The 69,542-nt window shown below is 42.3% G+C and overlaps 11 protein-coding genes across 18 annotated transcripts; 6 read left to right on the top strand and 5 right to left on the bottom strand.

The window, feature by feature from the left end:
• Positions 1-10,414: 10,414 nt before the first annotated feature.
• Positions 10,415-15,620, top strand: RB195_019249 (uncharacterized protein; the record flags this gene model as incomplete). Its single annotated transcript, XM_064187015.1, has 9 exons — positions 10,415-10,521; positions 11,451-11,591; positions 11,653-11,740; positions 11,825-11,926; positions 11,986-12,132; positions 12,937-13,087; positions 13,150-13,271; positions 13,350-13,459; positions 15,497-15,620. 9 exons carry the CDS (start codon positions 10,415-10,417, stop codon positions 15,618-15,620), a joined length of 1,092 nt encoding a protein of 363 aa, XP_064042896.1.
• Positions 15,621-16,205: 585 nt separating this feature from the next.
• On the top strand, positions 16,206-16,882 carry RB195_019248 (uncharacterized protein; the record flags this gene model as incomplete). Its single annotated transcript, XM_064187014.1, has 3 exons — positions 16,206-16,302; positions 16,593-16,684; positions 16,760-16,882. The coding sequence occupies 3 exons, from the start codon at positions 16,206-16,208 to the stop codon at positions 16,880-16,882; spliced, it is 312 nt and encodes a 103-aa protein (XP_064042895.1).
• Positions 16,883-17,855: 973 nt separating this feature from the next.
• RB195_019247 (uncharacterized protein) lies at positions 17,856-18,131 on the bottom strand (the record flags this gene model as incomplete). The annotated part of the gene is made up of 1 exon (XM_064187013.1): positions 17,856-18,131. One exon carries the CDS (start codon positions 18,129-18,131, stop codon positions 17,856-17,858), a length of 276 nt encoding a protein of 91 aa, XP_064042894.1.
• A 42-nt stretch (positions 18,132-18,173) lies between these two features.
• Positions 18,174-19,763, bottom strand: RB195_019246 (uncharacterized protein; the record flags this gene model as incomplete). The annotated part of the gene is made up of 1 exon (XM_064187012.1): positions 18,174-19,763. The coding sequence occupies one exon, from the start codon at positions 19,761-19,763 to the stop codon at positions 18,174-18,176; it is 1,590 nt and encodes a 529-aa protein (XP_064042893.1).
• An 81-nt stretch (positions 19,764-19,844) lies between these two features.
• Positions 19,845-20,762, bottom strand: RB195_019245 (uncharacterized protein; the record flags this gene model as incomplete). Of its 2 annotated transcripts, none has more annotated exons than XM_064187010.1 (1): positions 19,845-20,762. In XM_064187010.1, the coding sequence occupies one exon, from the start codon at positions 20,760-20,762 to the stop codon at positions 19,845-19,847; it is 918 nt and encodes a 305-aa protein (XP_064042891.1). The 2 variants fall into 2 exon arrangements, with proteins under 2 accessions (XP_064042891.1, XP_064042892.1); XM_064187011.1 differs by having other exon boundaries at positions 19,845-20,690.
• A 16-nt stretch (positions 20,763-20,778) lies between these two features.
• On the top strand, positions 20,779-29,240 carry RB195_019244 (uncharacterized protein; the record flags this gene model as incomplete). 3 transcript variants are annotated; one of them, XM_064187008.1, is made up of 11 exons in its annotated part: positions 21,079-21,093; positions 21,219-21,300; positions 21,719-21,853; positions 24,321-24,431; positions 25,311-25,442; positions 25,584-25,757; positions 25,830-25,894; positions 26,396-26,499; positions 26,940-27,062; positions 29,057-29,135; positions 29,193-29,240. In XM_064187008.1, the coding sequence occupies 11 exons, from the start codon at positions 21,079-21,081 to the stop codon at positions 29,238-29,240; spliced, it is 1,068 nt and encodes a 355-aa protein (XP_064042890.1). The 3 variants fall into 3 exon arrangements, with proteins under 3 accessions (XP_013300450.2, XP_064042889.1, XP_064042890.1); XM_013444996.2 differs by lacking the exons at positions 21,079-21,093; positions 21,219-21,300 and adding an exon at positions 20,779-20,794; XM_064187009.1 differs by lacking the exons at positions 21,079-21,093; positions 21,219-21,300; positions 25,311-25,442 and adding an exon at positions 20,779-20,794.
• Positions 29,241-30,064: 824 nt separating this feature from the next.
• Positions 30,065-32,419, bottom strand: RB195_019243 (uncharacterized protein; the record flags this gene model as incomplete). Of its 2 annotated transcripts, XM_064187007.1 has the most annotated exons (7): positions 30,065-30,286; positions 30,432-30,611; positions 30,669-30,842; positions 30,908-31,078; positions 31,306-31,355; positions 31,729-31,841; positions 32,310-32,419. In XM_064187007.1, the coding sequence occupies 7 exons, from the start codon at positions 32,417-32,419 to the stop codon at positions 30,065-30,067; spliced, it is 1,020 nt and encodes a 339-aa protein (XP_064042888.1). The 2 variants fall into 2 exon arrangements, with proteins under 2 accessions (XP_064042888.1, XP_013300449.2); XM_013444995.2 differs by lacking the exons at positions 31,306-31,355; positions 31,729-31,841 and adding an exon at positions 32,021-32,147.
• A 4,175-nt stretch (positions 32,420-36,594) lies between these two features.
• Positions 36,595-47,848, bottom strand: RB195_019242 (uncharacterized protein; the record flags this gene model as incomplete). Of its 2 annotated transcripts, none has more annotated exons than XM_013444994.2 (13): positions 36,595-37,344; positions 37,915-38,082; positions 38,137-38,307; positions 38,365-38,483; positions 41,789-41,918; positions 41,974-42,115; positions 42,188-42,275; positions 45,763-45,922; positions 46,785-46,966; positions 47,024-47,181; positions 47,232-47,419; positions 47,558-47,766; positions 47,821-47,848. In XM_013444994.2, 13 exons carry the CDS (start codon positions 47,846-47,848, stop codon positions 36,595-36,597), a joined length of 2,493 nt encoding a protein of 830 aa, XP_013300448.2. The 2 variants fall into 2 exon arrangements, with proteins under 2 accessions (XP_013300448.2, XP_064042887.1); XM_064187006.1 differs by having other exon boundaries at positions 47,280-47,419.
• A 713-nt stretch (positions 47,849-48,561) lies between these two features.
• On the top strand, positions 48,562-51,822 carry RB195_019241 (uncharacterized protein; the record flags this gene model as incomplete). Of its 2 annotated transcripts, XM_064187005.1 has the most annotated exons (4): positions 48,562-48,653; positions 49,651-49,754; positions 50,716-51,152; positions 51,337-51,822. In XM_064187005.1, 4 exons carry the CDS (start codon positions 48,562-48,564, stop codon positions 51,820-51,822), a joined length of 1,119 nt encoding a protein of 372 aa, XP_064042885.1. The 2 variants fall into 2 exon arrangements, with proteins under 2 accessions (XP_064042885.1, XP_064042886.1); XM_064187004.1 differs by lacking the exons at positions 48,562-48,653; positions 49,651-49,754 and having other exon boundaries at positions 50,820-50,954.
• Positions 51,823-52,237: 415 nt separating this feature from the next.
• On the top strand, positions 52,238-68,841 carry RB195_019239 (uncharacterized protein; the record flags this gene model as incomplete). 2 transcript variants are annotated; one of them, XM_064187002.1, is made up of 31 exons in its annotated part: positions 52,238-52,367; positions 52,424-52,951; positions 53,153-53,336; positions 55,168-55,330; positions 56,553-56,673; positions 56,732-56,823; positions 56,886-57,004; positions 57,485-57,563; positions 57,640-57,834; positions 58,159-58,260; positions 58,338-58,438; positions 58,727-58,883; positions 59,706-59,807; positions 59,899-59,976; positions 60,242-60,361; positions 63,629-63,733; positions 63,788-63,858; positions 63,925-64,006; positions 64,069-64,185; positions 64,245-64,345; positions 64,491-64,596; positions 64,662-64,724; positions 64,824-64,909; positions 65,605-65,716; positions 65,839-65,907; positions 65,991-66,076; positions 66,142-66,270; positions 66,361-66,454; positions 68,546-68,638; positions 68,696-68,764; positions 68,818-68,841. In XM_064187002.1, 31 exons carry the CDS (start codon positions 52,238-52,240, stop codon positions 68,839-68,841), a joined length of 3,678 nt encoding a protein of 1,225 aa, XP_064042882.1. The 2 variants fall into 2 exon arrangements, with proteins under 2 accessions (XP_064042882.1, XP_064042883.1); XM_064187001.1 differs by lacking the exons at positions 52,238-52,367; positions 52,424-52,951; positions 53,153-53,336; positions 68,696-68,764; positions 68,818-68,841 and having other exon boundaries at positions 55,175-55,330; positions 68,546-68,695.
• On the top strand, positions 52,486-52,965 carry RB195_019240 (uncharacterized protein; the record flags this gene model as incomplete). The annotated part of the gene is made up of 1 exon (XM_064187003.1): positions 52,486-52,965. One exon carries the CDS (start codon positions 52,486-52,488, stop codon positions 52,963-52,965), a length of 480 nt encoding a protein of 159 aa, XP_064042884.1.
• Positions 68,842-69,542: the final 701 nt, after the last annotated feature.

The raw sequence follows: 69,542 nt of genomic DNA, 5'->3' as shown, positions 1-69,542 counted from the left end.
CTTCCAAAAATCCCCGAATCCTATTTACAAGTTCCAAGAGTCCAACGTCGAACATTGACACAACATTCCTCGCTCCACCAAGGAGCTGCGCTATCGACAACGCGAGATTTCTGAGATAATTATCAGGTAAGCAAGCGCTTTGAGAAGGTTACTCTAAGCTTTGTGATAAAATGCGAAATCTCTTGTATCTCCGACGTAGTTGTTGCAAACTATGGTACTGTCACGATGGTAATGTCACGTTTATTTGTGGTGTTTTTTAGATACGCTTCGGTAGGGTAATTCAATGGCGTATTACTGTGCTGCAACGTTTGTTCGTCTGGCGAACTCTAATTTTGAATGTCGTATCTTCGCTCCTCAGTTATTCGAGGAGAGGGGTCTCGATTTCCTTTTTTCCACTGAGGTGATAGGGGAAACCAAATTCATTTTAAATTCCAAGCAAGCTGATTTTCACCCCAGCATTTCTGAGCGACTCTTGATGTAAGTATTCGCAGCATCAATCCTTGTCATCCCGCAGCTAAACGCCCAAGGACATCCGTTTTATTGGCCACAGGCTTCCGCGTTCCGTCGGTGTTTGGTGGTGGGAGGAACACGGTCGGGTAGAAGGAACCCGTTGGACGAAAGCGACAGTTCCGATTGATTACACTGCCTGCGCGTCACGTCATCAGAAAAAATGTCTAGCAGACGACCCATTTGGATGATTTTCGTCGCCAGACAAACTCGCCATTAATTGGATTTAGCATGCTTCTGGATTGAGCATGCCTTTTGTTCCCTAGTTTTTATTTCTGTTGTTTTCAACGATTGTTCCGCGACATCGTGTCCTGTCGTGTTGTTCTCTTTCGAAAATCTTGTAATTTGTTACAACATTTTTCTCCTCTCTCCATCTCTCCTTACCCTTCCTATCTTCTATATTTCCAAAAACGTTCTTTCCTGAGAGATAGTCAGTGCTTAGATCGTTTCGTGTAAAATGCATCAAATAGTGGAACGGATCCTTATTCCTTACTCTTGAGGGAACTCTTTCTAAACTGCATAAATCTGTTTCGAAATATTAGTTGGGAAGAATTCCTTCATTACTTAGTTCACGGTTCTCTTTCACCTTTCAAATTTTAGGAAAATCTTTCAGATTTGTTGTAACATTTACCGCACCTTTGTCCATTTTTTGGCGAAAATATGTATGCTATTTGATTGTACCTTTGCCCTAAGAAACGACAGTCACCGTTTTTCGTCTCACTTTATTTTTTTTCAATTATTGAGTTAAGAAATAGAATGCTAAGTTGTCAGAAATCAGCATTTTTTGCATGCTGCACATGACATAATCATCTTCGCTTTTTATTTATATAAAAGTTGAAGCGGTTCGAGACACTCATCTTTTGTGTAGGGAAGGCTTGAAGGCCATCCTCCTTCAAAATTGCTTTCGCATGGTCTTCGTTAAGGCTGGGTGTGGACATTCCACCGGTGTGTAGAAGGTTTTGAAGGTGCAGTGTGCCGTTCTTGGACTTGCCCAACTAATCTTCACCAGAACTCCAAGACATCTTCTACCGAAAAACAGATGTCTGGAGCCGAATCACTAAATTTTTGATCACTGACTGAAAGTAAAGAGTAGTAGATGTCAAAAACTCTTGTTTTTGGCCTTCCATTTCTCATCCGTAATGCTGTAACGTAATGTAACCATCCGTAATGTGATGGAAGTAGTGTGTACATGAGTTGGGCAAAAATACAAAAACGGCGGTAAAATAGACATACAAAAACAGTGGTAAAATATGAAACGAAAAAAGGACGGAAAAAAGAAAAGAAACAGCGGCTCGGGTCTATTAGCATTCGGAAATTGGTATAGCTTGGTTTAAAAAAGACGAAAATTACGGAACAACCCAACCGCAACACTTCTAGTTTACTTTCATAAGAGACCAGTTTGAAATGCTCGGAGAAATACTCAATGGAAGTCTCTTCTTTTGTTTTCATTTTTCAACATAATGCGCATTAAATTCCACACGCATGGTTGAACGCTTCTCTTGTTTTTTTTTCTGCAAAATTCGCAAATACACGTGTTTTCCATTCCTTTGCAAAAGTTTGTGACGGCATTATTGAATTCTTTGTTGAATGAGAGTTTTTTTTTCTTAAAAAGAGTTCTCCACTTAGTACATGATTTGACGAAACATGTTCTTCTTTTTCAAATGACGGATGGGAACATGCTGTTCGAGTGGATATTAATGAACTTGGAGCACGAGTCAGTTTTGATTGGACTGTCTTTGCCACCAGTCCTTTAGTGAATGAAATTCGGAAGGATTTTTGCTGTCTCCGCATTAATTAAAAAGAATGGCTCTTTGCTATCCGCCGACAAAACCTGAGGAAGAAGACTGTGTTCACTTTGAATTCACTGGGAAGTGAAATCAAGGTGGTTGCACCACTTTGGTGCCCCGTTATTAGCAGTTACGGTCTATCGCTTATGAACTGCCTGATCTACGCCTTTTTGAGTCGCGCTAGTTGTGTATTGGACCATTATATATTTTGTATTATATTGTATTATATAGATTATCATTGTTATGTGTGTAGATTAATGTGACTAAGTGAATTGGCGTAATATAAGGCAGTCTTTTGCTGATTTTACCTCCCTGCTATTAGTTTCGCATACACTTTGAGAAGAGTATAGCAAAACCACAGAAACAATCTCCGCCGAGCATGTTCCCCCTTGCGGACGCGACGCATCCGCCTCTCCTCCTGTGCTGGACACAGACCCTGTCTTAACTTGTTCAAAGTGACGACGCATCACCTTTACCCGATCGAACAGTTTCGGGCCGCTTATACCTAGCAGTGTTTTTGAGTAATTATCTACTGCATCTCTAAGAAAATCTCATGAAAAAATGCCGATTTTTCGTGTGGTCAACTGAAAGGTGTAATGCGATGCGATTTTTTATGGTCAGATTATTCACCTAAGAATTGTAACCGCAGTTTATCCGGACTTAATTCCAGTCTCAGTTATGTGGTCTGTGAGTAATCTGTTTCCAAAGTCGCATTTGAGGTGAAGAGTCGTTTGAGCGGAAAGATAGCACGTGTCTTTGACTTCTCAGGCTCTGAAGAAGGTGACGACGCCGAAACGTTAGCCAGAATAAGGATTGATGACAATCTTAGCTCTGTCCAGAAAAGTGGCACATGATCTAAGAATTAATCCAGTTCTGAAAAATGTTCTTAGTCAACAGAGCAGAAGAAACCAGTTTGTTGCGCACATCAAACTGGTTTGACTAGCAGCTTGGTCAAGCTGGCTCTTGTATTTCTCCATAAAGGCAGCGTATCACGAAACAGACGGTGATGCGAATGGATAGGGGCTGCATGGTGGTACAGGTGGTTCATAACTGCGGTGTGATCACGCCCCGCACAGTGGTCCACAAAAGGCGTGAGAAAAGGTCCCGGCTGCGCCCTACAATGCATCGTACAATGTTTCCCTCTGCCATTTTCACGGGATGGGACGCGGATAATTCTATCGTCGTCCGAAATCCATTATCCAGATAAGGTTACTCAAGTAAGTACTAGAAACCGCTCCAGTTGCGATAGCAATGATGAAAAAGAATTGCAGATTGCCATCGTTCCACAAGCTGTAATAAGTTGCATCGTTGGGGACACCGGTGCAACCAAGGCTGTTTCACATTTACTGGTTTGCTATTGGATAGTGTGATAGCGCTCATATTCGTGAACTACCGCCCACACCTTTATTTGCTCGGGTAGAGACTTCAAGATCCTCAGTTTCATGATACGCTGATCTTTTATAGGAAACATAATACAAAATAGAGTTGGAACACAACAGTAGCTTCCTTCGTGCCGCCGTTGACATAGTTTTTTGCAAGTTTTTTGCAGCTCTGAATGAACAAATTCTGCAGTAACAGATCTGAGAAATGGGGCATTGCGAGTTCTTGTTGCTGTAACAAAAAACTTTTCAGAGAGAAAGCCGATCCTGTAAGCTGTTTAGGTATCATAGTGGTAATTGATAGTAGCGTTGGTCTTCGTCTTCAATTTTTCAGAATAATCATATTTCCTTCGATTTTCTCCCTTGCTTCTCATAGACAACACACTGAGAAAATACTTTAAGTGTTCTACGCCGAACGTCCAGTTAGTTTGCCGATGATTCTGCCTTGTTTACCTTTTCCATGTCTATAGCGGTCTTCCTGCACTGTTACGTCAGTATGTCGTTTCTCTGTGGATTGATGTGATGACGATGTCGTGGAACACTTTTAGAAACCCGTTTTTCACTTGTTCGCTTTTAGCCCTACCCTGCCGGTCCCCCTTGTTCTTTTCCGATGCCATCAAAGGCGTGAAGTCGTACGTTTTGACAGAGGTGAGGTTCCTGCGTGACGCGGTAGTGCAGCTCTTGTTCCTCTTTGATCCGTTTTTTGATTATTTCTAGTGCTCGACCGCTAACAACTAACAAAATTCTCTTTAGTTGTTCTCATTAACGGGGATTTTGTTTTTTGCAACGTTGAAACCTATGACAATTTATTACACATCTGACTACTCTTACTCCTTGTTAAAAAGACGTTTTGAAGAAATCCATCTGCCCAACCTGCACTCTAAATACTCAAACTTTCTTCAACGTTGTTGGATATGGTACTTCAGAGTGAAAAGAAAAGGTTATTTAACAAATGGAAGTTTTCTAGAAAAAAAAACTGATTTTTGTCACTCGTATCAGCGGCCTTGGGCTGTTTTTTTCCTCGTGGATTAAGCGATTAGCGACCTGGTTCCATTCATACACCTGTTTTCACCGAAATGGGTGGAAGAATAGCCTTCTTCGTCTGTTGTTACCAAAAAGTAATCTATCTACAATAACTATTCTGGATGTTAGGACTACGTTTTCTATCCTGACCAACTCGAAGTGATTAACAATTGTCGACCTGCCAGTTATTCTACTGGGAAAGTTGAATTTGAAAAAGACTAAAAGTTTGAATAAGACTAATGAGTTAAATTTGAATAAGATCATCCCAATTCCAACAGTTTCACCAAAATGTTAAACTTTAGTTCTTGTGTCAACTGAATACACTGTTTTGTGCCTTGAAACATTGACGGAGTCTACCAGAAACGACATGGTGTAGGGGTTGTTAATCACACCGCATTCTTTATCGCTTCGTTTGACGAAAGTTACAAGTCTCATTTTGTATTAGTTAAAAGTTTGTAGAAAGAGGGGTCATCAGTGTTAAAAATTTAGCTAGGAAAACTAGGAAAAACTTCGATTTTGTTTTATTCTTCAATCGGAAGGAAAAGAAATTTGAAAGAAAGCCAGTTAAGGAAACAGTCAGTGGAATTCCTTCATCATGAATACAATTCTCCTAAGAATTTGAATAGATCCACAGTCTTGTCGAACTAATACTATTTGCATAACTTCCACAAAATAAAATAACACTTACTGCAGACGCTCAACCAAAGTAGAAGCATGGTCTTCGAACTTCTTTGGTGTCACCTCAGTTAATAAAGAATAGCCACGAGTAATGACGAGTAATGCTCCTTAAAGGCATCACCCCACGAATCTGAGGTGGTGCAGATTTCAGGTGGAGTATTTGTATACGGGATGGGAGACTACGGAGAGGGAGGTGATTCCGTCTATTTCTTGCTAATTGCCGTAAAAGACGGCCCGGAAGATGCCCACAAGACTGGCGCGCTCCAACCGAACCTCTTGTACAAAACGAATGAGGCCGTATCTTCCGGGCCGTTTTTTACGGCAATTAGGAAGAAATGGACGGAATCACCCCCACTCTATAGTCTCCCATCCCGTATACGAATACTCCACCTGAAATCTGCACCACCTCAGATTCGTGGGGTGATGCATTTAAATGGAGTTCATATATCATGAATGAAATAAATTATCTATGCACGGTGTGCTGTTCATGTAAACTATTCGATAAATTTCAGAAATCACGACTAGAAAGCTACAAATTATTTTTCCTTCTACGCTCGGCTTCCGAGGAGACATTGCTTCCGAAGTCTGAAGTGTAGGAAACGTACGCGGCTGGCTGCAACGGTAACGATTTACGTAGGACTACCACCAGCTCCACTCGGACTACAGAGGCAGGCGAAGCTAGCGGAGGAAGGTCCCAATACGATCGCGAACGCTAGCTCCACCGCGCCGCTTCGAGCACATCCGTCTGCGTAAAGTAGTGCGTAGTGCAGGTTTTTTCAATCCGACTACAGCCTCTGTCGCTATGTCCGCTCTTTTTCTGCACCCACCTCCAGCTAAGATCCACGGTTCCGTTGCGCCAACCATTTTGACTTCAATTCAGAACCGTTCGAATTTTTTCTTAATAAATGTGCACCTAACTATGACCTGCGGACACCCGTTTTATGTTCTAAGTCACTGCTTCTTATTCTCCCAGACAATTTGTTAACCCCGAAAGGCTTGAAGGCTTGGTTGGTTCCAGTGTGGTTTCGAACCATCGACTGCACAATCGCTACCGAACGCCTTACAGGCTGCGCCTTTTCAAAATTAAGATGAAAACATGTTCTAGTCTGAAATACTTGCATACTTTCCTTTATATTGTTCAGTCCTCCTCCGTTTCTCTGGCGGACATGCAGTACCTCTTCACTAAAGTTCACTTCTCCTCCAGTGTCGTTGAAAAAAAGCGGAATTATTTGTAAGATGATCCAACATGTGTGTGTTGAACTATTATTATTTTATTATTGAACTTTTTATTAGGAAAAATCAAGCCAGTATGAGAATAACATATAACTTACACTTAGTTACAATTAAATATAAAATATAGTGTATTCAAATGTAGTGTGAACGTAGTTAACGAAAGAAAACAGTACAACTCGCACGATCGTAGATCTATGACATCTTCGTACCTCGTGTGTAGTTCCCATGTGTCACATGTGACTGAGACAGAAGACACAGACAGAAGGCGAAAGAATGAAAGGAAATCACAAGACACATCCTAGCAGGTCTTGTGGACTACTCATCAATTACAGTGTGATCAGCGAGCACTGTGACGAAAGTTCCACCCAGGAATCGCTCCAACTACCCAAACTTCTCTCTTGCAGTCTGTCGCAAATCAGCGATTCGTGATCGCGGTTTTCATGTACAAAATTCCAAGCAGTGCAAGATTGGTATTTTGATTTTATGAGATTGATTCCTTCCTGTGCGCTCAACTGCTGTTTTCCACAAACTGTGCTGTGGTAATGTAGCCTTTTCATCTGTTTGAAATTATTAGTCTGTACTTTGAAATATTGGAGCCGGCGTTAGAGGCAGGCAGTTAGAGGTCAGCTGTAGCCACAAAGTCGATGGTTCGAAACCGCCCTAGTGCAAACCAAGCATTTCGTCCCTCCGGGATCGATAAATTGGTACCAGACTTGTCAGGGAGGATAAAAACGCTGAATTGATCATCGGCTACTCCCGCAATTCATTGTATAGGCCAGTCACACTTCCGCAAACCCTAAACGATTCTGATTTGAGGGGAAGTGGTGCCGCGTCTCAAGCAGATTTATACGCCAATGACTTCACCCTTTATTCTTATTTTGAAATATTTAGAAGTTGTCAACAACGAAAACTCTGGGCATTTGTTCACTCGGCGCACTGAATACTTAAGATGTTCTAATTTTTTCGAATTTCTTAACGAAAAAAAACCACCTAAGTCTGTGTTTGGTGAAGTCATAGTTGAGTTTATGTCGGCTCATTTTCACGATGAATCCGTTGGATGAAGGTTAATGAAGTTTTTCTCCTCTTTTTTTTGAGTCTTTTGTGGTGAATATAAGCAACGTGAGCAAGCTATATACACATCTCCTTTTTTATCTTCTTCTTAGGCATAAATCTTCTTCCCAAAATTTCTCTCACCCTTTATTGAACTGCTCTGAAAACTTCGAATTTATTGCGACAGTTTTTTGAAGGACAGAAATTAATCCGTTCTCCGACAATTGCATGTTTTTTCTTAGTTTGATGTTCCGATAATGTCATAAACATCAGGTCTTAGCGTAGAGCGCAGAATTTCGACTAAGTGCAATCGATGCCGTCCTTCAAAATGTGTGGTTGTTTCTATGAGTCTCTATCAAATGTCCTTATTCTGAAAGTATCACCTTTACATTTACGATCACCTCACACATTTTCAGTTTTCGATTTCTTTTTGTTATAGGTGATCAACCTCGTGATTCTCATCTTTCGAAAAAAAAAATTCCATCACGGTTATCCGTAATTAATCTACGTAATATGTGGCCATATGTGTGAACTTGTTTCATATCAGTGAGCGTTTTTCATTTAACAGAAAGCGACCGAGTGCAATGTTTTCCGCGCAGTCTCAAAATCATGCAACACCTTCGAATCGTCGTTTAAAGAACGTTTTGCACAAGTCCTTTTCGAGGTCGACGATGTGCAGCGCGACAATGCGGAGGGAATAGGACGATAGGCGGGAGGCGCGCGTCTTATCCTACCAAAATTTCTCGCAGCTTTCTTAGTTCTTCGGAACACCTCCTACTTCTCTTATGGACATGCTTCGCTTTTTCACATTTTTGAATCCAATTGAATGAGAAGAGTGGTTTTTCGACGGATGTTCCATGTTCCTACTCGAAACTCGAATTCAGAAATGGTCCGTAAGTATCGCCACCCACTAAAAACTGTCTCCATCTCACTTTTTCGGAACATCTTACGTTACTGGAGGGCTCTGAGCATTGGATTTGCTAAGTCGTTTTCGAATACTCGTACTTTTGAAAATATTCCGAGAAATTTCTTCTTGAATTACTTACACTCGGGAAGGAGCGTGTGTAGCACAGACGGCAAGGCAAGACTGTGCTAGGTGCTATTATGCTATGTCAATAATGATTCCGAATTTGTCTGAGAAGATAAAAACACTAAATTGAGAGATCGGTTAGCTCTAAAAATCCCATGTTGCACAGTCCAAGACGCGTTCATAAAAGCCCAACGATTCCGAATTGCAGTCAAACGCGTTGGCGCATCCCAAGTAAACTGGTAGGAGAGAGGCTATATCTTTATCCTTTTTGTACTCGCGCATGACTTTTCTGAAACTACCGAGTTTTTGAACGGATTCACATTGTTTATTTGAGAAACTTTGAGCTTCGACGCCTTGAACTCCCTTACTTTTCAATATTATAACTTCCTAAGATAACACAACCAAAGCGAGCTAGATTTAATCGAATCGGTTGGAAAAGAAGGTCGAAAGATCAGAAATTTGCTCTTACAGAATGATGATCTCGAGCAGTACCGTAATTACTGTAATTTCCTTCAAATGAAACTAAGAAGTTTGGACAAAAGTACACATGCAGTAGATTTGCTGATTGCCATATGGTAGAGCATCTATTATGATCTAGCTTTTAATGGGTGTGTGTGGCGGGTGTGGTGTAGCGGCTAGAGGTTCCGCTTCCTGCACGATCGATCGGAGGTTCAAATCCGTCCTAGTGCTCACCAACCCTTTCATCCCTCTGAGGTCGATATATTGGTACCAGACCTGTCTGGGAGGATAAAAACACTGACTTGACACATCGGCTAGCCCCGCAAGTCATTGTATAGGCCAGTTACATGTTCGTGAACCTCGAACCTGACGCGCTCCAGTCGAACTCCTTGTAGAAAATAGTGCGGCAGAACGCCTGAAGCCGTATCTTCCGGGCCGTTTTTTACGGCAATTAGGAAGAAATGGACGGAATCACTCTTCTGCGGAACCGCTGCTAGCTTCACTCGGACAGCAGCGATGACCGTAGCTTCACATGCGCTGCTGCGAACAGCACCGTATTGTGTGTCCTAAATGTCTCTATTTTCTTTTGTTCTTCTGCTGGATCTAGTAGTAAAAAAGAAGGAAATTGAAGAAACTAAGGGTCAAATGTTTATGAACACTTTGCTTACATAGGATCACCTGAAAAACACTATCAGCGCAGATTTAGCTGAAATCTTGGTCACTTTGGTTTATCTCATTTCCCGCAAATTGGAAAGTTATGCGTTGCGATTTCTTCGTTATTCCAAACGACCAAGTTTGTTCACGCAGATATACACTTATTTTTATTTCTTATGACACATGATGCAATCAGATGGGCTGAAAAAGGAGAGCAGTCTGGCCTCTTCCGAACTCTTTTCTTCTGTTCTCCACAAATAAATAGATTTTGGAGAGTGGGGTTGTGTTGGTGGTCAAGGATTATGAGGTTTCCAGTCAAGGCGTCAAGGCAACCTCCCACCATCAACTTGTTGATGAACAGTACGAAAAGTTCATCTGTGGGTGCAATGTTGTATTTCATTATTCTGCTCCAACCCTATTTTCGAAGACAAAACATGCAACAAATAACTGCAACCCAACGGAACTACCTTGCCGTTTTTCTCTTGCTCTCATATAATTCTGGATCTGTTTTTCATCTTGTAGTAGACTCCGGTCGACAAAGCATTATGATTTCTGCTACAGGTTATATCAGTCTCCTTCGTTAGGTTACAGACATAAAAATTATGTTTTATAGAATGGGATCTATCACGTCATGGCATAGCCCGAAGATTCTCCTTCATGTAGTGCCGATAGCCGCACTTGTGGCTTTATTCGTGGCATTGGTTGGATATGTTTCGTGGAGGTGAGGGAGCTTCTAAGATCACCTTTTCTTTCTTTTTTCTCAAAAGCGTCTGCAGAGGATGTTCATCTCTGCAACCTCAGGAGCAAAATTCATTCCGGTTGAAATGACAGTAATCTCCGAACAATTTTCCACGCAAGTCTTATCCATGTCCACTCTGATAGAACTAGTTTTTCCTGCGTTGTTATGCGCGTAGACGAATCAGTTACAATGGTAGCACTTCCAGGAATCCCACTATTGGGTGAGAAAGCCTTGCTTCTCACGTCAGTGTGATAGTCTCTTTGAGTTGAAGTGTCCCATTTGTAAAAAGCCCCGAGTTGTATAAAATTGAAGTTTTGGCATGCAGTATGTTCCAAAAACAGCGTATCATGAAGTTTTCACAACGTGGAAACCTGGTGGGAAACATGGAGATCGGGGTGTGAATTACGAATATGAGTGTGCTCCCATTTCGTTTCCGCTAGTCGTCCTTTACAAAAAACAGGGTGGGAACGATGTTTGTCCTTACAGGGTGCGTTAGAACGCGTCCCTTCCTGAACGTTCCGATCCCCTCACTAGCCTATTTGTTGGTTTGGCTTGGATAGGCTGGCGACGATACCCCAGTGATCTTCGAACGCTCGCTCGTGGATGCAGCGCATGCACGAAGGTTGCGCGTTCCAATTTATCTCGTAGGAACAAATGCCATTTTCAACGCCGTTTTTTTAAGGAAGATTGGTGGGAATTGAGCGGGCCGCACTCATATTCATAATCTGCACCCCGAACTTCATATATTCTTATATCTTCGTAATTTCTTCATATCTTGTGGTTTCGACACTACGTAAATTTCGTGGTAAGCTCCCTTTAAGCGAATAAATGCTGTTCCCGATACCCTGCATCCCACTTACGGCAAAAATTGGATGGTTTGGAGAAGCAAACACTCTTTAACTTCGTTTCAGCCTACACATATTCAACCCAGTTCCACTGCGAATTCACATGGATTGCGATGTTTACCATGGGCAAGATGGAAAGAAGCTTTTGGAAGAGTACAAAGAGAACCGAACAGTGCTCCGTCAGCAGATCGATTTGAACGAAAACAAGTAGGTCAGAGCTCTTGAAAATTGTTAACGATCCATTTGTTGTTAAACCCGTCTCATGTAGGTGTTACTTCATAAGGAAGAGGAGATATCTACCCACAGAAGTTCCTGATAGTATGGAAGTTCATCACTATATGTACTTCCTAAGGATCGTAAGTAAGGTGATCATATTTGTTCATTATTTGTGTCGTCTTTCTGGGTATTTATTCATTCTATTTCATCCTTTCCACTTTCAGAATTACGATTTCCTGGAAGAAGTGATGACCATGATGTACTCTCCTCTTCACTTCTACTGCTTTGTCATAGATAGTAGCGCATCTCCAAAGTTCGAGCAATTGGTAAGTAGTTACTCACTGCTACACACTTGTTAGCAAATTAAAAATCCATTCCATTCCAGGTGCGAATGCTCGGAGAGTGCATCCTCAACATCATTGTTCCACCGGGGACCTATAACACAACTACTGCTCATGGGACGTTTGTGGCGTTAAACGCATGCTACATTGGCATGGAAAAATACCCCTGGAAACATTCTATCATCACTGAAGTGAATGCATTCGTGTGTTATCAAAAGACAAAACATTAATTCTCCCGGAGCTTTGGGGAGAAGCCGCAAAGGATGCGAAACGAAGGTGCGCATCCCAAAAGCATACCACGAATCGGATGTGGCGAGGGAGTCTGGGGAAGCAGCTACAGTTGGGGTTGTAGATTCCGGGATCGGACGTGGTTCCGCTCATCCCTCCCTGATCATTCCAAGAAAAAAAACCACTTCGAACGCTACGAAGTATGTTAGGACGCATTTTACGCGCACGTTCCGATCCCTTTAGCAGTCTACTCCTTTTTTTTCACTTGAACAGGCCGGTGAGGAAACATCGCTGATCCTCGACAGCTCGCACCTGGATGGGATGCGTGTACAAAGGTGGCGCGTTGCAACTGAAATTGTCTGAGAAAACGTCTTCTTTCACGCCGTTTCTTACGACGATCAGGGAGAGATGAGCGGAACCACCTTTGATCCCATAGTCTACGACTCTAACTCTAGTTGTCCCCCTCGGATTCCTTCGCCACGTCAGATTCGTGGTATGCTGCCTTCAAGGAATGTGTATGCAGCCTATGCAGTAACTTACGAACGCCAGGTCGTTAACCTGCCTGATAAATCTGGTGTAAATTTATTAATTCTTGAAGGAAGAAAGGCATGGGTGGCCTTGAGCAGTGTTAACCATCAATTGCTTTGATATAGGGGTGACCTCTCACCACCGCGCTGCATCCCTCTTCATCTATCATTGTGTTGTTCCTCAAATCATGTAACTCTGATGGATCGAGTGTGTAGGCACCCGAAATGGAACGAATTTAGGAAAATGAAATGCCTATACATTCGATCCATTATATTGCTGATAATGCTCGACGACTTGGAGATGCCGCCCGCATTGGCAGAGTCACCATCTCTGAAGAACACACCAGAATTCTCGGTAAAGACCTGTCTGTGGCCAACAGGCAGGATCAGGGTGAGTTTTCGTTTCTAGGAGTAAAATCTGACTAATTACTCTTCTTATGTTAGCATTTATAGAGTACGTTACAAGAGCAGTATGTACATGGCTTCTCAGCCGACGATTCCCGCTGACACTGCCGAGAGCATTCACATCCGTGTTTTTCAAATTTGTAGGCCAACAAGATTTGGAAAACTGTGAGGTGAGGAATGAGTTTTGAGTGTTTTTTTCTTGGGCTCGTTCTTTTTCTCCAAGAAATTGGAGAAATTAACATTTTCAGCCACTTTCACGAACTTTCGACAAGAACGTTGCCCTTGATGTATGTCATACGCAACGATTTGACGAAAAAGGGAACTGCATCATAGGAATGGAGGACTACGAGCAGTCGACGTAAGTACTAATTTTTTCAATTCTAGAACGAGTAGAATGACGAGCAGTGAATAAGTAAACTATAAATTAAACAATATCTAAGGTATTTACTATTACTGTTACTGTTTACCATTACTTAGGGTACTCTCATAGACCGCATTAAAGTCCTAGAGGTTTAAAAGATGGGTTTGTACGTGTAATTTCGTAAAGTGACGCTTTTTTTATTTGTTAGTAAACAGTTCATACGAAAACACCAACTTCAGCTCAATATTCTATCAGTTTTCTTTAATCAGTTTTTTTTTACCTTTTCAAAAAGGTTGAATACGTAACCTGAAGCTTTTAGTCTCCACATTACGGGTTTACAATACCACCCCTTATATATCCCTCAGAGGCGATTAGACGGAAAATCACCTGTACAATGCCCAACATATCAGTAGTCAGGAAATTTAATGGCTCCTCTTTGGGTTTTTATCTTGTTATGCACTATATTAAGACATTATTGAATAATCGCTGCGGGATAAGTATTTCGCGTATACTGGCTTCGTTAACCATGATCGAGGTTGAAAAAATTTTGGTCGTGTGGACAACACGTATAAAAAGTCACTATGATACTGCTCAAAGTGTTGCCGTAATCGAACTAGGTTGGCAACCTATTTTTTACATGTTGAAAAATTGACTTTTCAAAGCGAGAGCATGCATTTTCTCTTGGCGGCTCAGTTAAAAGCTAAGTGATTCTAGAAGCTTTGCAGCCAGCGGTATACAAGAGCAACTCGTCTTTGTTTTGCCATCGTTGATGCAGAAACCGTTCGTGCCGAGTGAGCGCCTGTCAGTCAGTGCTGCTTCGCCCGCGCGTATCGGAGTTTCGACAGGACATCGTCACGGAAGACGAGAGCAGGGTCCCTTATGACAACGATACTCAGCTTGCCTGCGGCAGCCACGACCGAATCAACACCAACGGAAGGTTGTCAACTGCTGTTTCTGAGAGTCGCAGTTAATTAAGTGGTGAAGCCTGCTGCCCGACCAGACGGCCCCGCCGCAGCCCAAACGTCGACAACTGTGCGAGTTGATCGCCGCAATCCAAGGAAAGCGACCGAGACGTGCACCTCGAGAACGCGGTGCCGCTGGTCTCTTAGGCCACTCGCCGCTTCCTTGAGGCCCTTGGTTGTGAGGCATTCGCCCATTCTCCCTAATTCCTAGACCTCACTTCATCATACTACCACTTGTTCCGGACTTTCCAGTATTCCCTGTAGCAAAGCTATTCAATTCTTTCACTGGGCTCGAAAAATTTGGACGAATAAAAAATATGTGTGGAAAAGTCAACATGCTCGAAGTGCTGCCATAATTGTATCAAGTTGGTAACTAATTTTTTTTTGAGTTTCGAAAAAATTGACTCTTGAAGGCTAGGACTGTCGAGTTGTTTCTTGAATCTAAGCACCCCCTGCTTTCCCCGCTTCTGATTCCAGGGAGTTGTTTCCACAGCGTCTATGAAAACAGGTCGAAATCGTTGTAACCGGTATAACTCGCGAAGACCCCATTAACATCTTTACGAAAATTAGCTTATTTTACGTCTCCTTATTTTACTCCTAAAATGCAATTATGTGCCAGCTGCCAAAAATCTGAATATGAGACATTCAGCAATTTTCATTCAAATCGTATCTTATGTATGTTATTACATTTCCGAATTGAGATCTGTCAGACGTTTTCGACTATTGTACAAGTTATTTGGAAGCGGTGTGTTAAAGAAAAAAATGGGAACTAAAAGTTCGAATTTCTTATCTTCTCGCTTACGTCAGTTTATTTTATGCACATAATATATATTGGGCATACTTTTATTATAATTTTTGGTGTCACGGGTAAAATTTAGCTGTTTTTGAAAAGCTGAGGCGTCGTCGTTTATTCCCAGTTTCTGATTGTATTCAGGTATGTTAGAGTAGTAATAATAACAACGGTAATGATGGTGGTAGTAATAAGAATAATAATATAAGAAGTGCTATTTGTATCTACAGTTTCATAAAGTCAATAAATTAATCCTAAAGAAGTAAGAAAACGGTCTTTCAGAAAGTCAAAAACTTTGTTCGTGCGGGCTGACCCTTACTTCGACCACGGCATCATACAGTGCGTGAACGAGTTCGTCTACCAACGGACCTACAAAGGCAGTTACGGGAATGTGAACTACACTTGAGCGAATACACTGTACCGCGGACCGTCACTCCCCATCTCGTCGCATCTCAGCAGCTCATCTGACAATCGAGAAAACGGGAAAACGCTGCTTTTTTGCTCTACCCCCTTACGGATACGTTTATTAGTCTCACACCTCCAGACTGGCTCTACCTCGTCAATCAGTCATCATAATTTTACACTTGTATTTTATTCTCGCATTGGAAGCTCGAAATGATATCTGTTCCTAGCAATTACTGCGAATACATTCATGGATGCATGTAGAACTTTTCTGCGTGTTCTTGTGTTTGTTCGCCTTATCTTATCGATCTTTCGGTCCATTTGTGGGACAAACTTGCATCAAGTCGAGGTCTTCTTCATCTGTTTTTCGTGTGTGTATTATCTGTACATTTCTAATAAATAAATAAATGAGTGCTAGGTTGGTGTTGATTATCTCCTGCACAATCGGAAAACTCAGTACCTCATAAGCAATTGTGAAAGTAACCGATGGTCCAGACTCATCTATTTCTGAACGAAACTAAGAGAGGAAATGGTACCCGAAAGGTGTCCCTTCATTCGTCTTCGTGGTCTCTCTCCATAATTTTAGAATATGGCGACTTATTCCTGTGAAGAGGTAACACAAGCACCTGTCGCTGATCAATTCCACATACACCGTCTCTTACACTCCAGTTACGGCATAAGACAAGGTTTGCACGCATAACTTATCCCTTTGTTTTTTTATGAGTGCAGTTTTTTTTTCTCGTATTTGTTTCTGTTGGTACATCCGCTCATCTCAGTTTTCTGACCTTGTTCAGGAAAACGTACTGCAGGGAATTTTTGTTGATTTGTCGTTTTCACTGGTAGGGTTCGAGGAGTGGCAGCGAAACGCAAAGTATCACTACAAGTCAAAAAATCAGAGGCTCCTGTTTGTCCGTCGATGCAAACTCCTTGCACCTGTACGATTGCTGAAATCGTGTAGATTTCAGCACTGGCTTAGGTGTGAAAGGTTACTCGGTAGAACCTCCGAGTCCTCTTTTCTTGAAACCTCGGCATTGTGAACTGGATTTGTTTTCTTGTTGTGCCAACGAGGTTTTGGTGAAACTTTATTTGTGGCCTGACTTTTCGATAACCTTCCCTTCACCAAGGGCATGAAAATGGTTCAAGGTTTTTGATGCTATGCACATCCCATCGAACTCCTGCCAAACTTCGGTATGCCTAAATCCACCACGCAAGAACTCTATGCAGGAAAAGAAACTGACAAGTCTCATCGACTACTGGTGCTGGTGAACCACCGCGTTGTGGTGTGTATCACTGTGCAGTATCCTTGAGGATTGATGCTTGGATAGTGTTAAGGAATTACGTGTGGGACAACCTTACAGCTCACTTACTGTTGCGAACGACACAAAGTCATTAGTAACAGATGAGCACTCACTTCTGTTATTCATGGATTCCTGACGGAGACCCAGAATGATAGTGATGCTTTTCTAACAAATATCTCTTTCTGGTAAGCTAATATTGAAGACATAAATCCATTTACTTCGTAGAGTTAACTGAAGTCTATGGGTGCTCCCATCGCCTCTGATCTCGAGACTTGTAAGGAATCTTCACGTTTCCCTTGCCATTCCGACCAACTGTGTATCTAAACATGTACAAGTAAAAAGGACACAAAATTGGAAATTCTCGTGGATGTTGTCTACGACCGAATTTTTATAATGAAGGATAGATTTCGTCCCGATGACAGCTACTTCATCTGCTCACGAGAAATAACACAGTGTTTTTCAATGTGTTATTCCTCGTGAGCAGATAAAGTAGCATACGGAGGGATTTCCAGTTGGCCATCTAGTGGACTTCAGTGGATTTCACAGTAACACCACCAGAATCCTTCATCTGCAAAGAGATTGTGTGCAGAAACAGAATAGATCTCCTCAACGTCTATGAAAACGTCAGATCGCTGAAATCCAAAGTGCCATTTGATGACAAAACGAACCTGTACAAAATCCGTCCTTTTATAAGAAAGGGGTGACACCGGAGAAGAGCAAGTCACTCTCAGCCACCTACTTCTCAGATCTCAATCTCCGTGCAAAACTCGGTCCATATTTTTTCTTCTCAGAAACGTTCACGTTTCTGCTTACCTGTCTTTAAAAAATCAAGAAAGTCTATTTTGTAAACATTCATTTCTTTATAGAAACGTCAATTCTTCTTCTTCTTCATAGCGTTTGTCCCGCGTTGTTGCAGGGTCCGCTTTTCTGTTTCTTATCTTTCATTTGGTTCTATCCATTGCATCAGCCGTACACAAACGTGCATCTATCATATCCAGCTTCACACGGTCTAACCAGCGAATCTTTGGCCTCCCGCGCGGCCTCACTCCTGAAACGTCGAGCTTCAGAGCGGTTTTGGCAACAGAATCTTCCTCCCGCAAGACGTGACCAAACCATCTCAGTCGCGCCTCCTTCATCTTCTCAGTTATCGGGACGACACCGAAGATGGATACTTTCTCTTTTAGCGTTACACCTATCGTCCACCTCAACATCCGCATCTCTATAGCGTGCAGCACTCTTTCCAAGGCTTTCGTTGTCGGTCAGCACTCGCATCCGTAAAGGGCAACAGGACGCACAACCGTCCTGTAGATCTTCGACTTCAGTCGAACAGGGACTTTCTTGTCGCACAGTACAGTTGTCCTTGTTGCCATTTTCCATTTCATCCATGCAGCATTAACACGTGCTCGACCTTCTTGATCAATGTCGCCTGTGGAAGTCACTTTGGATCCAAGGTACTTGAAGCAGTTCACCTTGTTTAATTCGGTGCCATCAACACGAATTGAACCATCCTCTATCCTTGGTCCGCACTCCATGTACTCAGTTTTTGATGTGTTGAGGCGCAATCCATATTGCTGCAGCTGATCCTTCCAAGACTGCACTTGTTTCTGAAGACCATCTCGAGACTCCGACGCGAGCATGACATCGTCGGCAAAGAGTAGAGTCCACGGATGCTGCTTGTGGATTTCCTTCATTATCGTGTCCATGCACAGTATGAACAGCAGAGGTGAGAGAGATGAACCCTGATGAACCCCTATTCGTACAGGGAATGGCCTGCTTGTTCCAACAGCACATCGTACAACGCTGGTAGGCTTCGCATAAAGCAGCTTCGTCCACCGCACATATTCTTCTGGTACTCTATGCGACCTCATGGACATCCATAACAGCTCATGTGGGACACGGTCGAAAGCTTTCTCGAGATCGAGAAAAGCAAGATGCACACTGCGGTTCTTCTCCCGATGTTTCTCCAGGAGGATTCGGACAGCATGGATAGCATCCATAGTGCTGCAGTCCTTCACAAAACCGCACTGGTTGAGTGAAACGCTAACAATTTTCCTCAGACGAGCTTCCAGGACACGCTCAAAAACCTTCATCGTATGGCAGAACAGTCGTATAGGCCTGTACGAGGTGCAGTCAGCAATGTCTCCTTTCCCTTTCCAGACAAGCACGGTCACGGAAGTTTGCCAAACGTCTGGAGTCCGTCCTTCTGCAACGATCTTGTCGAATAGAGTTGCGAGCCACATGGACCCTCGATCTCCTAGCAGCTTCCAGATATCAACAGGTATGTCATCAGGACCGGTTGCCTTGTTCGACTTCATTTTTGCGAGGGCAGCACTGACTTCGACGGCAGTAGTTGGTAGAACAGGACCCTCGACGCTGGGAACGGTTGGGATGGGAGGATGACAGAACTCTTCGTTACACAAGTGATTGTAGTACTCTCGCCACCTCTCCAGGATCTGACCAGAGCGGCACAGAACGGCTCCATCAGCTCCCTTAACGATCTTGGTGTGCTCCATATCCAACGTTGAGCGATGACGTGCTCTGACTAAACGATACACTGCCCGCTCGCCTTCTCTGGTATCAAGCATGTCGTACACAGCCTTGTAGCGGTCCGACTTCGCCTTGGAGACTGCCTTCTTAGCCTCCCTCTTCGCCGCTAGGTAAGCACCCCGATCTTCAGGCTGACGCGTCCTCCACCAGAGCTTATACTTGGACTTCTTCTCACGAATTGCCGCCTGAACTTCCTCGTTCCAAAACCACGTAGCCTTTTGTACCTTTGGCTTACCTAGAGTCGTCTTTCCCAGAGTGTTTTCCGCGGTCAAGCGTATAACGCTGGAAGTAGACAACCACATTCTCACCACACTACGAGTAGGGTGGGGAAGTGTAGATGGAGCCACGGACGCGAAAAATACCTCCTTTCGATCCTTCAGATCCTACCATTTGATGCGCTGTATTTCGGTCCTTGGATGTCTCTTCCTTGGACGGGAGATTTTCAAGTCCATAACGAACAGATGGTGTTGGGCAGCGACATGGTCTGTAGGGATGACTTTTGAATCCTGCAGAAGTCGGCGATCTCGTCGGCGTAACATCCAGAAATCTATTTGTGTTTTACGACCGCCGCTGGTGTACGTGATCAAATGCGATTTTCTTTTCCGATACTGCGTGTTAGCAATGATCAAGTCACTTGCAACAGCATACTTCAGGATTCGCAACCCGTCGTCGTTACGAGCTCCATAGCCGTATCCACCATGACAACTCTCGAATCCGTCTTTCCGGGAACCGACATGTCCGTTGAAGTCTCCTCCGATTAAAAGTACTTCTTCGCTTTCCAGGGATTGGACGTACTGCTCCAGATCTTCCCAAAAGCACGCCTTCTCTTCTTCACTACAGCCCATCTGTGGCGCATAAGCAGAGACGACTCGCAATTCCACTTCTCCTGTATCTACTTTTACAGCCATCAAGCGATCCGATAGTCGATCCACCGCTGTGACGCTATTTCTAAACGACTCGTTCAATATGATACCAACGCCGTTGCGATTTGATGTGCCGTGGTAGATCAGCTTGTAGCCATCGCCTAATTCCCTTGCCTTGGAGCCTTTCCAGCGAGTCTCCTGTACACAACATATGTCAACAAGGCGTTTTCTGAGACTGTCTGCCAGTTCACGACTTCTTCCAGTAAGCGTCCCAACGTTAAGTGTTGCCAAGCGCACTGGATGTTGCTGGCGATGGCGGACTAACTTCTTTGGCCGGCTCCGTCCTCTAGCCGGTAGCCCTCGCATATTTGCCACATTGCCCGAGCGAGGACAATGCGCGTCGCTTCTGAGGTACGCCCTAGCTTCTGAAGAACACATAGTAGACATTAGCAGTATGACGCGACGGGGGTGTTGTCCTCGGTCGGCTTGTCGCACTAGCAAGCTAGCAGCCTGGCGCCGGAATCGTCGTACTACCTCCTCACTTAGCTAGCCTGTAGCCTTGGCCCAAGGACCGGGCTACTAGCCGGACACCTTTGTGGCATGGTTGAACCTGCCGAGACGAAGTCTCGCCGCCATAGCTGCCCGACGGCCAGAGCCACCGCTGCGCCGCTTTGAGGCGTGAGGTAGGATTTGCAGCAGTTTATAGAAACGTCACTGTTTTTCCAAAATAAATTCTGTAGTGCGCAATAAGACAATGGACAAGGCGTCAGTAATTTCTCAAAAAATGTGAAGGGGCGGGGACAGAAAACTATCCTGGATTTTTTGTCATTAGTCCTTTGACTGAGAAATCACGCATACGGAATCATAATCGCTATTGAACACAAGCTAATTTAGGACTTAATTCGTGTAGTAATTATTGTCAACGATAATTTAGAAAAATCATTTTGTTTCATCGAACGAAAAAAAGGAACTATCTGTTTGTTTGACTGTTTTCATGATAAAGTTAGGGCGGGTGTAGCACAGTGGGTAAGAGGTTAAGCTGCCTGCAGGATCGATTTGAGGTTCGAATCCGCCCTGGTGCTCACCGAGCTCTTCATTCCTCCGGGGACGATAAATTGGTACCAGACTTGTTTGGGAGGATGAAAACATTGACTTGACACATCGGCTAGTCACCGCAAGTCATTTTCGACTCTGAATTGAAGTAAACGTGTTGGCGCATCCCAAGCGGATTGATTAGCGTCAAATATTCTATCTTTATGATAAAGTTATAAGAAAGAATCTAGTGTCGTTGGTGTTTGTGTAGGAATTACCGACAACATCGTAATTGACTCACACTTCTCTTTCTCGTCTTTTTTTGCGTAGTTTTTGCAAAAAAAATAAAGCACTTTTTTCAGCAGCTTTGCATGAATTGACGGGCTATGAGGATTGCAACTTCCTTCTCGATGATGTGGTGTGGGAAGATGGTGGTCCTTCTAAGGCAGTTCTCAAAGTGACGAATCCTTTGGAAGCGAAGAAAGATGAGAACATAGGTAAGACGAAAACGTAGGTAATATAATTTACCATAAATACCAGAGTAGTGTATCTCTCCGGAGAGTTGTGACGTCTTTTTCTACTGCTAGAGAATATGGAGCAGACCTTGCACTCTTCGAAAATGGTGCAGAACAAATGTGCTTGTGGTAGTGCTATTTCTTAGGCACTGATGTGCGTGGAATCGGTGCAAAAAGATGGATACAGTACAGAAATAATACATATAGTAATAACTATCATACAACTTGCGACATATTCGGAAGATTGGAAATCGACAACAACAAAGAGAGAAAATCCGGAGAGATTACCTTGCGAAAAGGCGGTCGAAGAACAACTTCGGTCATATCCATGTGGTTGATGAAAGCAGAAGAAACTGAGGTAAATGATAGGGCGACGCCAACTCATGAGTCTCGGTGAGGATGAGGAACAGCGCGCCCGCGCAGCTTAAAAAACGATGGATCGGGGAGGCAACGAGGCGTACTCCACAGTCTCACAGCGTTGCCTGGACCAACACGGTAGCATGGAACGTCGGCACGTTGTTGCTCGTGCGGCCTGGCAGCCACAAAAGAAGGGAACAGGATTGACATATGCGCGATCCAGGAAATAAGGTGGTATTGTAGGAAGGCAAAGGGCATTGGGATTGGCTTCGAAGTCATCTACAAAGGTAGTCCAAATACCAGCAACATAGTACCGATAATTATCTCTCGGCACCTAAAGGACCAATCAACATCAACTATAAGAGACCTTAACCATAAGGTAAGGCGTTTCATCGACAATCGTATCGCATTTTGCGAAACTGGTAATTGCCACCGATGAAAGACGGCTTCGCTTCTTTTCGGCGTATGACTCCACGGCGGAGTGCTTGAGCAAAATTAAGGACGAGTTCTGTGAAGAGGTAGCCTGCGGAACGATTACTGCACAACATCGTTCGCTTCTACTTACCATCAAAACTGCGCCCCCAAAGCAAAACAGCGATGTTCGCATTAGTTGGTGGCGGGTGAAGGAGAAAGAAGCCAGAAGAATGAAGTCAGCTCTCGCACCCAACTACCATCCGTCATCAGGAACGTGGAAGATACGCGACTTCTCGCAAGTCGAGAAATGCTCGAAGTAGCCCCACAGTGATCAACAGGACCTTATCGTCAATAGATAGAGGAGCAGGAGTGGACGTGGTCAGAGGAAATAAAACGAAGCTTTGTATGTCATGTTGTGCACTGCATTTTTGTCGTTCCGTTGATTGCAGCAATACAATACACAGAGTGCCCTTGAAGTCGTGATGCACTTTTGACTGGTCACAGAAAAGCAACAAAACAAGATTGAAATGTGAAATCCTCAACAAACAAAAGGAGAACTCCTCAATTTTTTTTATCCATCCAGTTTATTTCGCTCTGGCCTCCATTTGTTACCCACACGCATCCAGACGATACCCAAGTTCTTTCCACACATGGTCAAAGACGTCTTGTATAACTTAGTTAGTGACGTCTGTGATTCTCTGTTTTAAATGAATGATGTTGATACGTTCACAGTACACATGCTTTTTCACATAATCCCACAAGTAAAAGCCAAAGTCGTCAGATCCGGAGGAACGGGTGTTCATGTCTCGACAGAACCGCTGCCTATCTACCGCTGGGGGGAATGTTATATCCAGAAAATCAAGCACCAATGCTGGCGTAGCGTGGATGCTCAGGCATCTCCAACTTTCTAGCCTCTACAGACTTGCCAGATACCGATGGCTTAGCAGAACGGGGGTTTCTTCTGCAAACTGCCGGTATACTCCAACTGCACGAATCCGAACTGAGCAAGCCACAGAACCCACCGGACTTTCCTCTGTACCGTACACATCACGACTGGCGTGGGCGAGGGCTGACGCGCTGCTGCGCAGTTCGTGGATTTCCGTCATCACTTGTGTGCGCACACGCTTGCGCATCATACTACGGAAACTTACAGAGTTTTCTTTTATTTGGTAAAGATTTCCATCTTATTCTTTCCTGTGACCACAAATGCAGGGTCGTGGTGCACTATGGCCAGACAGGAGGAAAGTTCTCGAAACAGCTGATTTCCCAAACAATAGTATTATAGTTATTTTTAAAGATCTGTGAAACCGTGAAATTTGGAAAAGACTACGTTTTGAACACTATCAAAGAGTGTAACAGCTCGACGCTCCCGTTAAAGTTTCATTTCCTCATTCTCACTAACACTCATTTTTAAGTTTTGTTTCTAAAACGCTTTCTATAGTACATAATATTAGAGTAAATTCACTGCAGACGTCATTAGGCTTGCTCTATTAGAAACTATCACTGGGCTTCTCAAAAAGGATTTTGAGTAGTAGATACAAAGTAGAAGAAGTTATCAACAGTTTTCCTGCATACCTTTCTTAATTTCTTAATTTAATGTTAAATTGTTAAAGTTAATTTTCGTTTCGTTTTATTCGGAAAAGCAAGAAATATCCCCCAATCGTTGTGCTCTTTTCAGATTTTCAGGTGAAGCTTTGCGAAATTCTCAATGAACGAGGGATTCCTTGCCCAAATATTATTTCAAGGTTGGATGGAAGAGCATGGGGGTTGGAAGAAATCGTCGATGGAGGTAGGTGCGGTTACAGTTTAATGGATGTAACTTTTCGGCGCATATGTGCTGTAAAAGGTTGGATGTCGTAGCGCAAAAGTTTCTACATTCATGCAAATTGTTCCTCTTTTTAACTGCTGTTTAGTGAAAATTAAGTTTAATTTTCGAGAAAAAAAGTAGTTCTTTGGACACTTTTGGTTAATACTGTTATTGACAAGGCAGGGTATGGATAAATATCAGGAATCTCAAAGACGCCAAGTAGAATTTGAATGATAATGAACGAAGCTGCATACCCCCACCTTATCATTTAAAACGAAACCCAATCTTTCCTCGTGGCTAGAAATCCGCGCAGTTCATAGAATGAGTGGTTCCTTCGGAATATCTGATGTATAGAGGACAAATATGGTGCCACTTTGTCGAATGTGAGCGCATGAAATACATGATTGCCCCTGTGAAAAGTATTTCTGCACTCGGATTAGGAACGGAACAAGCAACAGAGCCTCCATCAATATAATAGGTCTGCTCAAAGAATACCTCATATTTTGAATAAGAGTGATAAAAATGAAACACCACCCTTTGACTCTGCTACTGTATATGTAACAAATTTTTGTACCAGACTAATTGCAGTACTACGTAGTCCATCTCAGACAGAAGTAGAGATTTCTTCGATAGCGACCGTAACCCAACCCAACAGTAACCGAATAGCCAATGTTACTGTCTGAATGGCAATCCAGGTCCTCAGCTTTACGCATTTCATAGGCGAAGGGAAATCTCAATTCATTTCACGATCGGCTGCGAGTCGCGCAGAGTCTGAAAGAGTTTGGAGCGTAAATATCAATCAAGATGGGCGCTCGCTCTCAACAGACATTTTTCCCCTATAATTATATACTACTGCTTTAGTTTGTTTACCTGTGCGGGTTTTCGGTGTACTACCTGGGTCAAATCTCGAGCAGTTCAGCTTTGACCCTCAGTTGGTGAAGGACATCGGCGAACTTCTGGCCAAGTTTCATATAATTACTGACGAATCAAAATGTGAGTCCCTTTAAGCTGTCGTGCATGGATGAGAGCGAAGGTACGGAAAGATGGTGAAAAGGAAGAAAAATTAGTTTGGGCGGGAACAATAGTCGAAATTTTCGAACGATTTCTGTCAACAAGAGAATCCCATTCTTTCAGTGTCCGTCTCTCACATACCGTACATAGCTGTGGAACACAGAAAAAGCATACTGAACGAAGTGAAACTGCAGTTGGAGAATTCCATAATAAGCCAAGAGCGATCGCAGCTGATCTCGCAGTGTTTAGAGGAGTACGAGGATCGTATTGTTAGGAACGGTCACCAACATGAATTTGGTAGGTCCATGAACCGTAACCAACGAATGCAGCTTGAATTATCTGGAGTATCGGCTAATGGTGTCAGTTCAGGGCTGATCCATTCTGACATCAATGAAACGAACTTGCTCATTACTGAAATTAACGGTAAAAAGAAGGTGAGGAGATGAAAAGATTTCGCCAAGCTGAATCTGATTAGAAGAACTCGGTTCTACTGCACGAGAAACGTTTGAACAAAATAAGAGATTTAGAAGCTCGGCGGAATCTCGATCAAAGACGAACATATTACCCTCGTTTTTTTTTCTCTTTGTTTTTCTTGCGCGGCGTTTCAACACTCCGAACACAAATGTTGTGCCCTTGGAAATTTTTGATACTTCTTTTTTCATTTTCGTAGCGACTAGGGGACGCTATGTACCTACAGAAAAATAATGTTATAGAAAAAACTAATAAGTACCTACCCATTTATTAATTTTTTTATAACATAAGAATAAAAAAGAAATTTCGCAACTGCTCGGCTCGGTAGAGACTGAACATGCTGCTTTTTAATTTGGTTGCGAATTGCTAATCTAGAACTTTCTGGCACTTATCCTTCCTTTAAAATCTACCCAATAATTTCGCAGGCCAACAATTCTTTCATACAAGCAGACGGTTGATTTCAGATCACAGGACTACTCGATTTTGGAGATGTCCACCATTCATTTCGAATCGTGGATATCGCCTCAACCGTGCTCTATCTTCATCTGTCAGACAAGCTAAAGCAAGGGTAAGAACATGCACAACGAAAAAATATCGGTCAAGGTTTCAGTCTCTGGCGGCAACTGCGAACGTTGGCGCAAATTCCAGCTACCATCAGAAGAAACTAATCAACTCACAGAAGCGGGTTGAAAGTATGGCTGGACTCAAAAAATACGATTGTAAATTGCTTTCTTATGTTTTGGTATCTCTTCGTAGAGATCCTAGGCTTCCAAAACTTGAAGGAATCGTAAACAAGAAGAAAATATTGTCAACGCCATTGGACACTATTCTACCATATTCTGATGGTAGAAATCATTCATTCACTTGAGCGGATTCATGGCAGCAGAAGTTCTGTCACACGCCAACGACAAAAGTTTCTCTGCGTTTCTCCTGTTTCTTTCGCAGTGAACAGCTCTGCATTATTATATTATTTTTATTATTATTAGTGTTATGTTGCCTATATTTTAGAGTGAGAACACTGGCCCGCAATATACTCGAGGGGTATTGTCGAGTGCGGCAGCCCTCACCATGTACGGAGCTCCTTACGGCAATGAAAGCTCGTCTGTCATGCTCTCTGATCTATGGACTTCGGTATGGTTCTACAGATCCATTAAAGGCATCACCCCACGAATCTGAGGTGGTACGGATTTCAGGTGGAGTATTCATATACGGGATGGGAGACTACGGAGAAGGAGGTGATTCCGTCCATTTCTTGCTAATTGCCGTAAAAAACGGACCGGAAGATACGGCGCCGCACAAGACTGGCGCGCTCCAATCGAACCTCTTGTACAAAATGGTGCGCCAAAACGAATGAAGCCGTATCTTCCGGGCCGTTTTTTACGGCAATTAGGAAGAAATGGACGGAATCACCCCTCCCTCCGTAGTCTCCCATCCCGTATACGAATACTCCGCCTGAAATCTGCACCACCTCAGATTCGTGGGGTGATGCCTTTAAGTAGTTTTTCTTGTAACTGTCAGATGATTCCATAGCAGTGGAAAGTTCGTTTACTGTCTTCATTTGAAGTGTTGACCCGACTGTATGTAATGCATAATAAGTTTCTTGGGCAACTTGACAATGGCGTATTGTTCCTTGAAATTCGTAGATCACCGCGAGAAGACCTTTTTCATGCCTCATTTGTTAGAAATAGACCTGACATACTGGCAAAGTATGAGGCAGCAAAAATTATTGTTCTTAAAGTCATTGTACGAAGAGGTTACACAATATTTTAGTATTATCGGACATCTTGATCGGGTCTGACCCACTCTCCGCGAGATGTACGGCAACTGCCCTGCTTACTCGCTCCGTGCCCTACATTCTACCGTTGACTCCTTATTGAGGCAAGGCAGCCAAGAAGTCAACTGTGCCCAATAAAAGACACATCCATTCAAAACCAGAACCTTTTCGCTTCCTTGCATAATAAGGAGTCAACAGCAAAATGTAGGGCACGCGTCTAATGGACAGAGTAGTCACCAAGAATTGCTCTACATTTTCAGAAAAGTGAGACATGCCTTTTCAATTTGTCATACAAATAAGAATAAAAAGCCTGCTTCTTTGAGAAAAAGAAGAACGAAAACTCTGTTCCAGGTTTTAAAATAGGTTCCAATCCCTGATTTTTATAACTTCTAATGGAATAAGAATTGAAGAAGCAATTCGAGGGTTTTTTGCGCGCAGAATTTCATTGGCCATAAAACCGAAGGAGGTTTCTCACCAAGGGAAAGATTGGGTACGGAAGAAGGCTTGGCCTAAGTTCGAAGGGAGGGCATTAGATGTGTTCAGTCGTGCGCGGGCTTTCGATCGTGGCAGAACAGAGGGAAGAGAGAGCGTGCACTGCTTCAGACCAGAGGAACCGGTCCGGTTCAACACATTTGTTGCCGGTCATAGCGTTCTGTGTAGACCACTTGCCTAGGCACAAAAGTTAGATGAGTTCACTGGAAAAGTTGAGATTTTTTGGAATTAGTGCTTATTGCACCTCTTATGTTTTTGCATGCTATTTCCCAAGGAGAAATAAACATCTCCACTGTTTAGGAAACTGCTTGGATAAACTCACATCATGAGTAAAATGCAGTATAGAAAACACAAAATGCTCTTCAACACATTTGAGATCTCAAATACTAGTATTGGATGCCGTTTTAGTAGTTGACTAGTAATATAATTATAGCAATAAAAGATAAACGTTAGGATAAAGTTTCTGGCGTCAATCAATCCGCTTGGGATGCGTCCCCACGTTCACTTCAATTCAGAATCGTTTGAGGTTGACGAACGTGTATCTGGCCTATACAATGACTTGCGGTGGCTAGCCGATGTGTAAAGTCAGTGTTCTTAATCTCGCAGACAGGTTTGATAAGAATTTATCGACCCCTGAAGGATGAAAGACTTGGTGAGCACTAGGGCGGATTCGAACCTCCGATCGATCGTGCAGTAAGCGGAACCTCTAACCGCTACACCACACCCTTTTTTTGAGTGGTTCTCGTCAATAATCATCAACAAAATTAACAATTTCAACCACAACAAAAAGTAATATGCTGAGAACTTCAGTGAAGTTTGCTTTTCGCAAAGTTCTCCTAGAACCCTTTCACAATTGCAGGACCGCTCGTCTAAATTTTCGGGGAGGAAACGTTGAGTACATACTTCGAACGCAATCCAACGGATGGAAGATTTTAGAGGTACGCGTTGAACCTTTGCAGGACTTTGTCTTCCACATCATAACTGTACTTCTACAGGAACTGCACAATTCGGAACTATGCTTGGAAGATGTGGAGCGACGATGAGACTTATACATCAATTAATACTGCCGTATTCGGGGTGCCGAAGAAATAACTCTAACATTTCAAAAGGGGACTCAAAAAAATTATACTAGATATCACCAAAAGCTTTTTATTCTTCAAATGTAGACATTAATTTTTCGCTCTACGTCTTAAAAATTTTACCGTCCAAATGGTGGCTCTGACGGCTAATAAGCATTTGGAGCCGTTCGTGGAAGCTTTCCACCACTCTCACAAACATGTTGGGCAAAACTCCTCCAGATGGTACAAGGACCAAAGATGGTGTATGAAGCGTATGTACCTCGGCCTCGAGGTACCCAAAACAATCCACATTTTTACTCACAAAAGAAAGTCACATGGACATGGATCAGACGACCTCAGTGGCCACGACCATGTCTCGCGTAAGGAGACTCGCTGTTTCGAGTGTACTCACACTTCTGGAATATCTGGGTGGTTTTCTGTTCAGTGCAGATCTTGTTGCCCTTACTCTTTGAACCCACAACAGGATCGTTGCTAGAGTTTCACTCACCTATTCACCGAAATACATTCGCATCGCATTGTGTCGCAGTTACAAATTTGCAATTTTTGAAAGAAAAAACCACTGTTAGACTTCGATGACCATCCGACCACGGCATGGTGACGACTGGAAACTTTATTAGGTGCCTTACGGAACAGACTGCTTTGGGAACCTCGCAGTAGTTTTTCGAAACGTGGGAGTTATTTCTGCTGCACACTGTATTTATTCAAAGCCTTCATTTATGAGCTCAAATAAAGAGATCTTTCAATAAATGAGAAATACCTATATGTACAAATATTTTCAAAATATTGACTCAGCTTAACCAACTAGGGGAGGCAACCACAGTACTCACGAAAAGCTTTGTAGCAACCAGAGGTGACAATACATAAGGAGAGAGTATCACTCCAAAAAGCACTTGAGGGGATAGAATGATCGGGGAAAGCACGAATGGGGATAGAATGAGTGGTGTTCCAACGCCCGGAGTAAGGATGATCGGATTCAGCACGAAAGGACTCAGGATGAGAGGAGTGAACGCCTGCAAAACTTTGGAATCAATTAGTCGGACTACTGACTCTAAAGGATATGTTCCGCATACGCTGGCCATATCCTTTCATTCATGAAGTCAAGTACGAAGTTCGGAATCTTAGCCAGGTCATTTTGCAGAAAACATCATCTTTCACCTGTGGCGATAGTATAAACGGAGAGAGCAGCAACGGTGAGAGAATGAGCGGGTTGAACACTCCTGGTGCTAATATGAGCGGATGCAAAACGAGAGGGGAGAGAATGATCGGCGAGAAGATCAAAGGATTTACGATAAGCGGCGAGAGCAGACGAGGTGATAGAATGACGGGAATGAATACCTGCAAGAAAATATTGTCGTGTATCGCTAATGGATTGGGACTAATTGACAGTCTCACCCATGGTCCCAACACCACTGGACCCAGAACGGCAGGAGTGAGAATCGAAGGTGACAGCACCAATGGTGAAAGTATGACAGGTTGTGAGAGGATCGGAGCATTGGCTATCAGCAAGGGGCTGCGAACCAGCGTTGTTCCCACAATATCCTGCTGGCGCAGTTTCCATAGCTTTGCCTGGAAAAAGGAGATGTTGTTAGCAGCTCTTAATGTGCTCGTACGGCTTTATCTATCAGATGAACCTCTGCAACGAGACGGATCTCTTTCTCGATCAGTGCGTCACCGTTGTGCTTGTTGACATGTCGCAGTCGTTGCAGTGACTCAGAACTGTTGAATGGAGATTCTGCACCATAGACAAGCGCTTTTTGCTCTTCAGTCATGATTGTGAAGCCGCGCTTAGCCTGCTCCGCCACCTAAAATAGACACATATTTTTATTACAAGTAATTACATACTCAGGTGAATCAGAATTATTCTCTCCTAGACATGGAGCGTTTGAGGCAACAAGAAATCGGGGTCCGACGTTCCTCAAGTTCCTCAATTTTAATGTGGACAGAAACTATCGCCTTGCTGAGTAAGTCCCAAGTTCGAGCAAATCTTGGCATCGTAGAATTTAATTGTGTACTACTTTTTAAGCACAACCAAGATCTTTATTCTGGCTAACGCTTCGGCATCGTCGCCTTCTTCAGAGCCTAGAACATCAAAGACAGTTGTAATCTACTCTCTCAAACGCCTCGTCATCCCAAAAGATATGACTTACCAAACAGATTATTTCATTTCAAAGACGATGTCAAAAAAGCACACCACCCTGATATCCATAAAATCGTGGTGTTAGCGGACCACTAGTTGCTAAAATTGCGCCGCTAATAGTAACTAATAAGGATGCTCCGCCTCTGACCGCGTAGGTCAAAACCCGCAAAGGTCTTGATATGGCGCCAGCTCGCTGGTCACAGCGACACCTTCTTCTTTACGATTCATGTCTGCACTTTTGCCCATGATATAAAACGCTTCCAATGTTTTTCGAGGCAGAACGTCTGATTCGCGTATCAAGATAGTGACAGCTACCTTGAAGTTGGTGTTGTCCTGGCACTGTCTGCGATGACCACCTAATGGGGTTGATGGTTTCGATTTCGCGAGTCCATCCAGGAGCTGCTTGACCCGGATACGTAGTGGTCTTCCTGTTTCGCTAATGTACTTAACCTTGTTGTTGTTAATTACATAAACACGTAAAAGCACTGCACCATTGCATTTTCTTCTAATTCTTGATCATGGTTGTTTATTTGTATTCATTCCTTGCCTCTTACTCCGGGCACACCTTTGAGCGTAATAAATAAATAAATAAAATGACTGGACACACCCTCGCTTGTATAGCAACTCTACCGCAAACAGGAAATTTTGAAACAGTAGCTGCGATCGCTTCGTTCTCTTTCTTTAATTTACGAACACTTTCAAATCTTAGACGTTCGGTTTTCAATTCCGTTTTCCTCAAAACTACATAACGTGTTTCAGCATTTCCAGTGTTGCCAAATTACAGGCAAGAAGAGGTGAACTGCAGCAAGCATTGTGAGCAACTCACGGTCAGTGGTGCTCACCATATCCCTTATTCTCCCTTTGCTCCGCGACATGTTTGAGCAAATGACACTAACTTTTCCACAGTCTCTGTTGAGAGGTTCTGGGTTCTTCCCCTCTCGCCACAGAAAGCATAACGCTCTTCCTTGAGGGAGTACGCGAGGATACGTGAACCCGACGACGGCATTCCTGTTGTTCCAAACAGTCACTAACGACCATTGTGGAACGATTGTCATTGAAAGTCATCACATGTGCTGCCCGTCTAGTTTTCTAAAATGCAAACGTAGCCGAGTTAGCTTGCTCTGAAGAACTCATAACCCCATAAACTCACTAGTTTCAGATGGGTTAACCTGGTCAGAAATGGTGAAATGAAATAGAGTAATCGCTGACTATTAACATCCGCAGGCGCAGTTGGTTAAAGGTCCGTTGTAGCCACACGGTCGAGGGTTCGAATCCGCCCCAGTGCTCACCAAGCCTTTCATCCATCCGGGGTCGATAAATTGGTACCAGACTTGTCTGGGAGGATAAAAACACTGGCTTGATCATCGGCTGGCCCCCGCAAGTCATTCAACACGCGTTCCAAAACCTCAACGATTACGAATTCCAGTAGAACGCGTTGGCGCATCCCAAGTGGATTGATAAGCCAGCAACTTTTGACTTTTAAATTCGATTTGTACGCGGCGATTATTGTGACAGCTGATATTGATCCAGACCTCCTGGGTCGTGTGTTGTTCAAAAGAATCTCGCTCATCGCACTCGACGAGGACGCCGAGTCCACCAACCCTTCCACTAATACTTGTTTTGGGAACAATTATTAAGTAGATTACGTGCCGATTACTGCTTGATCAGTCGTACTTAGTGTTTCTTAGCTGTATTATCAAATCCTCTATAGATCTTCATCATAATCTTTCCTTAGGCAGTATAGACGGCTACTGTAACTTCATCCTTCATGGCGGTACTGTAACAGCAGACCTACCAGACGCACTCGATTACTCAGAAAACGATTCCCCATCATTTGCTTCAGGCAAACAAACCATAAGCAGTTTGCTGAGCTGTAATTTCACGGAGACAGTGATAGGACTCACGGGTGGTTCGTCGATTCCGAAGTGAACAGATTGAGCTCATTTCTGGGAGATGACTCCGAGCTCCTTCTGTGCATTTCCTGGTCATTTGTTGTTGGTTTTGACAGTACGTGCAGGATATGATCGATATACATGAAACACATGTACGCCTATATGTACATATAATCACGGCTACTCCTGAAGTACGAGTCAATCATACAGCACAACAGAAATAAGGATTCCGTTCTTCAATCGACTTGTGTCTTAGGCACAATCCTACAGGTGGTCACAACCACAATCCTGCAATCCACAAGGCACAATCCTGCAGGTGGTACGCTAACTGACGACATTGTTCTTCTACTCCTCCTGTAGAGTATCAGCAGATGATGCACGCTGTGTGATTGTTCAAAGGATGCAAACATCTTATACCCCTTATGTCGTTCAATTATCTTTTCCAATTGAATACTCTGAAGCTCTCTGTACATGCCCCATGAAAAGCCGGTGAAGGGGACGCTAGCCTGGCTGTTATACATGATGTCGATGTAGATTCGAATTTTTTAGATGTTCATCCACAGAACCTACATTGCATCCACCTCAAATTTTTCGCATGAAGCGACAGAACCATTCATTAAAGAACCAATCGACAACAATTGCCAATTAGACAAGAGATCAGCGACGCTCCTTTCTGCGCACCTGTAAACAGGCGACGAAAATAACGCCATTAGTTCGGTGCAGAGGTTCAATAAATTGACCGAAGCCTGTCCTTTCTCATACTGTGCCAATGCTGCCAGCTAGCGAAGACTATTCAAATTCCACGATAGACCAGAAGATTTCGAATTATTCAAACATATTACAAGTTTTCAATTTCCGAATACATCAGAAACATGGAAAGGTCTCCTGTAACTCAAGATCAACACTACATTAAAGCTGTTATTTCAACTTACATAACTGTTTTCTCGCCGCTGACCTCCTATTTTTTGCTTTTTATGGTCTTCCATTATTTTCTTCGCACAGGATTGTGTGAACAGAATGACATTGCTTTAGTGCTTTTATGTAAATTTTGTTTCTTGTTCTACCCCTAGGGCAGCTCTAAACTGTAGTTCCTAGAGATTTGATTCCTCTTACGTTTTTGAGTAATTGTGCAGGATCGGCCCCGGTAGTAACACCAAGAGAATCCGTTTTGCTACTTCAATAGTCTCTATTGAGTCCACTGATTCAATAGTTTCCATTGAGAGCAGAGCACCCTTTCAAAGACTTCAGTTTGCAGGAATTGAATCTACGCTCATTTTTCTGTAACTGTGCACAGTTGACTTTCTTCTAGGACGGTTTCTGGAAGTTTACTACGGCTACGACTACAAAAAGAAACATTTCTGGAACCGTGTGTAGTTGAATACAAAAAAGTCATGTCAAAAAAGTCTTCACGAGAACTAGCATCCCTATTTATACACTAGTACACCAAAAAGTAGAAACCACAGGAAGCGAAAAGAAGAGAGATGTGAGAAGTTTCCCACATACTGTGGGCTGCACAGTACGTTTTGCGCCGACTGTATGAATTCACTGTTTGTGAACCAGAATTCGGAATGCGTACAGTGGCTGGAAGATGAGGCAAAACAACCAGTCTCTCCGTTCGTCAATGACATCGAGGTTGAAGGACTTGCCTTGCTTAAACATCGAGCCTGCATCTAGTCGATGTAAAAGGAATAAGGTAGAACTCATTCCAGTGTCTAGGGGGTTAGTTTGGGTGGCATCATTCTCAGAGTCATCCGAGAGCGTATTAGTTGGAAAACTTAATTTTGATCATTTGCGTCTACTGGTTGTAAATATAAGTTAGTAAGTAGAATTATTGGTAAAAACTGTTGTGGTTGATAGTTTCGACATTACACTAGAATATATGACAGTTCACCCTCCATTGTTAGTGACTTATTCATTGTTTCCACAGGCTAAACACTCAAAATTGTGTTTTCGACGTTCACCTCTTTCATCGTTTGGGAAATCGCCTTTTTCATTAGTTGAAACCAACACCAGCAGCTTGGATGAGATGGAGCCTGTTCACCACAAGCTCCCACATTGGTTTGGTGAGCCACAGCACCTGATTTCCAAGGGTTTACATGCAATCATAAAGATGCAGAGAGAAGAAAAAGGGTTGCTATTTCGAATCGTTCGAACTTTGTTGTTTCCTTGCTTGGAAGACGGAGAAAAACGAGTTTTCGGTGGTGTTTTGTGACTGGGGATGAGAAGTGGACCTATTACTACAACTTCAAACACAAAATATCATGGGTAGATCCCTGACGAGCACCAACATCCCAGCCCAAACGGAATATTTTCAAAATTTTGCTCTGCGAGTGGAGGATCAGTGCACTATGAGATTCTGAAACGAAAGCATTGCTGCTGGTGCCCAGAAACATCAATTGACGATTTCTTGCGAAAAAGGCAGCAACAGCGAGTAAGAGGCACAAAGTCACTCCATCGCATGGGAACGCTCGGACATACATTGCAAAAACTGCCAAGGAAACACTGTCGCAGGTCGAATGGGTCATGTATCCACAACCGCTAACCGGACTTGACATCTTCTGATCATCACTTGTTCAGGTTGATTCAGCACGGCCTAGATGATGCACAATGTCGAAGGAGTGGGTCGATCATCGCTTCGATACCAGCAACGTTCATAACATACCAGGAAAATAAGAAGCCAATTGTAGAAAATAGTGAAAATTATTTTGACTGGAATAACTTGTACCACTTTTTCACAATCACTGCATTTTATAGTGGAACTTAAGATCCAAATTAACTCTACTACTTCCCCCGGTTCTATATTTTATAAGCTCGCTTTACTAGATTTGTGTGGGAGCAATGAGAATACTCGTCGGTGTCGATGAGGTAGCGCAATTCATTAATTAATGTTCAAGAATTAGAGAGCTTTGTGCATTGAAACACTGCGTTTTCACCTGTTTTAAGAAGGAATTTCACTATTTGAGAAGTATGGATGTAATATAGCTCGCAGTCCCTCAATTATTTTCATTCTCTGGTTTCCTCTCCCCAATCTGAGTTCTTTTTTCGTTCCATGTTGCTTAGAAGTATCTATCCAGGGCAACAGGTTTTGAAACTGTAACAGGAAACCCATTAATGGCATCACCATGACCCGAGAAAGAGCGGCTAGAAAATGTGACCATTTGCATACTAACTGAAGAACTCCGAACAGTACAAATCTGGCATCTCCTGAAAAGCGCCAAAAAATAAAAGGATAACAATCATTCAATGAGAAGTGTTAACGTAACGACCATCACATGTTAAAATAACCGTATCAGCTGAGCCAGGTAGGTGAGAGCACAGCGGCAAAGAATTTGCCGGGTGAAGCTATTACAGGAGACAACGCATAAGGGCTGAGCACGAAAGCCGAGACGGCTACCGGCGAAAGTATTAGGGGGGAAAGAACGAACGGAGACAAGATCAACGGAGACAGCACGTTGGGAATAAGAATGAAAGGAGACAAACAAAAAGGAGAGAGAATAAGCGGTGCCAGAGCGACTGGGGAGAGGATGAAAGGTGACAGAACAAAAGGTGACAGAACAAAAGCTGTCAGGGCTCCAGGAGAAAGAATGAGAGGATCTAAAGCCAACGGCGAAAGAACAACAGGGGAAAGCAACAGTGGGGAGAGGACAACGGGAGACAAGATACGGGGTGAGACGAGGATTGGGACAAAAGCCCAAGGGGAAAGGATGACAGCACCGAAGATAGCAGGTGAGTAGATGGCACTGACAAAAAGCACCGGCGAGAGGACGAGGGGCTGGGAAAGAAGGGCGGGATTGCGAATCACATTCTGAAGCACCAGAGGCGTTAGTACAATGTCTTTCTTTCGCTGTGCCTTGAAATGAATCGTCTGATCCGCCACGCCTCTGATCGTTTGCTCCACTGCTTGGTGAATTTCAGAAGCGGATAAGTGCTCAAGACGTTCAATTGCGGATGGATCTTTAAAAGGAGAGCTAGGACCGTAAACCATATCCAGTTGTTGTGGGCTCATCGTAGCATATCCAGTGGTGTTCATTGTGAGGATCTAGGAGAAAAAAAAATTACGTAAGGAAAAAATTTCTTGTTGTTCTCACTGAAAAACAATCTATAACACAATAGAATATGAACTTTTCTCCAAGAAAAAAACGTTGACGGGGATGTCAGTAGACTAGCATGGTTTTCATAAAAGGAGCTGAAAGTTCCCAAGTGTAACACCATTTTGGGTTGGTATTCCGATGATCGTCCAAGATAAAACAAAATAAATAAAACATAAAAGTGTAAACATAAGGTTTCCAGATACGAGAACATTTGAACTACTACTATTTATGATTTTCTATTATTTGTCATTATTATTGATTTTGACTTCACTTAGACGGTAGGCGAATGTTATAGCCTAATGCTGCTGTCCGGACTTTAGCCGAGAGGTGCTGAGTGTATCACCCCCCCCCCCCCCCCCGTTCCCCCTTCGTCTAGGTTAGCACAGAATATCTAGACTTGTCGCTGTCCCATATCCTGCAAAATGTTACGTCTCTCATCTACACCTCGAACTGAATAATTTTCTTCAGGGTTTCGCACACTGTCACCTTCGTGAGAAGTTGACGCTGAAGAAAATTACCTGCTCTGGCGAAAGGGAACGCTGCAATTCCTCAAAAACTTCAATCTTCTTCCGTTCACTGGGACCGTACATTTCTGTCACATTCTCCTTTGTAAAATATAGTGGTTGTCCGTCCTTACTCCGGAACTCCTCATCCATTTGTCTTCTTCCCTCCGCATCGTTGGTGTCCTTTCATTGCAAATCTTTAAAAGTGCTAAAAGTCATTGTGTAAAATAGACGTACCTTCATTTTTAGTATGGCATCGGAAACTCCAGCAGCTTCAATAACAAAGTTCAACCATTCCTGGTGTCCTTGTTCGTCAAAATATTTGAACGCTCTCGCTAAACTGAGGTCATCTTCCAGACCTCTGCCTTCGTTGTGCAGTGAGAAAAGCGATGGAGAAAGCAGGTTCATCTGAGAGGAAAAGAGCTGGCTTATTAGATGACTCAATTTCAGCAGGAAAAAAAGTACCGTGTCTTCATCTATGTTTTCAGGGACAAGCGAAAGGAGCCGAGGAGAAATCAGCCTAAGGTTCTTGTTATCGAAATTTGAGACGTTACGCCCTGATAATGCCATGCCCAATTTCAACCCTGAAACAAACGTTTCTTTTTTATTTCGGCACTTTAACCAGTATTTGCGTCCTTCGCTCTTGTGGCTGTTACGTGTAAAAGGCGTGTTACATGTGCTGATTTTATGCCTCTAATGTTATTTGTACGGATTACATTTACGGATTTTTTTTTGTATATGCATCTGCCTGGCATAGAAGCAAGGTAAATAATTCTCCCAACACTTTATCCTAATCTGGTATATTTGGTGTCTGCAGATGATCCACAAAGAACACCAGCCAACTAATAGATTCACAATCCCTTCCATCTTTGCTTAGTGTTATTTCCTTGATTTATACGACGCGGATGTTACGCTGTCACGACCTAACGCGGCTATCTGCGTCTTCATCGGAGTTTTCGTCGTTAAACAGATCCGAGCCCATCCTGTTCGATCTTCGCCTAGAGTCCTTATGGAGCCCTTCCATCCGTCACTATACCATAATATGTGAAACGTTACGTCCCGAGTGAACTCTCTAACAAAACCTAGCAGTCAGATTTTTTCTTACCACCTCTGCCTAGAAAACCTCCTTTACGACCAGCAATCTTTTCCCAGTTTAAGCCAGGAACCATCCTCAGGACAACTTTGATAGAGCAAGCAGACTGTCTCCTTATAACGTGACCAAAGAAGAGAAAATTGTTCTCTGTGACCCCAAGACGCTTGGGGAGATGTTAATGTTCTCCAGGTGTCATTCCACTATATCTACTTTACTTCTGGGTAATGTTCTCCGCTATGGCACCATTAACCAAATGTAGCATAACGGTGATCTAAGCAGCTTTCTCTCTGTAGCTGTCCCTCCATACATTCAAAATAACAACAATCCCCCACGAGCTCAAAGATAATCTGTCTATCTTAATGCAAAGAGGGTCCGCTGGATTCCCCGCGAATGCCTCCGAGACGTGTCAAGCAGAAATACCGGGGTAGACGCGAAGTTACCTCGAAGAAGTCAAGCACCAGTCGTTCATGGAGACACAGACAACCGTCTTGGATGCTCTTCTGGTTATAGAGACGCAAAGAATCACAGACTACAGATTAGGAAATATGTAAAGAAGAATGGTATGAGTTGTCAAATTAAATATAAATCTCAATTAATCGAAAATCAACTAAAACAATGTACTTGATGACACATATCATTTTGTTTCCTGGTGCTAAGAGAGAGAAGGAGGAAATTCTGGGTAGATGTTACTTTCAGAAAGTGTAGAAATCTTATCAAATGGGTTCTTTTTCTACCAAGAACTCGAAGATACAGACGGTCCCTCAATTTAATACCCATATACCATCCACACGACCAGCTATTTATCAATTTCTTCCATTTGTTTTCCCTTCTCTTCTTTCACAAGAACCAACATCATCCGAATGCTTCACATAGAAACAGCATAGGCCACAAAAGCACGGAACTTACGGAATTCACAGGATATTCCTGACCCCCGTTACTTTGAAAAGCTGAAATGTTCCGTTTTTAACGAAAATTTTCACGTGAAGTTTTCTCTTGCTACTGACATGGTAAGGAATTTGAGACCACAACATTTCAACATCACAATACTTCTCCTCAAAATTTCCACCAGAAAATTCTAGTGGATGAGTCTTCTCAGAAACAGTTTTAAAGAATTGTAAGTCATGATATGCGATCAGTGGTAGGCAGGTAGAGTTAGTTAGACTGAATCAAAAAGAAACTCCACAAAACGCACTTCATTAGTAAATGCTACCCTGGTGCACTATCGGGAATCCAACAGCACCCCCTTTACTCCACGTCTTCAGCGTACTCGATACTGATCAGAGGACGTGCTTGTAGTCCAAAAACGTTATCGGGTACTGCTGAACTGTACCTCGCATGATGTCAACAACCGGAATAGCAGTTGTGTTGATTCGTATCATCAAAACGTTCCTCGATTCGGAGTCCAGATAAACTAACTGCATGATATCCTCGAACCGCTGCCACACTCCAGGTATTCTCCTGACCATAAACACCTGGTCAGTAGTCGAACGACAGTGAAGATGAAAGCTAGCTTGTTTACGGGTGGTTTCTTAGCGATATTTAATAAACCAATCTAGAATGATCTGCTCCAAGACCTTCTACTTTGCACGCTTCAGTGATATTTTTCACGAATTCGTGGCTTCCACAACGGATAGCTTTCCGTGAAAAAGGGAAGGGGCTTGAAATGTCGTGTCTCTTCGTGTCTGTACCCTTTTGTCATATCGAAGAGATGAACGTTGTTATCTCGTGAATTTCAAAAAAGGAAAAGATCTAGGCATTTCTGCACTAATTTCACGTCTCAGTTAAACGCTCAACTTTCCTTTCTTCTTTTCTTGGATACACACCTGAACTTCTGACTCAGTTGCTAACTGTAGTTAATGTCAGTCATTGGGCGAGTTCAAGAACACACGACGCACAACAAACAGAATTGTGTTTCCGCAGATGCAACTCGAACTCTTCCTTGGTGTCTAGACCGTTTTTTTGGATCTTCCCGAATGCATTTAGCAAAGGAGCAGGAATCACCCAATCTCTTGTCGGTTCGCAATCCAATATTAATCGAGACCCATCGGCCGAACATCTTTCTATATCCATCGTCTTTCAGAGTAGCCATGCCAAGTTTCGGTTAATATGGAACTCTATGACTCCAACTGACAGCCCCGTCCACTTGCCTTCCTACCACTTGTGAAGTGGATAGATGGAGATGTCATCCCAGAGCTCCCTCTTCCGAAGTCCGAAATGCCATCATGTCGGTGAAGAATCACCAGATTTCAACAGAATCAACTCTGGACATCTCAAGAACTTAACGCCAGTCCTCGTGGAAACAGTGACGAGACTCCTCACTCATTATTTGTCCGAATGCAAGGTTCCTTAGCAATGCAAAACCAGCAAGAGCATGTTGTTATACGAGAAGGGAGATGCATTGACATCGGCCTCTATCGCTCAATCTACTCAATCGACTGTACGCAATAACCGGTGGACGTACTGGATCGGAATGAAGCACTGTATCCTCGACAGATCTAGACGATAACTCGTTGGAACGATAAAGTTAGAGCATTAGAGCCGATGAGCTCTATAAAACACTAATTATTTCTTCTCTGAAAATTTTCCTCTTTTTTTTGTAATTGTCGTTTACAGTCGCAGTCCTACTAACGTGCTATAGTGATGGCATCGGCGTCATCGCTTTACCACTTATCGTAGTATAAATCGGCGAACTTAGGTGTTTGCGTGAGCCATTTTACCAGTTCGGCATACAATGTTCAACGATTTACGACTACTCTAAAGTACGCTACGAGAACTGGAAAACTCCTGTTAACACACCTTCTCGAATGATCTTGACTGGCATCTGCATCATTTTCTCGTCGACACTCATTACTTTCTCTTGCTCTTTTGCTTTTAGCATAATCGTTTCCATCTCGTCTTCGTCATCGTTCCCCAGAAAATCCATCTTCTTTAAATGAACTGTATCAATTTTGGAATGACACCGAAGAAGGATAAGAACCTACTTTCATCAAACTCTTATCGATGCCCTCATCACCCAGCGTCCTCTTGAAAAGATCGAATCTTTGTTCTAGCATTTTCTTAACTTTCTTTTTCTTCTTCAGTTTCTCCCCTTCTTCCTTGATCTCGGCCACTATTTTCTGCCAACTAGAATAATTGTAAATATTATTTCTCAGAGAGAAAAGAGGAATTCCAGGAAGGAATAATAAACTGCACTACCTCTTGTACTCTTTGCCTTTATTCTTAAAGGTTCGAACAGTGTGGATCAACTTCTTCGCCAGCAATGCAAGTGGAGAGAGTTGTTCTTCTAAATTTATCAAAAGCGAGGATTTCAGGCAGCTTTAGTTTGGAACAAGACAGAACTCAATACCTAAGAAAATGGCTGAATTTCTATATATTTCTATTTTTTTCGCAATATTTTGCAACGTACAAAAATAGTGCATTTTTTACCACTTTTCCCAAACGTTTCTTTGTTCTTTGGACACTTACAACTATTACTCCGTTGATTTCACTTCTCTTTCTTCTACAATGTTTGAATGCGAAAAGTAACAAGCAGGATGAAGCGTAGTATGGGATTTTCTCAATATGGGACTTTGGAGGGAGTGGGTGTTAAAAGAATAGGTGTGAAGTGAAGAATGGAGTAAAGAGACGAGGGAAGGAGAAAAAGAATTGAAGTCTATAGTGGCTCATTATATTCACATCATCCAGAGGAAAAAATCGAAAATAGAACACATGTTCCATAAAGACGACAGTAGAACCAAAAAATCCCTCGCTGGATCGAATGTTTCACGCAGAGAAAAATCTTATAATGTACCAAAGTTAATGACAAAACACTACATAGTTTTCGACTCAGAATTTTGATTTATATTTGAACTTAATAACATTTAATCACCTAAAATCTCAATTTGTATGAGCACTGGTATGTAGGTTTGGAAGGTCAGCATTCAAATGAATAACTTCACGAGAAGAGCACTTCTGGTTATACTCTTGAGTCTGTTCTGTAGAAGAGATTTGTAACGTTCAGATTGATATTCTGTACGACCTTACTTTTTTGGGAGTAGAGGATAAAAAATTCAAACTTCTATTTTTTTGGATTTTTCCAACCTAGATTTCGCAAGAATCAGTCATGCTTGAAAGGAGCAGCTTTCCATGTAGGAGTTTATTCGAGTTTTTCATTCTTTCGAAATGTGGAGTTTTTGAAACATGGTACCGTTTTTCTGGAAGGTGAAAACTGCTAAAATTCTGATTTCTGCTTGACTATGGGAAGATATGTTCAGGGGATTTTCCAAAAGGGGTTCGTAACGGTCATATTTTATACCTGTGTTTTACATAAAATCGTGCAATATTTGAATAAGTGATTGAGGAAGACTCAAAACCTGAAGAGAAAAAAATAAGATGAGGCTACTCAAGTCACAAAATGAAAAAGTCCTATTCTTTATACTTCTGATAAGGGAAGTAGTGTGCTCCATGAGCCGGTCCTAGTAATGGACGAGTTGGTATTTTCTTGCAGAAAAAAAAAACTACGCTTAGTTAAGGAGGAGAAATTTAAAACTTAACGAAGTCGGATTCTTTTCGCTCACGCATACAAAACCGTAACCATTATATACAGTTCAGCGGTGAATGTGAAGTGTGTGACCACTCGAAAACTTATTTACTTAAATGGATTAATAAAAAAATTGCAGAAGCAATGATGTGGATGCATGTAACCAACCAAATACATTGAATTTTTCAAAAAATTGACTTACTATAGAGATATTTAACTAGCTAGAAGTGATTTCGTGTTGGGAACTAAGTGAGCGTAGGAGGCAAATTTCTTTTCCCTCATGGCACCCTTCCATTATGGCCGTTTCAATACATTAAAGATCCGCTTATCAATCAACGTAGCTGGTGTGTACTCTGGTGTAAGTGGGTGGAGTAGCGCGGTGAAGCTCCAGTTTTATTTAAACAGTTAATTAGTTAGCTCAATCTCTGTCAGAAGTGAGATTTTTGCATTTGATGTAAAAGAGTTAGGTTAGGTGAGCATATTTCTCATACAACAACGATGGTATTTCGTATTGTCACTCGAAAAAAGGAATTTTGACACTTCACAATGCGAAGAAAGACATTTACATGTGGAAACAGGAGTAAAACTGTCGCAAAGTAGGGTGCATGAGTTCCTGAATAGCGACGTTCATAGGAACTTTGTTTAGGTTTTTTAAAGATTTTTCTAAAGTTTAGTTTTCTACTTGTTTTCTGTACCTTGTTGAAAAAAACGGTAAACTTCTCCATCCATTTCTAGATTTTTCCCAACTAGCTTCAGAAATCAACAGTATACTTACGGAATAAAAATTCTAAAAAGTCCCCCTCATGCTCTATCTAAGGCGGCGGATTTTTTAATCGCCACGAGGAAAAGTACGAAAGTTCGGATTTTTGACCATGCTTCAAAATGTACTGTCTTCGAACAAAGGCCAACTCAGCTCAGATCTTAAAGAAACTTACTCAGCGTAAGACTCGTCATCGAGGTGGTTTATTCGTACTAAAATCTTGCTTTACTTTCCACATCTCTTCATGTTTGTGCACGAACAAGTTGAGAAACGTTGGGAAGTTTGTCAGAATTCCCAACTTTCCCTCAACTAACTTTCACAAAACCAAGAAATCACAAACTTTCCTCTATGGAACAGACACTACAAACAAACACTTACATACCAATCCAGAATTCTTTTGCGCCAGGTTAAAAGGGATTATTTCAAGCCACCAAAACCCGCACCGGTCCTGAACTCATTCTCAACTAGGGTCAGTGTTCATCGCTAAAATCATCTAAACCACATGTAAAAGCTGCAAATTTATTTCTATTCATCTATAATTATTTTAATTTTTCTTGACTACACTGGTTCGTCTTTAATTTACTTTATTTATGGACTTTCAAGTATTTTCCAAATTCTAAATTGTTATATCTGATTGATGTTGAGTAGTTGCATGAGCAACTATAGTAGAGGGAAGGAGAGCAGGGGAGGAGAGGAGGAAGGAGAGAGGGAGGATCGTGTCCTAACCACACGCTTGACCCCAGACATGATAAAATAATGTCTAATAGGTCGAGCCGTACTTAAAGCGAAACAATTCCTTTATATCTTTGTTGTATTGGAGAACATCTCCTGCAAAGTGCAGATCTCACATTTCCTCAACCTTCGCGATTTCCCTAGCAACACAGGCGGAAAAAGTCAATTCAGATTCGCGCCCCACCTGAATTCAAAAAAGAGCTCTCAGGTCTCAAAAAATGTTAATCCAGCAGCTCTGCAGAACAACCGTTCTGCTATAAAGCATGACCAAATCATTTCTCAAGTGTACTCCTGAAAAGTTGTTAACTATCTCCTAAAACTTACATTATTCGCACAGTCCGAGGGTTTTTGGCTGTTAAACTTTACTAAATTCACGAAAGTTGGAACTTTTGAGGAACAAGTTACAAAGATGTGGCCATCTTTTTGATGCAGTTCTCAGTTTTTCCTCTCTTGCAAAATTTGTCCCAGCGGGAAATTGAACTCCAGACGTTCAATTGTTGCTTCCGTTTGTCTGGAAACTTCGTGTTCTTTCCATATAATTCCGCAAACTCAAGGTGAAGGGGAAAAGATAAGAGAGAAGGAAGATGTTTGAGGTTCTGTATTACCATCACGCTTGACCCTGCTAACAATATAATATCTTTAGAAATTAGAATATTTCTTTTTGTCTACTACATATGTGCTTCAAAAAACACACGCAAACAAATCGTCGATTTCCAATTCAAAGTTCAACAACGAAAAAGATCTTAAAAATTAACAAACCTTGCAGCAGGTTGTAGCTGCTCCTTTGCTCTGGGCTAACCCGCTCAACTTTTCCTCCCAGCTTCGACGACGTCTGATCCACAGATCGTTTCGCTCGCAACTTGAATGCACCCACCCAGCCGTTCTCAGTTGGGAAGTACTCCTTCGACAGGCTGTGCATCTAAGGAAAAGTGCTCTAAGCGTTATTCAACATGCCAACTAATGAAAAGTAATAAAGGGCTCAAATGCTGTGTAAACAGTGTATATAGTGAAAGAAGTGAAGCTTGCTTGGAAAAGGGAACTTTGGCGTAATCTTCCAAAACTAACTGAGACGTGGCGCAGTTGCTAATGCAGCTAGAGACTGAGGTGCGACCTCAGCCATTTTTGAAGGCCGTTTACAGCAAGAGAGGGTCCCTCCTTGATCACATTCGCGAGGTACTATTTACTTTCGCATCACTAGGTGCATAGAATAATTTTTAAGCCTGCTTACCGATAGAAAACGTCAGTTTTTATATTGTACATCGAAATTATAGTACAACACAAGATTTGCTTTAAAAAAAGTGTTGTTACTGCCACGAAAGTGCGTACAAATCCAAAGTCAATTGGTTTCATGCTTTTGCCTATGAATGAGGTGGGCTGTTGATTAGGGGCGTCATCCTGTCGGTAGAGTACAATGAAAATTAGGTAAGCTTCCTTGAAACGCCAGAAAGAGACCTGACACCCGAACATTACTTTAGATGACTTTTGTGCTACGGTAGCAACAATGGCTTCTTGGCGCCGCCATTCAATGGCGCCCTTGTTATTCATTTTTTAACTTTTTCCTGATGAGTACATGCTCATTTTTTTAAGACGAAGAATGGGGAAAATGTAGGAAATGCGAGTACGCATGAACGTTTAGTTCTGCTCGGCGCATGAAGTGGTCGCCAGACCTGACTGACGCCAAATGCATTTCCAGCTGTAACTAGTAATTCCAAGGTGATTTCTTGGTACCACACGTCACTCCCAGAATGTAAATATCTGTACAAGTTTCTGGATATTCTTACCTTATCAGATGGGTTATCCTTGCTTTGCCCATTTTCAAGCAGTGGAATCTGATGAAGACCCATGTTTTTTCGATGTGGTTGAAATCTTTCTCTTTCAAAAGGTCGTGTAGGTTTCTTCACGACTTTTTTAATCCATCGCTTTGAATTCTTGGCTCCATAGCCAAATCCATTATGCACTCGACCTGAGTAGAACACAAAATTACCCTTAGAATGTACGGCAATCGAAGTGCAACCCTGACCTATCCGTTTTGCCATTCCAAACTTAGCGTTCCATTTTTGGTACTTAAGTTCAGCATCGAGAAGAACCACAACACACTTTGCGTGGGCCTGCACAGTTTTCGCACCTTTAGCACATGTTTGATGAGCTGTTTTTAGATAATCGGGAGCGTTTTCAAGCCTAGAAACTTTATCTTTGGATATACCCATGAGGATAGGAACTAAGCGGACTTTTTAGTTGCAACCGCTGCCATGAGTCCAGAGACGGCCTGATCCAACCAGTGTTGGTAGAGCTCAGTTCCAGCTTCAGTGGAAATAGTTATTGTGGTTGTCTTTCCATCATAGCGCGCGGTATTCACTTTATGAGCTTCGTCGTCGTCGTTGACGTCCGCCACATCCTCGTCCGTTATAACTTCATCCTTGAAGGAACTTGTTTCATAATATGTTCCAAATACATTGATATCGAATTTTAGAAAGAAACAAGTACATTTGTAAAATAGTTCGATGTCCTTACAGTACGCTCGTCAACAACTCTAATACATTGAAGGGCTGGATACCTCTATCCTGTTCTCTCTGCTCCTTGATACAATGATTGCTGTCGCATTAATGAAGGGTCGTAGCGTAGAAGGGTACTTCGCTAGCATTTGTGTCACCTCAGTTGTATTATTTTCTTCCGGAAAAGGCAAATGAACGAGATTTTCCATCCAAGGAAACTTCATCTGCTCACTAATACTCAAAGGTTCAGAACTGCATAGGTGGGCAATCGCTATAATAGGTAGATTCAAAGGCAAATACTAGACGAAGTGTAGAGCATACATACCTGTGCAAAATACCAGAAGTTTTCTCATCGCCAACGCCTCTGGGTCGACCAAGAATGAATGCTAATTGAATGATGTGAAGTAGGTAGTACGAGTGAAAACAAGGAAGCGCAAAAAGGGGTCAAGGGTCTAATAGGTTTTACCTACATCTTTGTATATCACTAATGTGATCGAAGCCGGTGAGATGATTAAATTAAATCAAGGGTGTCTTGTAGACGCCGCGACGCAACTCCGAAGCGTCACTTTCAGTTACTCGCGCTGTGAAATCACTGGAATGCGTAGCTGCACCGGAATCGAAAGGGTCTGTGAGTGACCTAACTTACCACTGTATAGCATGTTTTTGCAAAGTAGAAAAATCAGCTCGATGCTCTAGAAACAGGCTGTTTGTTGTTGCTTTGTAAGGACACAAGAGACACCTTATCTGCACCGAATATTTTCCAATATTTGCACCAAGCAAGGATGAATAATTCTGCTATGCTGTAGCATGAACTAATAAATAACATCAAAAATCTTTTTTTTATTACTTTTGTCACGGAAAGCAGTGGGATAATAGTCAAGTTTTCGTTTGTGAAAATAAGCCGATGATCTCATCGAAGCCCTCACCTTCACAATTATCGTTGTCAGAAATTCCTACCTTTAGAAACAATATTAAAAGCCTTCAAGTTTTGGAATTTGATATGAAAAGAACTGGCAGAAGACAGGTCAGAAGAAAGTGGAGAAGAAAGGTAACTTGGATTGCAAACATGGTCCGCCCTAATCAGAAAACACCATTTCGCTCGATTGAAGAGGCTGATATCCAGTATCACGTGATTTTTCGAGATTGCATCATTTCTCGGTTGGGGATTTCTTCCACAATTGGCTTATTATTCTTGAGCACATCAAATCAATCCTGAATCAACAGTTCCTTCGACATATACACGAACATGTTATGAAAAAAATTAGTCAGATCAAATTTGGCATCTACGGTGAGAAAGCACCTGCGGGCTTTGAAGTAGAGAAGAAAGGCTGAATGGGTAGAACTTAGGATGGTTGGACACGAGCTCCTTCAAATAGCTAAGACTACAGAGAGATGATATTTCCACTTGGGTTACCTACGTAGAATGCAAATAAACCAACTTCACTCGAAATTGTCCGAGTATTGTGTTGTATTGTATCAAGTCGTTGGGTGGAAAGGCCACGAAGTGAAGCCTATGGATAACTGGAATATAAATCAAAATATGACCAGCTCCTACTTATTTATTTCTCCGTATTAGTTTCTCCATTTCAAAACTAACAACAAACTTGCTGATCCTACTAAACGGAAATCTTCTTGTCACTATAAGGAACAAAGGTAAGCTTGTTGCGAAGAGCCTGGTTGAAGTTTCGTTACTAATCCCAAACTATTCATCAATTCAATCGCAGTCTAAGAACATCGGTTGCGCTAGAAAATTGCTATAAATCGAGATGGTATAAAAAAAAATCTCTTCTAGTTCAGTAACTTCTGCGATTCTTTCCGAAAAATACATAGCTTTCTCTGGATTGATGAAAGTACTATGCAAATAAAGATTGTTGTCATTCCTAGTGCATTTCTCAAAAGAAACATTGAATTCATAACAATTATAATTGACTGTGGTTTGCACGCGGTGAACGGTTCCGCTGTGGGCACAGCGTGATCGATTGGAAGTTCGATTCCGCCCTAGAGCCAACCAAGGCTGCCATCCCTGGGTCAATAAATTGGTACCAGAATTGTCCGGGAGGATAAAAACACTGACTTGATGCAGGGGCTAACCCCCGCAAGTCATTGTATAGGCGAACACGCGTTCCAAAACCTCAACGATTAACGAATACATTAGGCGCAAAAGCGGTTCATCGTCCGATGACGAGGAAGAAGCTGTCTCAACTGGAACAAAACCTATAACAGTAAGGAAGTCAATCTACTCGGACGATGAGGATGATGGTCAGGCTCAATTCGAACCGCCAAAGAAGAACTTTTCTGGAGAGTTGAAACTTTTTTTAAACGAAATTCCATATTTAGTAGGGAGGCTCAAATGAAATATCTTTTTACAGTCATTAAAAAAGAGGATAGAACCGAAGAAGGATGACAAAGCGCAACGTCTGATTCGACTTAAAGAGATTCTGAAACAGAGAAATGGGGAAGCAGAAATTGAAGAGTTCAGGAGGCGTTATTTGGAGAGAAGAGAAAAGGGTGTTGTTGTACCTCCATTGCAGTTCATTTGTGATGTATATAAAATGTTTGTAATTCATTGTATGATGTGGATGCAGAATGCGATGGCTTTGAGAACCTTATCGTACGAAAAACCGCCAAATTTAATAGTGTAATATTCAAGAGAATTCTCTAGAGAGCAATCATCCTGTTGGTGGCACGAGCTGCCCTAACTTAGATGCTAGAAAATTAAGAAACGGTCAGAATCACCTTGATCACCTTGACTCCTGTTATTGTTCGAACTGGTCAAGCGGGCCCCGGATCTCCCTCACTAGAAAGATCACAGCCGATTAGTCGCGAGGCTACGTGGCGCGTCCCTGGGTTGCGGATAGGGAGCTAATCCTCATGACTGCCTAATCCTCATGCCTCATGACCAGAGGCTTGCAAGCTGCCCATGGGTTCTAAGATTTCACACATGTTACAGTAGTAAGAAAGTCTCCTGATTCCGGAGGAGAGCTTGTTACGGCAGCGCCAGGAAAGTTGGGGTTGCAGGAGTTATTTAGGCTATCAGAACGGAAAAGGGCTAGGATGACAACCTGTACTTATAGCGCCCGTACGCTTGCATCGGACGTGGCCATTGAAGATCTGATGATGCAAGCCAAGAAGTTTAAATAGGACGTCATTGGACTGACCGAGACGAGACGATGCCACCCACTGAACGCCGTGTTTGATACTGCAGAAGAACTGTTCTTAGGAACATGCGACAGAGTTGGTGGAGTTGGCGTCCTCGTCAAAACAAGTATAGCAGAGAACATCGACTCTTTCGAACAACTTGCGACCCGAATCGGACGTCTGCAGATGAGAAGGTGTGGTCCAACACCAGTTTTGACTATCTTCGTCCCTTACGCTCCAACATCAAGCTACGAAGGAGATGTCGAAGCTTTCTATATGGACCTAGAGAAGTCCTACAGAGAAGACCACACTTTCTACAAGGTCATTGTTGGTGATTTTAACGCCAACACTGGCCCCAGAAGAACGAAGAGAAAAGGGTGTATCGGAACCCACGGCCTACAATGGAACGAACAAGGAGAGAATCTTTCTGAGTTTATCATGACGACTAAGACTATTCATGGAAACTCGCAGTTCCAGAACCTCCTCTCTACGCAGGACGTGGGAGTCACCCGGAGGAGGGTACCGTAATGAAATAGACCACATCATCGTCAATAAAAGATTCTGCCTGATGGACGTCGCGTTTGTACCAAAGTTCAATATGGGATCGGACCATCGCTTGCTCCGGGGAATATTTTCGTTTACCCGGATAGAAGAAAAAGCCGCGATGTTCAAAGAGCGAAATAACAGAGCTATCACTAACTAGGATCTTTTCGTAACGCTAGCCGGCTTTTGGGAAGATTCCGCAGTGGACGGGGAATACGATCGGCTCGTTGAACATCTTCATGACTGCACGAAGAAGACTGAGAGTTTTAAAACCACCAAGGAACGCCTGTCTCTTGAAACTCTTGAGCTGATACGCCAGCGTGGAGCAGCACGAGCCGCAGGGAACCAAGAACTCACGTCCGAGCTCGCAAGGCTTTGCAGAGAGGCGATAAAGGAAGACCTTAAAGAGAGAAGAGCACAAGTGTTGGCTGAAACTGCAGTGGCGGGGAAAAGCATCCGCTATGCCCGTCGAGACTTCGCCAGTGGCAAGACGAGGATGACTGCTCTCCGGAACCCAAAGGAAACAGCCACTGCATTGAGAAGGGGGATGGGGAAAATCATCTATGACTTCTACTCTGATCTCTTCGACAAACATGTCTACTTGCCTCCTCATCATCTTAGGGAAGACGGACATGTTATTCCATAGGTTCTCCCGTCCGAATTACGACATGCTATCACGTCGGTAAGAGATCGTACGGCACCCGGCCCCGACAGGATAAGAACATCTGAACATCTGAAGAATCTTCCGCCAGTTCTCATCAATACCTTGGCGAGACTCTTCGCTCGTTACCTGGCAGAATGCAAGGTCTCCAAACGGTGGAAGACCAGCGAGACCGTATTGCTGCATAAGAAAGGAGGTCCACATGATATCGGCAACTATCGCCCACTCTGCTTACTGTCCGTCATCTACAAGCTCTTTGCAAGAGTGATCCTTAATAAGATTGAAAAAAATCTTGGATGAAGAACAGCCATGCGAGCAAGCAGGGTTTCGAAAAGGATTCAGCACGATTGACCACATTCACACTGTTTCGAAACTCATCGAGGTATCACGAGAGTACAAGATGCCGCTCTGTCTCACCTTCATCGACTTAAAGAAGGCCTTCGACTCAGTTGACACGGACGCGCTCATAGAAGGTTTGGACAACCAAGGCGTCCCTACTCAGTACAGAAATGTACTTCGAGAGTTGTACAGTAACTTCACGGCCGGAATTTCGTCATTCTACAAGAATATCATCATTGATGTGAAGAGGGGGTCCGACAGGGTGATACAATTTCACCCAAAATATTCACAGCCACCTTAGAGAACGCAATGCGAAAGTTGGAATGGGACGACATGGAAGTGAAGGTTGATGGTCGGCAGCTACACCATTTGCGCTTCGCTGATGACATCGTACTGATAACAGCTAACATCAGCCAAGCGGAACGAATGCTGACCGAATTTGACGAAACATGTGGATGCATCGGTCTTCAGCTGAATCTACAAAAGGCGATGTTCATGCAGAACGGATGGGTCTCGGATGCCCCACTCACGCTCAACGGAACGAACATATCCGAATGCACCAGCTACGTTTATCTGGGTCGGGAACTGAACATGATGAACGACCTGACCTCCAAGCTGGACAGGAGGAAACGAGCGGCTTGGGCAGCGTGTAAGAGCATCGAGGATGTAGTGAAGGACACCAGGAACACACGGCTCCGTGCTCACTTTTCAACATCACAGTATTTCTTGCTTTGGCCTATGCTTCAGAAACCTGGGCACTTCGCAAGAAAATGCGGTGAGCGTCATTGAACGCTCAATCGAAAGAGTGATGCTAGGAGTATCCCGTTTCACGCAAGTGAGGGACGGGATTCGAAGTTCTGCCCTACGCCTACTACTGCAAAATAAGGTGGGCCGGACACGTGATGCGCTTTAACGACAACCGTTGGACCAGAGCCTTGAGCGACTGGGTTCCCCCGCGATATTAAGCGCACTACAGGAAGATCGCCGACACGATGGTCACTCTTCCTCACAAAGTCCTTCGAAGAAAAATACGATGCTCTTCGTGTGCCACGCGAAAGAAGAAATCATTGGGCTACTCTGGCACGCGATCGGGACAAATGGAAGGATTACTGGCGCCCGCTCGACCAGTTAGAAGAACAACGGGAGTCAAGGCGATCAAGGTGATCATAGTCTTTAAAAAAAAACTTGGTAAAAAGCTTGAGAACGACGTCCAAAAACAGTTCAATTCAAATTTATTGAGAGCTACAATTCCAAGTAAGGGCTAAAAACGCTAAATCGGTTTTGGACCGTTTTGGCCTTCATTCGTAGTTTTTCCACAATTTGGTTCCGAAATTTGAGCAAAATGCATCGCGATCTATTGTAGCAAACTTTTTTTTTACTTTCTCCAGTATGCCGAAAAGAGATGACAAAGTGGGTCTCCAATTTTTCTTCACATTTGAGAAGACTGTTTTTCTATGCGAGTTGTGCTTCTTTGAACTCCAATGTTCTCGTCATGTATTATTTGATTGATTGCTGTGATTTAATATGAAAAAAATGAGGGCGAGATAAGACAGAGATGATCCCGAGGAAGAAATGAAATGACAAAAAAATAGAGTCGGAACGAGAAGAAAGCTGAGGAGAGAAGCAAGAAAATCCAAGAGTTTGGAATCTCTATAGTTACCTTAAGTAATCGTCGAAAGCTCAAAGACATGGGTCTTTATCATAAAAATCCATGTTCCAGTGTCATTCCTCAGCTTACTTTCAAATCCGAAGATCATGCTCCCTTTTCGTTCGTGTTTCATCGTTTATTACGATAGTCTCCTCTTCTATTTCATGGCCGTTCGTAAAGCACGGAACAGCGCTCATTTCATAGCTTCGTTTGAACCTGTTCTTTTGAAACAATGGAGGAAAGAGGTAGTCATCAGCCGCTGTTTGAAGTTCACGTCTCATTCCATTAGCACTGATCTAGGAGGCGGAGCCTACTGCAGCCGCGTCTAACTTTAGATATAGTTTGATCAAAACGTCATGAAGCTCGGTGAGAAATTCGATTTTTTGTATGCATAGTTCGCCTTCTTCTTAGACCAAATTTGGGGCTTCTTCATCACTCCGACTATAACAAATGCCGACCATACTCTATTACACAAAACATAGGAAAGAAGTTGAGAAGTACAAAGAGCTGGAAGCTCTACAAAGTAAGGCCTCCTGCTGAACTCACAAGAGCGCGATCTAGCGGCTCCTGAAATTGAAAAAGGCGCAAAGAAATCAGTTAACAGCCACCATTGAGTCGCGGAAGACAACTGGGCAGAAAGTGACGAAGAGAGGGACGAAGAGTAACAAAACGGTACTTGCCGAGGTGAAAGAGCGCAGAGATACTAAACTAATAGCATTATGATCAGCTCATCGGGTGAAGCTTTATTATTTCGATATCCTAGCATCATGTCTTAGTTGCACTCCTGCCCCGGACTATGTCAACATTGAGCTGAACATAATTTCACTTCCAGAGTACCTCCACCTTATCTGCACTCTTCCCAACTCGATAGGTGCCATTTCGTTTCCCTTCGTAACTTTCTGCGCGATTTGTCTTTCGTCGACCCACAGAACGCATCAATGCCAACTGTCGTGGCCTCGTGGCTAATACGAGCATGGCATCACTCGTTTCTAAGGGGCATCAGCCCAGCGACGATTCTTTCCGTCCGAACCGCTGTGAACTCTGCCGGCAAGCGTTTTCGAAGATCGCCTCTTCAATTGCAGAGTTTGTGTATTGCACAAGACAGTCCTTATCTCACGGATGTTTGCCATTATTGCTGCTGCAGAGTATCGGAAAACACTTCATCTTCTCTTTTAATTCGTACATTATCTCGATTAGTTTCTGAGTAGGTTCTAGGAGGAAGCAGATGGTAAATCTTGCAGTTTCGCTAATTTTTTGCTCATTTATTTTACTGTTCCTTTTTTTCAATCTCCATCCTTCGAAGCAAAATTATGTTTTAGCCATTCTTTCGGTTTTTCTTCCAGATATTGCATGGGTATAACCAAAGACTATTTGCGGTACGTCCACAGCGGGACTACGGGTTGCGTCTGCTCCACCAATGGCGAGATTTGTGCGGTTGATGAGAAGATTTGTGTTGTTACTGCATGTGAAAATGTTAGCTTCTACAACATGAGAACGAGCGAAAAGGTTTGCAGTTAAGGTGTACAGATACGAAAAGCGAGTTGGGGAGAGGGCGTTGGAACCCAGAAAGTGTTGAGCCATTAGATATTGTTGGTTGGTTAGTAGTTACGTCAATCATAATTCTTTAACTGAATAATTGTCATTTTCCGTCAAAATTGGTAGTAAGGGCTTCCTTAACTACTATCTGGAAGTCTACCGGCATAAAAAAAATCGTTTGAAATGGCTTCCTGTTGGTTAGAGGTAACGAAATATTTTCGAAGATAACCGTATATAAGGCCGAATCATCGGGAATCATCTGGTCTACGGCAAAGCTGACTGCTGATAACTTGGTGACGCTTCGTGATTTCACTCTGATTACTATGTGGGCGAAGGTTGCGTCTAAGTCCGAAGAAAAATCTGACGAAGGTGTTGCTGATCGTAGATTGTTGTGGAAACACGTGCTCCAACTTTGAAGATTCCCGTTAAGTCAGGAAGTAGGCGAACGCGAACTCTGAAGATGCGCGTTGGAAGTTCAAATGATACAAATGCCAGTTACAGTCAACCTAAATTAATTAAAGGCATCACCCATGAATCGGAGGTGGTACGGATTTCAGGTAGAGTATTCGTATACGCTCCAATCGAATTCGTTGTAGAAAATAGCGCACCGGAAGCCGAAGTCGAAACCGTATCTTTCTGTGCGGCGCTGCATCTTCCGGGCCGTTTTTAACGGCAATTAGGAAGAAATGGACGGAATTACCCCCTCTCCTTAATCTACTATCCCGTATACGAACACTCCACCTGAAATCCGTACCACCTCAGGTTCGTGGGGTGATGCATTTAAGTTAGCTAAAGTAATTACTAAATCAACCAACCTTGTTTAATAAATAAGACCTGAAGAAACATGCTTAGATAGCCCTTACGACCACTTTTTGGGTTGTCGTAAGGGCTATCTAAGCAATAAGGCTATCCAACTTCCTTTGCTCATGTATGATCATACTCCTTCCACGGTTTTTCGAACGAATAATTGTTTTTAATTACAGTCAATGATTTTATACTTTTCATAAGTTCGCACAGGCATGCATGATAATGTCTTCCTGTTTATATTTTATTCCCAAGATATAGTCGGGTCAAAGCGAACTGAGACTCGATGCCTTTTTATTAATTTGCTGTAGTAAAATCAACTATGTTAACTAATCTTATCTTAGAAAGCTCCCTTTTTTGTATTAATTATTCTTCTTTCGTGTTTTAGGTTGATGAAATATCGGAGTCCACGGGAGATGCATTGTGCATAAAACTCAGTCAAGACAGGCGATGGTTGGCAGTGGGATATGCAGATGGAATCATTCAGTTATTCGATAGAAAATCTGATGGTACGAGCTGTCCTTTATTTTCCATGGATGTTCTTTTCCATTGAAACTTATCTTCTAGAATCAAATTCTGTCACCTTTTCTGGTCATAAAAAAGGCGTTAACTCTCTGGAGTTCAGCGACGATGGTCTTCTTTTGGCCTCAGGTGGTAAGGTTAGTGTTCTAACTTCTTTTTTTCGTTTGAACCTTTTTGATTCTTTGAGTTCTTTTCACAGGATTGCGCAGTTATATTGTGGGATGTTGTGTCAGAGAGCGGTCTTTTTCGTCTGAATGGGCACAAGGCTCCTGTAACCCACCTGACATTTGTACAGAATGGCCAATTTTTAATAACATCGTAAGTTAGTTTCAACTGAATGACGTCCAAGTCATTGGAATGAGTAAGAACATAATTTCCCCACAAGCATTATAATTTTGAACGTAGCAGTGGTTTATTTCTTTTCTTTTTCTTGAACCAACAAATGGATTCGTGTTGTGAGTCTTCATGAGTCTTTTTAAATGGTACTCGGCTAGTAAAGGTAACTCCTTAAATCTGTGGCCCGGTGAAACAAGTAAGGAAGAAATACGCTTGTCCATTCGTTGTTCCGGCCTAAAATTTGGCAAAAGTAAGCATGAAATATCGAAACGTTGTTAATCTTCGTGAACAAATCTTAGCTAGATGAATGACTAGTCTTTGGAATTCTTCAACTTTTTGACGGTCACTAACTTTATTTATTTATTTATTCTCATTTGTTTGTTTAAAAGGCAACTCTTTTCTTGTCATTGGCTATCCTTTGTAGTTCTTCAGGTTATTTCACTATTCTTTTACTTTGTTAAGATCGAAAGACTGTTTTGTCAAATTTTGGAGTTTGAAGAGTCAAAGTTGTTTCTACACACTCTTTGAAAATCGAACAGAGGTGAACTTTTTATCTATGTTCTTGTAACCTCTAATTCATGGTGTTGTCTATATTTTCAAACGCTACTTTTTTCCAGGTATACTCTTTTAGCATTTTCAACAACGAAACTCTTATGGCAGTGGCGAGTGCAGAAGCCGAGCTTGTGGTTTACGGGTTGACTTGGTTAAGTGAAGGTTCAGTACCATCGACTAGCCAAGATAAGGAACCTGAGAAGAAAAAAGCTTTGTCTCAGCTTCACTTAGATGGCAACGTTACAGAAGACATGGCGAATGTATGTTTTTTCATTTAGTTCCTTTGAAGGCATTACACGTTGAAATTGACGATTTTGTAATCTCTTCACGGAATGATAGAGGTAGGGGTGCAGATCACGAGTATGAACACGACCAAGCTCAATTCCCCCTACTTGTTCTGAGCAAAGGCGTGAGGAACGCTCGCTACGCTCGCATACATGACACTAGAGGGAACTGATTGTGATCGCGCATTCTCGTGATGTACTTGTGCTCATCACCCCTAAACCTATCTTTTTGTGGAGAAGTCGTAGCAGTGTTAATTTCCTGGCTTGTTGCTCTTAATTTTTCTCATATGTGAAATTTAGCGCTACGTGCGGGTCAACCTGCGCGGTAGATTGCTACGACAGTGCAAAGGACGGGCGCTGCAGCTAGCACTCTCACCAGATGAGCGCTTTCTGCTATGCCTGGTTCGTTTGTTTCCACTGTTTCCTTTTTTTTTTGTTTTTCGTAATAGGAGAAATATTTGCCAATGTACACTACTTAGGGAGCAGATAAGGTTGTGGATGTATACCGCATATTCACAGAAGCGGAATCAAGCAAACGAGTAGCGAAAAAGTTGAAAAGTGCAAAGAGAAAGGCAGCAAGGTCCGTCTAATTTAACTGGCTTTCATTTTCGTACGGTTTATTGGCAGAAAAAGAGTCAAGAAATTGTCTCTTGTCCTGAATAATTGTAAATGAAAAATTGGCCTTTAATTGGAGCTGTTCCAATTGTTCTGATTGGCCCTTGTACTTTTTTTTTTGTTAATCTCTAGCCCCTGATTTTCTTTGGTTTTTCCAGTCCGTGATTGAATATGTGAGCTAGTAGTGGCTCTGATTCTAAGCTGCTCGCATTTCTGTTCGATGAGTTTTCTCATTATTGGAGCCGTATTTCAGTGATGGTACATCTGCTACAGTTACCGAAGAGCATGTGAAAAAGGATGTTACTACCATCATATCTTCGGTTGGAGAGTACCGTACTCACGCTAAAACCAAGCGAGTTGACTTCACTACCAAATGCAGAATGGATCAAAGTTGCACTGCCAACTATTCGGTACGTAGTGCCAAAAGCTAGCTTTAATATAGCGTGGTTTGACAAAACTACAAGTAGATTTATGTAACTCAGTGTGTATACGTTGCAGTGATGGAATTTTTTGAATGTTATATCCAAAGCTGTTTGAGGAGTACCATTATTCAAAAATTAACTCAACTTTCTCGCTGTGATTCTTTGCCTAGTGTATTTAACTGCTGCCAACAGCTCTTTCATTATTTAAAGTGAGCGAATTCGAAAAGGTGATGCCTTGCCTTTTCTCCAGAATTCTCTGTGTATCACTCGTTTATTTTCACTTCTGAAAAGCAATCAGGATGAAACGAGTGAAGTGCGATGTTGACAAGTCGTTTTGCATTGCATACAGTTTCAGTTTCAGTGCAGAATTGTATAGACCTATCCAAACCCTTTTTTCTTGAAGTAGAAAAAGAGGTATCCGATGCATGAGAGAAAATTGTCTATAATAGTTAAGTCGATCGTTGCTCTAATGAATAATACAATAATATACCGACAAGTTTCTGTCAATCTATCGGACATTGCAGTTTTGCATCATAAGACATTATCGAACACAATAATGTCGTATGAGCAAAATTGCAGTGCAAGAAGATTTAATAGTAAATGTTATAGAGGAAATCCAAAATGTTGATAAATTCTGAATTCTGTTTCGAATTACTAAGTACTAAGCAATTCTAGCTTTTTCATACTCGAAAATGCTCAAATAGAACTTCTGCGTTTCTCGGGTTTTACCCGTAGGAAATAAAATATTTGTTTTGCCTCAGATGTTTAACGCTATAATAATATGATAACACAGGTTTTGCCTTTTTTCAGTTCTTTGCTCTCATGGCTAATAACACTGTACATCTCGTAGATTTCAAATGCGATCTTTCTTCGAACTCCGTCTCGTTTGATTGTGTTTCTACAACCGATCACGTAAGTTTTTAGCAGTTTATTTTGTGTTCTTGGAAATGTTCGGTGTTGATGCTGATATCCAAAATCACCCACGATAGATTTCTTTTTGTAGCTGGGCCATCGTAATGACATTCGTGCGTTGTCGGTTTCATGTTCTAACAACGCAGTTCTCTCTGGCGGAGGGAATGAGGTAAGCGCTTTCCGTATGCATGCTTTTAATAGTATAATTTGGACTGCTCGCTAGAAACGAGGTTTATATCTTTCAAATTTACCTTTCGACCAAAAGCTGTATAACGAAGAGCAGTGCTGACAGATGTTAGACGAATATATGCAAAGATAATTCGTAAAAGCTTATCGGTTAGCACTGCTTTCCTCAGGTCCTCTACCGTCCTCGAATGGCCACTTTTTTGCCATATTTGGTGGAGTTGTACTTCTTTTGTCTACAATTATTTCAGCTCATAATCTGGAATGCACATTCACTTCGTCCAGTTGCCTGCCTACATACTGAAGAAATGTCCGATGTCACCGCAGCTTTGTTTGCGACTGGAGGTGGACATGTTATTGCTGGAACAAAGGTATACATACCTCTAAGGGAAGTGTTGGAAAGGCAGCGTATGTAAAGCACTGTCATCCAGCAAGAGGAAGGTTGCAGAGGTTGTGTTGACAGGGTCAGACACTGCATTGCTTTCTATCTACGGCTACTTTCGTTTTGGAATAAATCGCATGCGGTAGTTTTTCGCCACTTCAGACAACAAATAACCGCTTCATTTATTTTTGAACGCACTGAATCTTCTTGCTACTTGCGTTACCTTTTTGGAGGTAATACTGATAGCGTGAAATATATGTACACAAGTTCTTTTTTCATACTTTACTTTTAGCGTCCTGCGTTCAAAAAACCATCAGTAGACATTTTTGCCCTTTCGGTTTTAGATTTACATGACGGGCTATATTATGTGACGGACATCTGAATGCAGATGTGTGCATATAGCTTAGAATCTATCCCTACATTTCGAAGTGTAACTGTCAGATACGTCGGAAATCGCAGCTTGATCGAAACAAAATACTTGTTGCTAAGTTATACTCATTATCTATTTTGCAAAAGAAAATATTTTTTGAATTCCTTCTTCGAAGTAGGGGGGAGTGCACAAAAGGGAAGTGAAAGGGAGAGTGCGTGAGTGAATGGGAGCGCTATATGGGGACCACAGAAGGTTAGGGGAAAGAATTTTGCATCTGTGCCAGGATGAAATGAAAACACGGTGCAATAAATATGTGGGAACTACTATCTAATAAACTCTTGGGATATGATGACTTGTTTGTCTACTACATTTTTGAGGACTTAGTACTCAGTCGTTGGAACGTTTCCTACTGGTCAACAAAGTAATGGAGATAATAATACCTATTTGATACATCTGGATAGCAACGATCTGAATCGTGGTGCACTTGCATAAGCGACTGCGATGTAGAGCTAACGTCTGCGATCGAGGCCTGACTCTTACCCTGCAGCACCATTGCATCAAGCGAGAATCTAATTCTAATCGCCACTGCTATGTCTACCGCGCCACATTTATGGCAGCCGCTCACACTACTTCATCATGTTACAGGACAAGCCACTAAAACATACTACGGCGGCATATTTTGTTTCCGCGGCCGCGTCACGGCAGGCCACATTAGAGCAGAGCAGCCTGGGCGCAGGCTTTTGTTGCTTACTATTCGCAGTTGTGAGGACATGTTAAGCTTTGTCCTTGCTTCATTTTTTGTCGTTCCTTCAATTTCGTTCTTCTCAACAGTTCTGCATCACCTTTTGGTACGTCACTGCACCTGTTCAAAATTGCCACGTTGCTTATATTAAAGAGATGTGTGTATTCTACAAACACCCGTCCTTCTCTCTTCACGTATGCATTTCGGTTTCTGTCGTCTCTTCAGAGTCGTTCTTTATGTAAATGTAGCTTTACTTTCGATACATCACTGCTCTTTATTCAAGTTTATTTCTAGTGTGAACATTAGTTTTTACGAGCTCAGCCACTTACCCGCTGGGTGCGGGACAAGAGGTACCCGTGAAAACCGGCTGACCGCTCATGTCCTCCCTTCAGCACCGCGCTCCTCCGCGTAATTACGGCTGCCGCTCCACCAGCTAGGCATCCTCCACGACCGTCTGAGATCACCTACACCCCGCCTCCCTATTGCTCTCTGATCACCGCCGCGCGACGTTCGCGTCGCGATGAAGCGGTGGATAGTGTGAATTTTGAAGGAATGGGAGTGAAAAACGAATTGTCGCAGCGAATTCTGATGTACGGATATAGTAAACCAAGCGCATATTATTGGGAATAAAAGAGAAGAATTGGATCCTTCTATCCAATGTAACTTTACATAAGTAAAAATTATCTCAAAAAGATGCTCCAGGAAAAAGAATAACATGCATATATTTTCACAGATCTCATAATTTAACACATTGCATGCCCTAAGTTTTCTATATAAACTAGCAGTGCATAAGTATGTGATGTCACGATGCCATTCAACGAATTCGTGTTCAACTTTCAACGGCAGCAGCTGTAATAACAGGAACTTTATGCGCTTATTACTTTGTATACATTCTTTAAACTCCTCTCTACATTTTGCCTTTTCAAAATTTTTACTTAGATATAATGTTTATATAGAGCGTCTTTCAAGTACTTCAATACTTAGTACTTGTACGTTTTATACAGTTTTATATAATAGAACTTTGTATGGTTCTTCAAACTTCTTTCAACACCGTTTTATCGCTTCATTTTTATCTATTCTCTACATAGAATCAATACGAGAGGTTAGGTGTGTTAGTGGCGAACAGAGAGCTTTGTATTTTCGAGATATACCTTTAGGTACAGTGTATGTCTGCGAGGCATTATTCGCGCCTCGTTAATCGTTGGATGCCAGTCTTACCCAGCTAGATAAACAAAAAGAAATCCTTAGAAAGGGAAAAAAGGTAAAGAAGATAGCATAACACCGATCAGTGGGACATTTTTTGAAACATCTCTTGCACTCCCAGAGATGAATGAGTGTTTTTCACCTAACAAGTCGAGACAGGATAATTTCTTTTTCACTCGCATTTCTAAATGGCATGTCACTTATACAAACCTATTTCATTCTTTCCTGCTTTTATATTAACCTACAAGCACACTTTTTGTAGACCTTCGAACAACATCTAATACCAGGTACTTTCCTTTTTATTCGATTTTAAAAACGCATTATAAAAGCTGTGGGCGCGGCGAAAAAAAAAATCGTCGTAATAGCGGTAGACGCGGCGAAATGGGAGCGGAGGGCGGAGTGGGCGGGGCGTCTTGAAGACGTAGCACAAGAGGAGCAATCAGGCTACTGTAGCGATTATGACGGTATCAGGAGACGCGAGGTGCAATTAACGACGCTCATTAGCCTCCGGGATACGCGGCGGCACATCATACGGGTACCTCTTGACCGTTCCCCCTTACCCGCTCACTTTTATGCGGCATCAAAGCTAAGAATTAAATAATACTTCTTTCCTTTCATTATCGAGCAAGTTGTTAGTCATCATCTAATCTGCAAAATTACGACAGAGTAACAATGCATTACGGTACGATAAGCACTGTGAAGTTTAGTGGAGCTATTTAGTCATTTAGTTTATTTAGTCATTGTGGTTTGTTTTTTTCATTCTGCTTTATTGTCGCAAGATGTTAACAATGCAAATATTTGTCAGGTCTAAAGTTTGTGGGCGTGGGAGGTCTAAACTTTGTGGCCGATAAAGACTTTTCCCAAGTGCTCTTGGGAAAAGTCTTTATCGGCGTCAATTTCATATCACCCACATTGGGGTTGATTTTTTCTTCTTTTGGCAGACGGGCAGTTTGTTTTTGTGGGATGTGGCATCATGCGAACTGTTGGAATCGCGGAATGGTCACGATGGTTCGATATGGGAAATTGTGCACACAGCAAATGGCAAGGTGCATAATCTTTGTGTTGCTTCGAATACGGCAAACGTAACATCTGCTTTATAGAGTATCATCACGGTTTCCTCGGACAAAAAAGCTAAATTTTGGTCGTACGAAGTGGTCTCCGAAGGTACACGGTGAGTTGTTATTTTCGTCGCTTTCTTTAAATTTATATTTCTCCCTAATTCCAACTTTGTGTTAAGTAAGCGCCTTTCTCTTCGAGAAACTCGAATACTTGAGCTCCCAGATGAAGGTCTTTGTTGTGCCGTTTCACCTGATGGCAAGGTTCTTCATCACATCAATTTAACGCAGTGTTGACAATTGTATATGCAAAGGATGTTTTTTAGTTTGTTGTGATTGGTATGTTGGACAACACTGCTGGTGTTTACTTCTCTGATACGTTGAAATTCTTTATTTCGTTATATGGTCATTCACTTCCTGTAACATGCGTTACTGTCAGCCCGGTAGGTTTCACCTACATTCACTGCTCCGATGAAAATTCCTATGGTATTCTTCTTTACAGGATAGCAAACTTGTGGTGACTGGCTCGGCTGACAAATCGATAAAAATCTGGGGTCTGGACTTCGGTGACTGTCACAAATCGTTCTACGCACACGACGATGTGTACGTTCATCTAAGTTTACTTACTTCTTATATGATTATTTAATTTGTAACGTAAACTGCGCCCTACTTAGCGATTGTCTTCCATTACTTCATTTCATGTCCGGCAAAGTTCAATTACTTCACGGATTTAACTGCAGTTTTTAAGAGTATCGGCCGTCCTCTTCTCTCCATCCGAAGAAATGCTTGTTTGGTCAGCTGGGAGGGATGGCAAGATCAAGCAATGGGACGCAAAGAAGTTATGTCGTGTACAGGTAAGTGGTAGCTGCTCAACTTCATGAGTTCGGTGACGAGAAATGGATGTTTGATGTTTACTCAGGTTCTGGACCGACATTCTGCTGAAGTACGGGCTTTGGCGCAAACAGATAATGGCAGTTCACTGGTATGTGCTTATTTCAGTTTCAAAACTCTAATTTGCATACTAACTCAATGCTGTTGTTGGCGTTAACGAAATTCTTCGTTTAAAGTTCAGCCACTTTAGTTCTCTGCATCACATGACAAATCCCTCCGCTGCTGGGAATTAACAGAAGAAATTATCGTTGTGCAGGAGGAAGAGGAAATGGAGAGGTGAGGCTCTGGAATTCCTTGAAAGTTGTTTAGCATATCTACGAATGATGCCTGTTTCAACTTCTAATATGAAGTTTGTTCAATATATTTGAACTAAGATAAGGAGTGGATGCTGTAGCTGCCACGTGTTTGCTGATGAATTATATCCACTGTTGCAAAACTATTAGGTGCAATGCGTTGTCCTTCAACTCGAAAAAGAATCTGTCCTAACAACGACAAAAGTCGCTGGGACGGATTTTTCCGAGTTGAAGTAGGCAGGTATTGTTTCTCTAATCGATGTTTTGTCACGGAGTGCATTCGTCTCCAAAACCGGTTTTCTTGTACTGCGTGCTTGTGAGGTTTGTTCTGCACTTTCGACGTGTGAACTTGAAATTGCATCAAGCTACCTTATTGTTACCGAGTGTTTTACAGCTCATTTGCCTTATTGCAAAGCATGAGCTTCAAAACTCATGTTACTTTAATGCAATCTGCTTCCTCGATTTGCCATAGTAATTTCTTCAGTTTATTCAGGACATTAACAAGGGTCACGTTCCTCCTGTTCATTTTTTGTACTAGTACATATCTTATCTTTTTTATTAAGAAGCTCACGCTCTTTGCTTCCGAGATAGGCTTCAGTTGTTCAGAAATTGATCTGCATTATCATAACCGGCATGTCATATCTTGATAGAGTTTGCTCTAGACATTGTTTTTTCCAGAGAGAAAAACTACGAAGCTCGTCTGATTGAGGAGGAGGATGTTGTTTCTGGTGAAGCGATCGATGCTGAAGCTGGCCTTGCAGCTGTCAAGAGTACGCAGAGCGTAATTTCGGTATGTTAAACGAGAAAGGGGTGTTTCTTGTTTCCTCATCATGACAAATCTTGTACTTTTTTTAGTGACGTTATCTTTGTATGACCCTCCCGACTTTGTTGCACTTTTCCTGAGAATTTCAGGCTGAAAATATTATCGAGGCAGTAGATATTGTGCGGAATGAAAAAATAGAATCCAAGGAAAATGCAGAGGTATGCGAATATTCTCATCATTTCTGCCCTCAGTTGTTTACTATGCCTGATACTGGGTCGGTGGGATTATGTTTTCCCTTCAGCACAAACCGCATCCCCTCATGGCAGCATACAACAGCAAATCTTACGAACACTTCATCGTTGATGTAATTTCACGATGCAGACCAAGGTGCAAATTCCACATATATTCCACACCTGCAGCGACGAGATGTTTAGTTAAGCTTAAATGTTCAGCAATATCGAACGTTCTTTGCTTATGGTTCCACTGAGCTACGTGTCAGACATTCTTACAGCGCTTTCCTCCTGCGTTCAACAACATTACCGAGTAGAGTTTGCTGTACGAATAGCTATCTTCTTAATAAGGTGATGTCTTTCGTCTATTTCTGTTATTTTTTGGTTAGTTGAATTCTATAATCTTGCTTTTTTTAAGGATTGTTAGTTTGTCTTTTTCAGAGTACACCAAAACCATGTAATCAATTCCACAGAGATGCTTCCATTATTAGGAAAGATTAGCTCGCAAATGCCGGAAGGAATCAAAGAAGTTCGGGTGAGTGTCTGCGAATAACAGAAATGTTGGTGAAGTGGTTATGCAACGTAAAGCGAGAAGTGGCCCGTTCAGGAGAAGATGCAGTCTTAAACTTAGTTTAGAAATGGCTATCGAAGCTTCACATTTTGCCTTAGAGAATTACATGGAAATTTACTGAATCTCGGAAACGGATGCTATACATCCGTTCCAAGGCGGAGACCCATTTTCACTCTCCCTGTTTAAGTTCAGTGACCGTGCTATCTGCTCCTCCGCGCCACCTTCTCCACAAGACAGTATCGACTCAAACAGAAGTACCTTTGCCAACAGAGATGCAGGCACCAGTACTTGTGTCTGAGCGGATGACCTCAACACTCGTTTATTTGGGGGAAGTACACGGAAGGAAAAGGGGATCGATCAACCGAACTTAGGTGCCTTACATAGGTGTCTGCTAGTATCTCCTGACTTAGATATATCTGTACCCATAAGTTAAGTGTTTAGCGTTTAGGTTAGTTAAGTTTTTCCAGTCAGATTACTTTTGTTCTCACGAACTCTTTGTTGTGAATTTGGAGTGAAAAAGTCGACTGAAAGCACTCATAGTCTGCACTGATTTTGCTTCTTTCGATTTTTTAAAAAGTTGCTACGAACAAGTTTCATTACGCGTATTTCAATTTAGTATCTTCTTTTCTATTTCTCGTTCCTCTCCTTTTTCTGTTCAGGTTTCTTTTTTTCTAATTCTCTTCCGCACTTCTTTTGCCTCTAGGTTGCTTGTTGATCACTTTTGATAACGGCAGATAACAGTGAATGTACATCCAAGTGTTCTAAGTTTCGCAGGACGAAGGAGGTTGTGATTGCATTCAGTATGTCGTCATTCTGAAATGACGACATTTCGAATTGGGCGGGTGTAGCGCAGTCGGTAAGAGGTTCCGCTTCCTGCACAATCGATCGGAGGTTCGAATCCGCCCTAGTGCTCACCGAGCCTTTCATCTCTCCGGGGTCGATAAATTGGTACCGAACTTGTCTGCGAGGTTAAAAACACTGACTTGATACATGGGCTAGCCACCGCAACTCACTGTACAGGCCAGTTACACGTTCGTAAAACTCAAACGATACTGAATTGAAGGGGACGTGGTGGCGCATCGCAAGCGGATTGATTAGCGCCAGACACTTTATCCTTTATCCTTTATGTCGACACTGTAAGGGAGGCTGTTCCAACAAAATGAATGTTCCTGCCATAATTCCTCGCTGTAGAACCGGTGCAAGTGCTCATTGTACAACTGGTTTAAAATGCGGCACACAGTGATGTTTCACTTGAAATCTCTCCACGGTATATAAGAGGAGTAATTACAACTGTACGTCACAAGTAGAATATGAGGAGAAGGAGAAAAGTTGTCGAACGTTGTTCATAGCCTTCATTTTGAAAAAAAAGAAAAGAAGCAGTCAAATGTATGATGATGTCCGTCTCTAGTATTTTTAGACTGCACACAGTTGTTCACTTTGCAGGTTTTCTTTCTGCATAATGATGGGTTCTTATTTTGGCTACGTTCCAAAATAGAGCGTCCATTTGAAATCAGTGTCCAAGACCAGGATCAAGCAGATTATAATGCATTGATACAAAATGTATCAGTTCACCAACAGAGACAAACATGACTCAGTGCTTCTAATCTTTGACTTTTCTAAGATTTCTGACGAAGGATCAGTAACAGAAGCTTTAAAATTCTCGTTAAAGTAAAATGAGTTCAGCAGTCCAGTTTTTCTTGGTAATCCACTATCCTTTTCCTTTCCCAAATTTTAAGGTTGAAAATTTGCTTCTGCGTTGTAGGAATGACTTTAAAATCTTGATTCTGATCTAATTCTTATTCGAGATTATAAGCAGGTATCGAACAGTATGCGTTGTATCGAACATCACGAGTAACGTGGGTTCGCAAAACGTGCATTTTCCTCTTACATGCCTTACCAGAATTGAGAAGTTACTTGCACGATTTAACAAACAAAAGCATGGTATTGTTGGAAATCTCATCAAAGGCGAGTCACTATACAAAAGAAGCAACTTCATCCTCATAAAATGGCACGGTGATTTTTAAATATTACAAATGATACAGAAGACATTTTCAGGATATCACTGGTTTCAACCTTGCTGCACTAGAGTTGCTACAGTTGGAACTAGAGGAGGCGCAAAACATTAAATTGTTTGCTGATGTTTCGGAAGTAGCTAGCAGACAGAAGAAGAAAAACAAGAATAGAAAAGCAGTTATAAAGACGTAGACTGTAGCCTGGAATCCCTTCTTACGAAATGTGGATTTCGCTCACGTTCGACTTCTAATAATCTCTACGGTATTTCATCCGTTATTTTGTAACTCGTCTTGTTTTAGATAACCTCGTTGCAGGTGCTGCTATCTCTTGTTTCTTAATCTTAGAAACCTTAGGATTTCAAAGAATTATTATCGCCTGTGCAGTTGTCACTCCTGTACATAGTTGTTGTGTTGTCTAGTTTGTTGTTGATTTTGTTGTTTCTTCACTCCTTTGTCTGTTATATGCAATCTTTCGCTGACTTGTACGTTGCTGTTTAATATTTTTTTCTCAAATATAGTAGTTTAGCGTTTTTCTGGAAATCTGCGAGTTCTTAAACTTCTAGCAGGAACCGAAGATCTAGGCAGATCTGCGTATTGATGGATAGCGCTTATAAGTCGAGCTGCAACATATCGGAGGAAATAAGTTTGTTTATACGTAGTGATATCTTGTACGAGATTTTCAAAATCACTTGTTGTCTTCTTACAAAATATTAGGTCGGCATTTAAAGTGGGATGGCGGACGTGGCGCAGTGCTAAGGAATGTGCACAACAGCTGTTTGCAACAGGGCCAATTATGTTTTTTTATTCCTCAGAGGACCAGAACCTGATGCCAATCTACCAATTCCTGAAAAATGAACGCAGTGAAGCGATCTCGGATATCTCATCGGTTTTTGCATCCTCGTTCCATCCTGCGATTATTGCGAATTCACGTAGTATTGCTGTTTGCGCGAAAACAATGTAATTGGTTTTTCTAATTACAAAGGGCGCTGAAAGGAAAATGAAGGCTTCGTTCAGGATTTTTTGAGATAAACAATAAGGGG

Source organism: Necator americanus, chromosome II (assembly GCF_031761385.1).
Source record: "Necator americanus strain Aroian chromosome II, whole genome shotgun sequence".
In the NCBI taxonomy this organism is placed as follows: Eukaryota; Metazoa; Nematoda; class Chromadorea; order Rhabditida; family Ancylostomatidae; genus Necator; species Necator americanus.
This window is presented reverse-complemented; position numbering and strand designations above follow the sequence as displayed.